Here is a 72,089-nt window from a genome sequence, read left to right on the forward strand (position 1 = left end):
AGGCCACGAGTGTAATATTGCGCTAAAAAATACAAAAAAATGTACAAAAAAATTTTTTTTGGTTTAGGGTGGTTGCTAGGGAGCTCTTAGTGGTTGCTAGGGTGCTAAAACTGGTTGCTAGGGTGTGGCTATGAAGATTTAAGGAAATTACTTATTGGCTGCTTGATAATATAAATCCTCTGAGGGAGAGAGAGAGGGAGAGACGCAGGGCTGTCAGGCCCTTTGGAGTGGTGTGTGTGTGAAAACGTCGGTTGGGATTCAAATATTTTTAGAATGCCCAATGTAAAGTCAATGGGGACTTTTTTGGCCGCTTTTTCGTCCGCTGTGCGAACATCGTACACCCGATCGCTTAGAAAAGTCATAGCACACCTCTCCTCAATGAGGCGGTCGATTTGACACTTCACTCAGGGGTCTGTGACAAACGGTGCGGGGCGAGTTTCGCGCCAAACTTTGTCCAGAATAATAATAATAAGAACTAGAATGTACATTTCCTGAAGAAAATGTGAAGTGGTGCTTGCAGTGGCAAAATTCGGCACTCGGTTGCTAGGGTGTTGTACATGATCGCATACGAGCCAACAACCATGTCTGTACGCTGTTGTGGAGCTGAAATATGGCTTCTTTATGTTGCAATATGGTTGCTAGGTGGCTGTAAACGGTTGCTAGGGTGTGAATACAAAGTTACCATGGTGAAATTTACAGACTGTTTCCCAACCAAAACTAAAGAGCCAACCCCCATCTCTATATGATGTTCTGATGCAGAGACATGGGTCTTGATAAACGGTTGCTAGGGTCCTCTGTTTGGTTGCCAGGGAGTGACTTGGCAGATACCAATGATGAAACTGCAAAGGCTTCTTGTCACTCTGAATGATATAAACCAACTCCCATGCCTCTATGACATTCAGAATGGAAGATATCCCTCCTTGGATTTTGGTTGCTAGGGTACTCTGTTTGGTTGCTAGAGAGTGGCTTGGCAGCTGCCAATGATGAAATTCCAAAGGCTTCTTGTCAGTATGAATGATATAAACCAACTCCCATGCCTGTGTGACATTCAGTAAGGAAGATATTCCTCTTTGGAATTTGGTTGCTAGGGTACTCTGTTTGGTTGATATGGAGTTGCTTGGCAGCTGCCAATCATGAAACACCAAAGGCTTCTTGTCAATATGAATGATATAAACCAACTCCCATGCCTCTGTGACAGTCAGAATGGAAGATATCCCTCTCTGGAGTTTGGTTGCTAGGGTCCTCTGTTTGGTTGCTATGGAGTGGCTTGGCAGCTGTTAATGATGAAACTGCATAAGTTTCTTGTCAGTATGAATGAAAATAAACCAACTCCCATCTCTATACGATGTTCTGATGCAGAGATATAGGTCTTGCTAAACGGTTGCTAGGGTACTCTGTTTGGTTGCTAGGGAGTGGCTTGGCAGCTGCCAATGATGAAATTAAAAAGGCTTCTTGTCACTATGAATGATAAAAAACCAACTCCCATGCATCTGTGACATACAGAATGGAAGATATCCCTCTTTGGATTTTTGTTGCTAGGGTACTCTGTTTGGTTGCTAGGGAGTAGCTTGGCAGCTGCCAACCATAAAACTCCAGAGGCTGCTTGTCAGTTTGAATGATATAAACCAACTCCCAGCTCTATACGATGTTCTGATACAGAGAAATTATTTTTGCTAAATGGTTGCTAGGGTACTCTGTTTGGTTGCTAGGGAGTGGCTTGGCAGCTGCCAGTGATGAAACTGCAAAGGCTTCTTGTCACTATGAATGATATAAACCAACTCCCATTTCTTTGTGACATTCAAAATGGAAGATAACCCTCTTTGGATTTTGGTTGCTAGGGTACTCTGTCTGGTTGCTATGGAGTGGCTTGGCAGCTGCCAATAATGAAACTCCAAAGGCTGGTTGTCAGTATGAATGAAACAAACCAACTCCCATGCCTCTGTGACATTCAGAATGGAAGATATCCCTCTTTGCATTTTGGTTGCTAGGGTACTCTGTTTGGTTGCTATGGAGTTGTTTGGCAGCTGCTAATGATGAAACTGTAAAGGCTTATTGTCAGTATGAATGATATAAACCAACTCCCATCTCTATACGATGTTCTGATGCGGAGATATAGGTCTTGCAAAACGGTTGCTAGGGTACTCAAGTTTGGTTGCTATGGAGTGGCTTGGCAGCTGCCAATGATGAAACTGAAAAGGCTTTGTGTCACTATGAATGATATAAACCAACTCCCATTTCTCTGTGACATTCAGAATGGCAGATATCCCTCTTTGCATTTTGGTTGCTAGGGTACTCTGTTTGGTTGCTATGGAGTTGTTTGGCAGCTGCTAATGATGAAACTGTAAAGGCTTATTGTCAGTATGAATGATATAAACCAACTCCCATCTCTATACGATGTTCTGATGCGGAGATATAGGTCTTGCAAAACGGTTGCTAGGGTACTCAAGTTTGGTTGCTATGGAGTGGCTTGGCAGCTGCCAATGACGAAACTGCAAAGCCTTCTTGTCACTATGAATGATATAAACCAACTCCCATGCCTCTGTGACATTCAGAATGGAAGATATCCCTCTTTGAATTTTGGTTGCTAGGGTAATCTGTTTGGTTGCTATGGAGTTGCTTGACAGCTGCCATTGATGAAACTGCAAAGGCTTTTTGTTACTATGAATGATATAAACCAACTTCCATGCCTCTGTGACATTCAGAATAGAAGATATCCATCTAGGATTTTGGTTGCTAAGGTGCTCAACAATGGTTGCTAGGGAGGGGCTAGGAAGTGTTGAGGTGATTCATGATTGGCCATTTGATGCCCTGAGTGAAACGAGACCACCTTGGTGTTTCTATGATCTACTAGAGCGTTTCTAGACGTTGCTAGGGTGTTCAGGATGGTTGCTAAGGTATTTTTGGTAGTTGCTATTTTGTTACTAGGTGGTTGGTAGTTGTCAAAGATGGTTACTATGGAGTTTTTATAGAGTTATTAAAATCTTTAATAACGAGTGCCTTCAGTACGGCACTCGGCCTGCGGCCTCGTGCCTATGGCTGAATAGGCACAAGCATGGAGCAATATCGCAAGGCCACGAGTGTAATATTGCGTTAAAAAATACAAAAAAATGTAAAAAAAAATTTTTTTTGGTTTAGGGTGGTTGCTAGGGAGCTCTTAGTGGTTGCTAGGGTGCTAAAACTGGTTGCTAGGGTGTGGCTATGAAGATTTTAGGCCATTACTTATTGGCTGCTTGATAATATAATCCTCTGAGGGAGAGAGAGAGGGAGAGACGCAGGGGTGTCAGGCCCTTTGGAGTGGTGTGTGTGTGAAAACGTCGGTTGGGATTCAAATATTTTTAGAATGCCCAATGTAAAGTCAATGGGGACTTTTTTGGCCGCTTTTTCGTCCGCTGTGCGAACATCGTACACCCGATCGCTTAGAAAAGTCATAGCACACCTCTCCTCAATGAGCCGGTTGATTTGACACTTCACTCAGGGGTCTGTGACAAACGGTGCGGGGCGAGTTTCGCGCCAAACTTTGTCCAGAATAATAATAATAAGAACTAGAATGTACATTTCCTGAAGAAAATGTGAAGTGGTGCTTGCAGTGGCAAAACTCGCCACTCGGTTGCTAGAGTGTGGTACATGATTGCATACAAGGCAACAAACATGTCTGTACGATGTTCTGGTGCTGAGATATGGCTTATTCATGTTGTTCAGGTGGTTGCTAGGGTGTTGCTAGGGTGTTTTGTGTGGTTGCTAGGGCTTTGCTAGGTGGTTGCTAGGGTGTTGCTAGGCAGTTGCTAGGGTATTCTGGGTGGTTGCTAGGCAGTTGCTAGGGTATTCTGAGTAGTTGCTATGATGTTGCTAGGGGGTTGCTAGGGTATTCTGGGTGGTTGCTAGGGCGTTGCTAGGCAGTTGCAAGGGTATTCTGGGTGATTGCTATGGTGTTGCTAGGCGGTTGCTAGGGTATTCTGGGGGGTTGCTAGGCAGTTGCTAGGGTGTTCTGGATGGTTGCTAGGGCGTTGCTAGGTAGTTGCTAGGGTATTCTGGGTGGTTTCTATGGTGTTGCTAGGTGGTTGCTAGGGTATTCTGGGTGGTTGCTATGGTGTTGCTAGGCGGTTGCTAGGGTATTCTTGGTGGTTGCTAGGGTGTTGCTAGGCAGTTGCTAGGGTATTCTGGGTGGTTGCTATGGTGTTGCTAGGCAGTTGCTAGGGTATTCTGGGTGGTTGCTATGGTGTTGCTAGGCAGTTGCTAGGGTATTCTGGGGGGTTGCTAGGCAGTTGCTAGGGTGTTCTGGGTGGTTGCTAGGGCATTGCTAGGCAGTTGCTAGGGTATTCTGGGTGGTTGCTATGGTGTTGCTAGGTGGTTGCTAGGGTATTCTTGGTGGTTGCTATGGTGTTGCTAGGTGGTTGCTAGGGTATTCTGGGGGTTGCTAGGGTGTTGCTAGGCAGTTACTAGGGTATTCTGGGTGGATGCTATGGTGTTCCTAGGCGGTTGCTAGGGTATTCTGGGTGGTTGCTAGGGCGTTGATCGGCAGTTGCTAGGGTGTTCTGGGTGGTTGCTAGGCGGTTGCTAGGGTATTCTGAGTGGTTGCTATGGTGTTGCTATTGTGTTCTAGGTGGTTGCTAGGGCGTTGCTAGGCAGTTGCTAGGGTGTTCTGGGTGGTTGCTAGGGTATTCTGGGTGGTTGCTATGGCGTTGCTAGGGTATTCTGGGTGGTTGCTAGGCGGTTGCTAGGGTATTCTTGGTGGTTGCTAGGGCGTTGCTAGGCAGTTACTAGGGTGTTCTGGGTGGTTGCTAGGGCGTTGCTAGGCGGTTGCTAGGGCGTTGCTAGGTGGTTACTAGGGTGTTCTGGGTGGTTGCTATGGTGTTGCTAGGCAGTTGCTATGGTATATTGGGTGGATGCTAGGGCGTTGCTAGGCAGTTGCTAGGGTGTTCTGGGTGGTTGCTAGGCAGTTGCTAGGTGTTCTGGGGGTTGCTAGACAGTTGCTAGGGTGTTCTGGGTGGTTGCTACGGTATTTTTGGTGGTTACTAGAGCGTTTCTAGACGTTGCTAGGGTTTTCAGGATGGTTGCTAAGGTATTTTTTTTAGTTGCTATGGTGTTACTAGGTGGTTGGTAGTTGTCAAAGATGGTTACTATGGAGTTTTTATAGAGTTATTAAAATCTTTAATAACGAGTGCCTTCAGTACGGCACTCGGCCTGCGGCCTCGTGCCTATGGCTGAATAGGCACAAGCATGGAGCAATATCGCAAGGCCACGAGTGTAATATTGCGTTAAAAAATACAAAAAAATGTAAAAAAAAATTTTTTTTGGTTTAGGGTGGTTGCTAGGGAGCTCTTAGTGGTTGCTAGGGTGCTAAAACTGGTTGCTAGGGTGTGGCTATGAAGATTTTAGGCCATTACTTATTGGCTGCTTGATAATATAAATCCTCTGAGGGAGAGAGAGAGGGAGAGACGCAGGGCTGTCAGGCCCTTTGGAGTGGTGTGTGTGTGAAAACGTCGGTTGGGATTCAAATATTTTTAGAATGCCCAATGTAAAGTCAATGGGGACTTTTTTGGCCGCTTTTTCGTCCGCTGTGCGAACATCGTACACCCGATCGCTTAGAAAAGTCATAGCACACCTCTCCTCAATGAGCCGGTCGATTTGACACTTTACTCAGGGGTCTGTGACAAACGGTGCGGGGCGCATTACGCGCCAAACTTTGTCCAGAATAATAATAATAATAATAATAATAATAATAATAATAAGAATAATAAGTATGAGCAATAACAATAGTGATGCCTTGCTTTCAGCAAGCACCACTAATAATAAGTATGAGCAATAACAATAGTGATGCTTTTAAAAAAGCACCACTAATAATAAGTATGAGCAATAACAATAGTGATGCTTTTAAAAAAGCACCACTAATAAGTATGAGCAATAACAATAGTGATGCCTTGCTTTCAGCAAGCACCACTAATAAGTATGAGCAATAACAATAGTGATGCCTTGCTTTCAGCAAGCACCACTAATAATAAGAATAATAAGTATGAGCAATAACAATAGTGATGCCTTGCTTTCAGCAAGCACCACTAATAATAATAATAAGAAGAAGAACTAGAATGTACATTTCCTGAAGAAAATGTGAAGTGGTGCTTGCAGTGGCAAAACTCGCCACTCGGTTGCTAGGGTGTTGTACATGATTGCATACGAGCCAACAACCATGTCTGTACAATATTGTGGAGCTTAAATTTGGCTTCTATATGGTTGCTAGGTGGCTCTAAATGGTTGCTAGGGTGTGAATACACAGTTACCATGGTGATATTTACAGACTGTTTCCCAACCGCAACAAAAGAGCCAACCCCCATCTCTATGCAATGTTTTGATACAGAGATATAAGTTTTGCTACACGGTTGCTAGGGTACTCTGTTTGGTTGCTATGGAGTTGCTTGGCAGCTGCCAATGATGAAACTGCAAAGGCTTCTTGTCACTATGAATGATATAAACCAACTCGCATGCCTCTGTGACATTCAGAATGGATGATATCCCTCTTTGGATTTTGGTTGCTAGGGTACTCTGTTTGGTTGCTATGGAGTGGCTTGGCAGCTGCCAATCATGAAACTGCAAAGGCTGCTTGTCAGTATGAATGATATAAACCAACTCCCATGCCTCTGTGACATTCAGAATAGAAGATATCCCTCTATGGATTTTGGTTGCTAAGGTGCTCGACAACGGTTGCTAGGGCGGGGCTTGGAAGTGTTGTGGTGTCTCATGATTGGTTGTTTGCTGGCCTGAGTCAAACTTGTGTTAACCCCATCTCTTTATGATGTTCTGATACAGAGAAGTAGGTCTTGCAAAATGGTTGCTAGGGTACTCTGTTTGGTTGCTATGGAGTGGCTTGGCAGCTGCCAATCATGAAACTCCAAAGGCTGCTTGTCAGTATGAATGATATTATCCAGCTCCCATGCCTCTGTGCCATTCAGAATGGAAGATATCCCTCTTTGGATTTTGGTTGCAAGGGGACTCTGTTTGGTTGCTATGGAGTTGCTTGGCAGCTGCCAATGATGAAACTGCAAAGGCTTCTTGTCACTATGAGTGATATAAACCAACTCCCATGCCTCTGTGACATTCAGAATGGAAGATATCCCTCTTTGGATTTTGGTTGCTAAGGTGCTCGACAATGGTTGCTAGGGAGGGGCTAGGAAGTATTGAGGTGATTCATGATTGACTGTTTGCTGCCCCGAGTCAAATGAGACCACCCCTGTGTTTCTATGACAATTCAGTCTTGAGATATCCCTTTGATCTATTTCAATGGAAGTCTATGGGACTTGTTGCTAAGGTGCTTTAAATGGTTGCTAGGGCGTGGCTTGATAGCTTCACACTGATCTTGAGGGACTGATTGGTCGTCTGAGTAAAATGAGCCTGCCCCCTTGTCTCTATGACAATGTGATCCAGAGCTACGTTCAATACAAAATCCCTATGCAATTTTTACCATAGTAGGAAAAGCATGTGTGTTTCACGGGACATTCCTTCCCCATAGTAAGTCAATGGGGCAACTTTGGGACGCACCTGCCCCCCAGGGGTGCAACTTTTACCCCATTGTGAGGTATGTTCTTACAGAGCCTGTCAGCCTCTTCAAATGTGGCAAATCACACGTTTCTGCGAAATCCTCGCTCAGAGCTACGAGTGCTCAAAGTTCGTCGCAATGTTAAGTCAATGGGACTTTTTGGGCCGCTTTTTCACCCCTGGGCCGAACACCGCACCCCCGATCACTTATAAAAGTCATAGCACACCTCTCCTCAATGAGCCGGTCGATTTGACACCTCACTCAGGGGTCTGAGACAAACGGTGCGGGGCGAGTTACGCGCCAAACTTTTGTCCGGAATAATAATAAAAAGAACTAGAATGTACATTTCCTGAAGAAAATGTGAAGTGGTGCTTGCAGTGGCAAAACTCGCCACTCGGTTGCTAGGGTGTTGTACATGATTGCATACGAGCCAACAACCATGTCTGTACAATATTGTGGAGCTTAAATTTGGCTTCTATATGGTTGCTAGGTGGCTCTAAATGGTTGCTAGGGTGTGAATACACAGTTACCATGGTGATATTTACAGACTGTTTCCCAACCGCAACAAAAGAGCCAACCCCCATCTCTATGCAATGTTTTGATGCAGAGATATAAGTTTTGCTACACGGTTGTTAGGGTACTCTGTTTGGTTGCTATGGAGTTGCTTGGCAGCTGCCAATGATGAAACTGCAAAGGCTTCTTGTCACTATGAATGATATAAACCAACTCGCATGCCTCTGTGACATTCAGAATGGAAGATATCCCTCTTTGGATTTTGGTTGCTAGGGTACTCTGTTTGGTTGCTATGGAGTGGCTTGGCAGCTGCCAATCATGAAACTGCAAAGGCTGCTTGTCAGTATGAATGATATAAACCAACTCCCATGCCTCTGTGACATTCAGAATAGAAGATATCCCTCTATGGATTTTGGTTGCTAAGGTGCTCGACAACGGTTGCTAGGGCGGGGCTTGGAAGTGTTGTGGTGTCTCATGATTGGTTGTTTGCTGGCCTGAGTCAAACTTGTGTTAACCCCATCTCTTTATGATGTTCTGATGCAGAGAAGTAGGTCTTGCAAAATGGTTGCTAGGGTACTCTGTTTGGTTGCTATGGAGTGGCTTGGCAGCTGCCAATCATGAAACTCCAAAGGCTGCTTGTCAGTATGAATGATATTATCCAGCTCCCATGCCTCTGTGCCATTCAGAATGGAAGATATCCCTCTTTGGATTTTGGTTGCAAGGGGACTCTGTTTGGTTGCTATGGAGTTGCTTGGCAGCTGCCAATGATGAAACTGCAAAGGCTTCTTGTCACTATGAGTGATATAAACCAACTCCCATGCCTCTGTGACATTCAGAATGGAAGATATCCCTCTTTGGATTTTGGTTGCTAAGGTGCTCGACAATGGTTGCTAGGGAGGGGCTAGGAAGTATTGAGGTGATTCATGATTGACTGTTTGCTGCCCCGAGTCAAATGAGACCACCCCTGTGTTTCTATGACAATTCAGTCTTGAGATATCCCTTTGATCTATTTCAATGGAAGTCTATGGGACTTGTTGCTAAGGTGCTTTAAATGGTTGCTAGGGCGTGGCTTGATAGCTTCACACTGATCTTGAGGGACTGATTGGTCGTCTGAGTAAAATGAGCCTGCCCCCTTGTCTCTATGACAATGTGATCCAGAGCTACGTTCAATACAAAATCCCTATGCAATTTTTACCATAGTAGGAAAAGCATGTGTGTTTCACGGGACATTCCTTCCCCATAGTAAGTCAATGGGGCAACTTTGGGACGCACCTGCCCCCCAGGGGTGCAACTTTTACCCCATTGTGAGGTATGTTCTTACAGAGCCTGTCAGCCTCTTCAAATGTGGCAAATCACACGTTTCTGCGAAATCCTCGCTCAGAGCTACGAGTGCTCAAAGTTCGTCGCAATGTTAAGTCAATGGGACTTTTTGGGCCGCTTTTTCACCCCTGGGCCGAACACCGCACCCCCGATCACTTATAAAAGTCATAGCACACCTCTCCTCAATGAGCCGGTCGATTTGACACCTCACTCAGGGGTCTGAGACAAACGGTGCGGGGCGAGTTACGCGCCAAACTTTTGTCCGGAATAATAATAAAAAGAATAAGAATAACTAGAATGTACATTTCCTGAAGAAAATGTGAAGTGGTGCTTGCAGTGGCAAAACTCGCCACTCGGTTGCTAGGGTGTTGTACATGATTGCATACGAGCCAACAACCATGCTTCTACGATGTTGTGGAGCTGAAATATGGCTTCTATATGTTGCAATATGGTTGCTAGGTTGCTAGGGTGTGAATACACAGTTACCATGGTGATATTTACAGACTGTTTTCCAACTGAAACTAATGAGCCAACCCCCATCTCTATACAATATTCTGATCCAGAGATGTAGGTCTTGTAAAATGGTTGCTAGGGTACTCTGTTTGGTTGCAATGGAGATGCTTGTCAGCTGCTAATGATGAAACTGCAAAGGCTTCTTGTCAGTATGAATGATATAAACCAACTCCCATCTCTATACGATGTTCTGATGCAGAGATATACATTTTGCTAAACGGTTGCTAGGGTACTCTATTTGGTTGCTAGCGAGTGGCTTGTCAGCTGCCAATCATGAAACTCCAAAGGCTTCTTGTCACTATGAATGATATAAACCAAATCCCATGCCTCTGCGACAGTCAGAATGGAAGATATGCCTCTTTGGATATTGGTTGCTAGGGTACTCTGTTTGGTTGCTAGGGAGTGGCTTGTCAGCTGTCAATGATGAAATTCCAAAGGCTTCTTGTCAGTATGAATTATATAATCCAACTCCCATGCCTCTGTGACATTCAGAATGGAAGATATGCCTCTTTGTATTTTGGTTGCTAGGGTACTCTGTTTGGTTGCTATGGAGTTACTTGGCAGCTGCCAATGATGCAATTCCAAAGGCTTCTTGTCACTATGAATGATATAAACCAACTCCCATGCCTCTGTGACATTCAGAATGGAAGATATCCCTCTTTGGATTTTGGTTGCTAGGGTACTCTGTTTGGTTGCTAGGGAGTGTCTTGGCAGCTGTCAATCATGAAACTCAAAGGCTGCTTGTCAATTTGAATGATATAAACCAACTCCCATGCCTCTGTGACATTCAGAATGGAAGATATCCCTCTTTGGAATTTGGTTGCTAAGGTGCTCGACAATTGTTGCTAGGGAGGGGCTTGGAAGTGTTGAGGTGATTCATGATTGGCTGTTTGCTGCCCTGAGTCAAATGAGACCACCCCCATGTTTCTATGACAATTCAGTCCGGAGATATCTCTTTGAACTCTTTCAATGGAAGTCTATGGAACTTGTTGCTAAGGGGCTCTAAATGGTTGCTAGGGCGTGGCTTGATAGCTTCACAATGATCCAAAGAGACTGATTGGTCATCTGAGTAAAATGAGCCCTCCCCCTTGTCTCTATGACACTGTGATCCAGAGCTACGTTCAATACAAAGTCCCTATGCAATTTACCATAGTAGGAAAAGCATGTGTGTTTCACGGGACGTTCCTTCCCCATAGTAAGTCAATGGGGCAACTTTGGGCATCTCCTGCCCCCCAGGGGTGCAACTTTTACCCCATTGTGAGGTATGTTCTTACAGAGCCTATCAGCCTCTTCAAATGTGGCAAATCACACGTTTCTGCAAAATCCTTGCTCAGAGCTACGTGTGGTCAAAGTTCGTCGCAATGTTAAGTCAATGGGACTTTTTTGGCCGCTTTTTCGCCCCTGGGGCGAACACCGTACCCCCAATCACTTATAAAAGTCATAGCACACCATTCCCGAATAATCCGCACGATTTGACGCCTCATTCGTGTGTCTGTGTCAAAAGCTGCGGGACGAGTTACGCGCCAAACTTTGTCCAGAATAATAATAATAAGAAGAATAATAAGTATGCAAGAGAACACTAATGATGCCTTGCTTTCAGCAAGCACCATTAACTAGAATGTACATTTCCTGAAGAAAATGTGAAGTGGTGCTTGCAGTGGCAAAATTCGCCACTGGGCAGATGCTACCACAATTACCATGTTGTGATACCATGATATACCACGTTTTAGCATTATTTACCATGATTTACCATGTTTCTAAGATGATTTACTATGATTTACCACATTCCAGCATGATTTACTATGATTAACATGTTGTTAGAATGATGCTAGCATGATTAGCATGTTGCTAGCATGCTTTTAGCTAGATGCTAACATGATTAGCATGTTGCTAACATTATGCTAGCTTGATTAGAATATTGCTAGCATGATGCTAGCTTGATTAGCATGTTGTTAGCATTATGTTAGCTTGATTAGCATGATGCTAGCTTGATTAACATGTTGCTAGCATGATGCTAGCATGATTAGCATGTTGCTAGCATGTTTTTAGCAAGATGCTGTTGCCAGGTGGTTGCTATGGTGTTGCTAGGCAGTTGCTAAGGTGTTCTGGGTGGTTGCTAGGCAGTTGCTAGGGTATTATTGGTGGTTGCTAGGCGCGTTGCTAGGTGGTTGCTAGGGTTTTCTGGGTGGTTGCTATGGTGTTGCTAGGCAGTTGCTATGGTATTCTGGGTGGATGCTAGGGCATTGCTAGGCAGTTGCTATGGTGTTCTGGGTGGTTGCTAGGCAGTTGCTAGGGTGTTCTGGGTGGTTGCTAGGGTATTTTTGGTGGTTACTAAAGCATTTCTAGACGTTGCTAGGGTGTTCAGAGTGGTTGCTAAGGTATTTTTGGTAGTTGCTATGGTGATACTAGGTGGTTGGTAGTTGTCAAAGATGGTTACTATGGAGTTTTTGTAGAGTTCTTAAAATCTTTAATAACGAGTGCCTTCAGTACGGCCAAATTGGCACAAGCATGGAGCGATATCGCAAGGCTACGAGTGTGATATTGCTTTAAAAATGAAAAAATATATATATATATTTATTATTGGTTTAGGGTGGTTGCTAGGGAGCTCTTAGTGGTTGCTAGGGTGCTGTAACTGGTTGCTAGGGTGTGGCTATGAAGATTTTAGGCCATTACTTATTGGTTGCTTGATAATATAAATCCTCTGAGGGAGAGAGAGAGGGAGAGACACAGGGGTGTCAGGCCCTTTGGAGTCTGTGTGTGTGAAAACGTCGGTTTGGATTTGAATTTTTTAGAATGCCCAAGGTTAAGTCAATGGGACTTTTTTGGCCGCTTTTTCGTCCGCTGTGCGAACATCGTACACCCGATCGCTTAGAAAAGTCATAGCACACCTCTCCTCAATGAGCCGGTCGATTTGACACCTCACTCAGGGGTCTGAGACAAACGGTGCGGGGCGAGTTACGCGCCAAACTTTGTGTGGAATAATAAGTATGAGCAATAACAATAGTGTTGCTTTGAAAAGCACCACTAATAAGTATGAGCAATAACAATAGTGTTGCTTTGCCTTTGGCAAGCACCACTAATAAGAATAATAAGTATGAGCAATAACAATAGTGTTGCTTTGCCTTTGGCAAGCACCACTAATAATAAGTATGCAAGAGAACACTAATGATGCCTTGCTTTCAGCAAGCACCATTAATAATAAGAAGAAGAATAATAAGTATGAGCAATAACAATAGTGATGCCTTGCTTTCAGCAAGCACCACTAATAATAAGTATGAGCAATAACAATAGTGATGCCTTGCTTTCAGCAAGCACCACTAATAATAAGTATGAGCAATAACAATAGTGATGCCTTGCTTTCAGCAAGCACCACTAATAATAAGTATGAGCAATAACAATAGTGATGCCTTGCTTTCAGCAAGCACCACTAATAATAAGAAGAAGAATAATAAGTATGAGCAATAACAATAGTGATGCCTTGCTTTCAGCAAGCACCACTAATAAGAAGAAGAATAATAAGTATGAGCAATAACAATAGTGATGCCTTGCTTTCAGCAAGCACCACTAATAATAATAATAAGAAGAATAATAAGTATGAGCAATAACAATAGTGATGCCTTGCTTTCAGCAAGCACCACTAATAAGTTTAAATAGGATTTCAGTAAGTTGGCTTTCCCAAGCCAACTTAACTAGATGCGAAAGTTTGTCGAGACAAACTTTAAGTTGGCTTGAGAAAGTTTGGACCGCAAAGGTTGCTAGGGTGTTCTGGGTGGTTCCTAAGGTATTTTGGTGGTTGCTAGGGTGTTCTGAGTGGTTGCTATGGTGTTGCTAGGGTGTTCTATGGTATTTTGGGTGGTTGCTAGGGTGTTCTGGGTGGTTGTTAGGCAGTTGCTACGGTGTTCTGAGTGGTTGCTATGGTGTTGCTAGGGTGTCCTAAGGTATTTTGGGTGGTTCCTAGGGTGTTCTGAGTGGTTGCTATGGTGTTGCTAGGGTGTCCTAAGGTATTTTGGGTGGTTGCTAGGGTGTTCTGAGTGGTTGCTATGGTGTTACTAGGGTTTTCTAAGGTATTTTGGGTGGTTGCTAGGGTGTTCTGAGTGGTTGCTATGGTGTTGCTAGGGTGTCCTAAGGTATTTTGGGTGGTTGCTAGGGTGTTCTGAGTGGTTGCTATGGTGTTCTAAGGTATTTTGGGTGGTTGCTAGGGTGTTCTGGGTGGTTGCTATGGTGTTGCTAGGGTGTTCTAAGGCATTTTGGGTGGTTGCTAGGGTGTTCTGGGTGGTTGTTAGGCAGTTGCTAGGGTGTTCTGAGTGGTTGCTATGGTGTTGCTAGGGTGTTCTAAGGTATTTTGGGTGGTTTCTAGGGTGTTCTGGGTGGTTGTTAGGCAGTTGCTAGGGTGTTCTGGGTGGTTGCTATGGTGTTGCTAGGGTGTCCTAAGGTATTTTGGATGGTTGCTAGGGTGTTCTGAGTGGTTGCTATGGTGTTACTAGGGTTTTCTAAGGTATTTTGGGTGGTTGCTAGGGTGTTCTGAGTGGTTGCTATGGTGTTCTAAGGTATTTTGGGTGGTTGCTAGGGTGTTCTGGGTGGTTGCTATGGTGTTGCTAGGGTGTTCTAAGTGGTTGCTATGGTGTTGCTAGGGTGTCCTAAGGTATTTTGGGTGGTTCCTAGGGTGTTCTGAGTGGTTGCTATGGTGTTGCTAGGGTGTTCTAAGTTATTTTGGGTGGTTGCTAGGGTGTTCTGGGTGGTTGTTAGGCAGTTGCTACGGTGTTCTGAGTGGTTGCTATGGTGTTGCTTGGGTGTTCTAAGGCATTTTGGGTGGTTGCTAGGGTGTTCTGGGTGGTTGTTAGGCAGTTGCTACGTTGTTCTGTGTGGTTGCTATGGTGTTGCTAGGGTGTTCTAAGTTATTTTGGGTGGTTGCTAGGGTGTTCTGAGTGGTTGCTATGGTGTTGCTAGGGTGTTCTAAGGTATTTTGGGTGGTTGTTAAGGTTTTCTGGGTGGTTGTTAGGCAGTTGCTAGGGTGTTTTGAGTGGTTGCTACGGTATTTTGGGTGGTTGCTAGGGTGTTCTGGGTGGTTGCTAGGCGGTTGCTAGGGTGTTCTCAGTGGTTGCTATGGTGTTGTAGGCGGTTACACACACACACACATACATTAACTCACATACACTCACACACACACACTAACTCGATAACACTTACACACAGAGTTTACATGCGTTTAGAGTTTATAAGTTAAAATGAAGTAAATTCAGTAGTTTGAAGTTTAAAGTTTATACATGTTTGACGTTTAAAAAGTTTTAATTAGTTTAAAGTTTAATTTAGTTTGAAGTTTAAAGTAGTTTGAAGTTTAAAATAGTTTGAAGTAGATAGATAGATGAGTTTAGTAGTTTAAATTAGTCTCAATGGCTTTTATATGATATAGAATGGCAGTTTGATTTAGTCTAGGGTTTCAAGGAGTTTAGATTTGAATTTTTGGCAGTTTGATTTAGTTTAGGGTTTCAAGGGATTTAAATTTGAATTTTTGGCAGTTTGGCAGTTTAAAAAACTTGAACATTCCGCAATTTTAATTCAAATGGTTTTTTCTGAGTTTTGATCGTCATTTTTAGGAAAACCGTAAGTCCGATCAGTTAGAAAAGATATAGCATACCGAGTCAGAACAGTCTGAGTGTCTGAGCCGAGTTTGGAGTATGTAGAGTTAAAGCTCTAGGCTGCATTCAAATTGTAAATTTTAAGGGTCAGAAGAAGAAGAAGCTTTCTCAAGCCAACTTAATAAGTTTAAATAGGATTTCAGTAAGTTGGCTCTCTCAAGCCAACTTAATAAGTTTAAGTACAATATCAGTAAGTTGGCTTTAATAAGTTTAAATAGGATTTCAGTAAGTTGGCTTTCCCAAGCCAACTTAATAAGCTTTCTCAAGCCAACTTAACTAGAAAAAAAAGTTTGTTGAGACAAACTTTAAGTTGGCTTGAGAAAGCCGGACCAAAGAGTTTGAAGAAGTTAAAAGTAGTTAGAAGTTTTAAGTAGTCTGAAGTTTAAAGTAGTTTAAATTTTGATTGATAAATTAGTTAGAAAGAAAAAAAAGTTAGAAAGAAAGAAAAAAGATTAGTTAGAAAGAAAAAGAAAGAAAGATTAGTTAGAAAGAAATATTAGAAAGAAAGAAAAAAGAAAGAAAGATTAGTAAGAAAGAAAAGAATGATAGATTAGTTAGAAAGATATATTAGAAAGAAAGAATGAAAGAAAGACAGATTAGTTAGAAAGAAAGAAAGAAAGAAAGAAGAAAGAAAGAAAGAAAGAAAGAAAGAAAGAAAGAAAGAAAGAAAGAAAGAAAGAAAGAAAGAAAGAAAGAAAGAAAGAAAGATTAGGTAGAAAGAAAGAATGAAAGAAAGAAAGACAGATTAGTTAGAAAGAAATAAAACAAGAAAGAAAGATTAGTTAGAAAGAAAGAAAAGTTAGAAAGAAAGAAAAGTTAGAAAGAAAGAAAAAAGAAAGAAAGATAAGTTAGAAAGAAAGAAAGAAAGAAAGAAAGGGTTGCACCAGCCGTTCGTAAGTTCTTTCTTAAATTGGAACGTAAAGTCCACACTAGAGGCTTAGTAACTACTAGCTAGTTTGTAACTAACTCTGAACTTTATTCCGTTGCACCATTTGTTCGTAAGGCAGAATGTAGCTAGTAGGTCGTAAGCTCTCCGTAAAGTAATGCGTAGTCGCATAATATGACGTTTAGCCTCGATGATCCAATAGCAGCCTTCAAATACATGAGCAGATGTTGTGTTGAAATGCTGTGAATTTCAGTTTATCCTTCATTCTTTTGCCTCACGTTACTGTTACTGTTTGATATTTTATTCCATCCGTTACTCCTGATCGAAGGCTGCCGTAAATATTTAGTTTAAACGTAGAGTTACGCTTCAACTAAGTTTAATGGTGCAACGCAAAAATATTTAGTAGTGCGTAAGTCGTAACTTAGTGTCTATTTACATCAAAACTAGGCTAAGTTATAACTTACGCACAGCTGGTGCATCCGGCCCCTGGTGTTTTGATTTGCCTTTCTAGTAATACGTCTTCCAGACTTTAACTTGACATCCACTGTTTCTGTAAGTTAATTTCTTAATTATATTATGAACAGACACTTTTCTATTTTCTTATAGCCTTCTCCTGCTTTGTGAGCATCAATTTTTGTAATTTTCAGAGAGGAGCCCATGGCTGCAGATTGTTAGGACAAGATTTGAGGAGTCAGAGTATTTATAAAGCTTTGAAATTTGCATCACTTCGCCTCTCCTAACGATGATGGTAAACAAGCTAATGAAGGTCTGAAACGTTGGTAAAAGTTTTCTGAGAGCTGAAATCTCTTGGGGTGCCTAAACTTATGCATGGTGTTCCTTTCCTTTTTTTTCACTCTAAAATCATAAAAAAATTAAAATAAAACATTAATCTCACTTTAAATGCTGAAAAGAATGTTTCATCTGTAACTTTGTCTTTTGTAATTTCAGAAATTGATCAGGGTGGCCCTCTACAAGATATCACATTTATACTGTAAGTGTCGATGACAGAACTAAAGTACTTTCTGTGGAAAACTATCTTTTGAACATTTGAGAAGATACAGTGACTCCATTGTATCAATAAATCATACATATGTTTGATATATGGCATAGGCATAGAATACAGTAAATGATTTTAAAGCAATATATTTTAAAAAATGTCACAAAATGACATTATATATACTAAAGGATTGTTTCAAACACATACAAATTATTTAAAGGGGACATATCATGCCAAATGCACTTTTTTAGCCCTTAAAATGCATTTTGTTGTATATTTGGAGTGTTTAGAAGTACAGAAAATATGAAATTATTCTCTTCAGGTGCTTCGTTGATATCTTTATATTCTGTTTTGGTCATATTTTTCAACCTGTTCCGATTTTTCTGTTATCTATGACGTTTTTTGAACTATTACGTCACAGTATTTGCAGCGGAACTGCCAAATAAGGACATTGACTTCCGGCCCAACACTTCGAGCAATCCGCCATTTTTATTTCTCGCTGCAATTTTGTAGTCCAAGATAAAGGATGCAGAAGTTACGAGAGGGTAAGTTAAAATGTTCGGTTGTTGGATATAGTAACCCACACGCTTCATTACACCGTCTAATGTAGATAAACTGCCGCGCTTGTGACAAGGGCGCATGTTTAACTGAAAGAACGAGCAGAGAGAGAGACCCGGTCACGCGCACATGTGTTTACACAGGCGAAAGTGTAAACAAGACATCACCGTCAAACTAGACGCTGTCTTGCTTTCTCTCCCTCGCACATATTAATCAAAATAAATCGACACGGTGGTAAAAGGTCGGAAGACCAAAGTTTCATGTGTAAATACAGTACACACCATTGCGATACATCCATATGAAGACGTTGTTCTACAGGTTCGTCGTCTTCATTTTCATCTCGCTCCGGCTCCGACTCTGGCTCGAACATGTAAGGCTGGCTGGACAAGTCTTCCGTTGTTGACATTTTGTTAATAACGTGTGAATAAAAAGTTTCTGTGCCGCTAGATAATCGTATCTCTGCTATCAAACTACAAAAATGGCCGAACGGGGTGGAGTTGAACCTCTGCAACCTGGAGAGGGGGCGGGGTATATAAAGTGTCTCAATTGTATTTAAAGAGACCGCACCAGAACAAGTTGCTCTCAGACGCACATCAGAAAAGGGGTAGAAAAGGGGCCTGTGGAGCTATAATAATGAAGAAGTCAGACCCAAGCATTGCAGTTCCACTTTATATAGACTACAAATGTATGATTTATATGTAAAAAGGAACAATTTAAAAGCATGATATGTCTCCTTTAAATGGTTAATTCATACAAACATTAAAGTTCTGTGATCAATCACTCACCCTCATGTCTTAAAAACCTGTTTTTACACACAAAGATATTTTGAAGAACACTGCTAACCAAACAACATTGGTGCCTATTGGCTTCCATTGTACGAACAAGAAACGTTTCTCAAAATAGCTTCCTTTTTACCAGTAGGGGGCAGTGCACCGAATCACTTCAGATAACCTCAGGGCATAATGGTGATGACACTGTGATGGGTTTTTTAATGAATAAAATAGTAAACAGTATATCAAACTAATCATAACTCTAACATCTAACCTTACTTCTCTTTTAGGCCTAACATTCTAACATTTGAACAACATGTACTGTTCGGAACCAGTCGAAAACTCATGACTTTGTCTAGTTTCATTTTACATATTTGTTATTATGTACACTCACACAACTAGAGTGTAAAATTAACAAATATGGGAAATGAAACTAGACAGATGTCTAGGTTTGAAACCTTGTGATTAACAATTAAGTAATCATTAAAACAGAGTTTGCAAGAGTTTGTAATAAATCATGTCATTTTCGTCATTGCTCCTATTCTATAAAAACTGTTGTATTCCTATTTTCGGGTGGGATTCTCTCTGAAATTTGTCCGAGAACTCTCCCGGCTGTGATTAAAGCATGTGAATGACATTGTCTGAAGTCTGTCTGGTTATTATTGCTGCGTAGCAAGTTAGTTAGTGGAACAAGTTATTTAGCGAAACACTAGAGACCTTATTCCCAAGTGATAGTGTTCGATAGGGGGCGAGACGTCGTTCGACTCTTTGTGAGACTCTTAGGCGGGGTTAGATTGCGGTCAGGTAACTCTAGTTCTTGGACATTTTATTTATGTGGTAAGAATAGCTATGCTTAGGCGTCAACCCGCGCGTTCAGAGGCAACTCAACTGAGTATAATATTTTCAGGTGTCAAGGACACTCGGTTCAACTTAAGTCAGGTGCGTAGAGGAAAAATCTACCACAAAACACACCAAGTTTCGCTTTGCTGAGATACAGCCTTAAATCTATTTTTGTGTGCTAAAATAGTTATTTCAAGAACAGTTTGACGAATCAACTTGAATTCCAGAACTTTTTGTCAGCAGGGTCTGTAGACGATCGGATTCGATTTTGGTGAAAATCGGATAAACGGCTTATATTTTGCAATCAAATCGTCTTAAGCCCAAATAATAAGAGAAAAATGTGTTTCAAATTTAGTTTCTAGGGCTCATGGTTCAAAAGTTATTAGCCAAATATTGACCTGTTGGTGGTAATAAGCGGATTGAGCAGGAGACTCCAGATTTGCTTTGTTAGGGTTAGACAGTCCTCTGTCTGTGTGCAATATTTCAAAATGTTCTCTTTTAGCACCTAACCCTTTGTTGACCAGTGTGGGACATTAATCTGAAAGTTAACCCCACTCAGGCTTTGCTCTTCATCAGCAGAATAAGTTTGATCGGTCAATGCTCAATTATTAATTGAAGAATAAAGCAAAGTGTCTTGTCATCTGTCCTCTGTCTTCCTTCTCAGGTTTCTGCTCTCTGCTCAGAGGATCAGGAGGACACAGAGGACACATCATGGCCATCGCTGACCAGCTGGTAGAGCGGATTTTCTCCTGGATCGATGAGAAGGAGCGCGTTGCAGACGAGATGGTGAAACTGGCTAAGGAGCTGGAGTCACTCAGGGAAAAATGCAATGCCAGTAAATGTGTTGGCAGCACAGTGACGGTGATAGGAGGTGCAACTATGATCGGGGCCGGTGTGGCCACTTTCTTTACGGGTGGATTAGCTGCTCCACTTATGACCGCAGCAGCTGCATATACAGGCATAGGTACCACTATTTCTCTAACGACTCAAATCACTGAGGGCTTCTTATCCAGCAACACCATGGAAAACTTGCAGAATATAGAAAAGAAGAGCAACGAAATTGCAACAGAAATATCGCAACTGTTCCAGAAACTGAAGTCCGAGAAGAAGGAGGTAAACTCCTTTGCAGAAGCAGATGAACTGGAGTATCACATCATGGCTGAGATTCTGAGAGCTATTGCGAGACGGAGTGGTCTGAGTGATGAAATCGTCAATGACATGCTCAATCTCAAGCTTCAAGAGTTTCCTCTGGAGATGATCAGTGATATGCACAGTTGCGGGGCTGGAGGGGGTTCTTCTCCATCAGCGGGGGCGGGACAACGATCAGGAGCGGGACAACGATCAGGGGCGGGACTACGACTACGATCAGGGGCGGGACTACGATCAGGGGTGGGACGGCGATCAGGGGTGGGGCGGCGATCAGGGCCGGGACACTCTGGAGATTGGATGGGCATTTTGGACTCAAAGGGCTCAAGCCCACAGAGCACCCAAAAGATGGAGTCCAGCCTTGTACATAAAATGCTTTCAATATGTGAAAGTGTGTTTGTGAGTGTGTGTGCGGTTCTAGCCGTAATCCTTCCCATTTTAAATTCGAGTTCAGTGATGAAATCTAAATCGTTTGAAACATGTTTAAGGTTAATCTCTTCATCTGGATTTAAAAAAGTCCTGCGAGGAGGTGCCAAGGTAAGATCCTGTTTACATGTACACATTAGATCACACATATAATTGCATTTTTTTGTAAATATCATTGATTATTAGTGATTATTGGGTAACACTTTATATTAAGGCAAGGCAAGGCAAGGCAAGTTTATTTATATAGCACATTTCATACACAATGGTAATTCAAAGTGCTTTACATACTATTAAAAATAAACAGAAGAAATAAGAATATACAAAACAGTTTAGAATAAAGAAACAAGAAAGAACTAAAAATAATTAAAACAGTTTAGAATAAAGAACCGTTTAAAATAAAGAAACGAGAAAGAACTAAAAATAATTAAAACAGTTTAGAATAAAGACTAAAATAAGACACAGTATAAACAGTCGGACAAACAGTGACACAGTGCTCATTCATTAAATGCAAAGTTAAACAGATGTGTTTTGAGTCTGGATTTGAATGTGACTAATGTAGGAGCACATCTGATCTCCTCTGGAAGCTGGTTCCAGCTGCGGCTGGCATAATAGCTAAAAGCAGACTCTCCATGCTTAGAGTGAACTCTTGGAACTTCTAGCTGATATGATCCTAATGATCTGAGTAATCTGTTGGGTTTGTATTCCGTGAGCATATCTGCAATGTATTGAGGTCCTAGGCCATTAAATGATTTATATACTAGTAATAATACTTTAAAATCAATCCTATAAGTAACTGGCAGCCAGTGTAATGACCTGAGTACTGGTGTGATATGTTCATATTTTCTGGTTCTGCTAAGAATCCTGGCTGCAGCGTTCTGTATGAGCTGCAAATGTCTTATGGTCTTTTTGGGAAGGCCAGTGAGGAGTCCATTACAATAATCCACCCTGCTGGTGATGAAAGCATGCACTAGTTTCTCTAAGTCTTGACTGGAAACAAAGCATCTAATTCTTGCAATATTTTTCAGATGATAGTATGCTGATTTAGTTATTGCTTTGACATGACTATTGAAACTAAGGTCTGACTCTAAAGACACACCAAGATTCCTGACTTGATTTTTAGTTGTTTGACCTTTAGAGTGAAGGTATGCGTTCACCTTGAGAACTTCATCTTTGTTTCCAAACACAATGATTTCAGTTTTGTCTTTGTTTAACTGTAGAAAGTTTTGGCACATCCAGCTGTTGACTTCGTCAATGCATTGAAGCAGAGAGTCAATGGGGCTGTAATCATTAGGCGATAGGGCTAAGTAGATCTGTGTGTCGTCTGCATAGCTGTGGTAAGCGATTTGGTTCTTTCTCATTATTTGGCTCATTGGGAGCATGTACAGGTTGAACAGGAGTGGCGCAAGAATTGAGCCTTGAGGGACTCCGCATGTCATGGGCGTCCACTCAGACTTATGATCTCCTATACTCACATAATAACCTCTCCCATCTAAGTATGACCTGAACCATTTTAGGACTATCCCAGAAATCCCCACCCAGTTTTCCAGCCTGTCAAGAAGTATGTTATGATCGACAGTGTCAAATGCAGCACTGAGGTCGAGTAGAACCAGCACTGATAATTTGCCTGAATCCGTATTTAAGCGAATATCGTTTATTATCTTAATGAGCGCCGTCTCTGTGCTGTGGTGCGGTCGGAAACCAGATTGAAAATTATCAAAGTATCCATTTGAGTTTAAGAATTTGTTCAGCTGGTTGAAGACAACTTTTTCAATGATTTTGCCTGTGAAAGGAAGATTTGAGATCGGTCTATAGTTGCTTAATATAGTCTTATCCAGATTGCTCTTTTTCAGGAGGGGTTTGACAACAGCAGTTTTAAGGGAGTTTGGAAAACTTCCATAGAAAAGTGAGGCATTTACCACTTCTAGGAGATCTGCTTCTAAACAGTCTAACACACTTTTAAAAAAAGATGTGGGAAGTGTGTCAAGGGCGCAGGTTGATGTTTTAAGGTGCTGAACGGTTTCTTTCAGAATTTTGCCATCAATTTCTTCAAAATCAGACATAGTAACTACTTTCTCAGGTTGTAGTCTGATCTGTCTGACCTCAGTGCAACTCAAGGATGTGCTGATCACCTTTCTAATATTATTGATTTTCTCAGAGAAAAAGGTAGCAAACTCACTACACTTGCTGTCGGAGAGCATTTCACTGGGAATCTGGCTTGGGGGATTTGTTAGTCTGTCGACAGTAGCGAAGAGATTTCGAGTATTATTTAGGTTTCTGTTTATGATATTGGAGAAGAAAGTCTGTCTAGCTTTGCCTAGTTCCATATTGAAAGCACGAATGGTGTCTCTATAGATGTTATAGTGGATTACAAGTTTTGTCTTTCGCCACATGCGCTCTGATTTTCTGCATTGTCTTTTCATAATTTGCACTGCTGTTGAGTTTCTCCAAGGTGCTTTTTGTTTACCATTCTTCCTGACTTTCACAGGAGCAATATCATCAATTACATTTTTAACCTTCGAGTTAAAAGAAACAAGGAGAGAATCAACCGAGTCAGCAGATATGCTCGGTCTTAGGGATATGGCCTTCATAAATAGTACACTAGTGTTCTCATTTAGGCATCTCTTCTTGACAGACACAGATCTAACTTCAATGGCAGGAGAGATCAATAAATCAAAGAAAATACAGTAATGATCAGAGAGTGCGACATCCTTAATATCATTCAATGAAATGTTTAGACCCTTACTGATAAGTAAATCTAGAGTGTGTCCACGATTGTGTGTGGGCCCATGTACATGTTGAATCAGATCAAAAGTTTTTAAAACAGTATTGATTTCTTTTGCCATATTATTTTCTGAATTATCTATGTGAATGTTAAAATCTCCAGCAATAGTGAAACTGTCAAACTCTGAGGAAATTATTGATAACAGTTCTGTAAAGTCTTCAGCAAAGGCTGAAGAGTATTTTGGAGGCCTGTAAATAGTGATAAGTAAAATCCGTGGAGCACCTTTTAACACAATACCCAGATATTCAAAAGACGGGTAATTACCAAATGATATTTGCTTACATTGATAGACATCTTTAAAAAGAGCAGCTACACCCCCACCTCTCCTTCCAGCTCTGGAGACACTCATAAAGGTAAAGTTCGGAGGAGATGTTTCATTGAGGATTGTTGCACTGCAGCTGGCTTCTAGCCAAGTTTCATTTAGAAATATAAAGTCCAGGTTGTATGTGCTTATAAAGTCATTGACTAGAAGTGATTTATTTTTAAGTGAGCGGATGTTTAAAAGTGCTAACTTAACAGTCTTGCTTTTTGTGTCCACAATCTTAGTTTGTCGTGTGATAGGCACCAGATTAGATGGGTTTGCTGTACGGCTTTTAAAGGCCTTAGACTTTCTAACATGTGAATGAACAGATGATACAGGAACACTGGGTTCCCGCTTGTTCTGTAAACATTTGAGAAAGTTACTGTTATCACAGCGGGGACCCGGCACAAATCACTTGGAGCTGGTATCAGTTGATTTTGTAACACCTCGAGCAGACGGTGGAAGTTGTGGGCCCTGGCGTTGTGGAAGGGGCCTTAATGCTCGGGGAGGAGGGGGAGGGGGGAGAGGGCGAGCTGCGCCCATAGACTTTGGTGGTAGTGATGTTTTTCTGGTTGATATCTGGGGGCTTCCAGCGAATTGGGTTCCAGCATACACTAGTTTTTCCATTTTCTCTGAGAAACACATCAATGGGGATGTAGGAGATAGTGATAGCGGTGAGAGTGGCTGTGGTGTTAATGGAGGCTGTAATATGCTGTCTTGGCTTTCCTGGTCGTGTTTGGGTGCTGAATCTGTTGTTACTGGTGGCTGTAATGTACTGTCCTGGCTTCCCTGGTCATTCTTGGGTGCTGAATCTGTTGTTATTGGAGGCTGTAATATGGTGTCCTGGCTTCCCTGGTCATTCTTGGGTGCTGAATCTGTTGTTATTGGAGGCTGTAATATGCTGTCCTGGTTTCCCTGGTCATTCTTGGGTGCTGAATCTGTTGTTATTGGAGGCTGTAATATGCTGTCCTTGGGAGCTGAATCTTGTGACATTTCTAATATGTCACAGTCTGACTCTGGTGAGCTCAGTGGGCAGGGCTCGGCTGAAGTTGTGTCCGTGAGCAGAAGTTGTTTTGGCTGCATGGTGTTATCATTGTCTTTGTGAGATGTGTCAGCCGCATGTCCATTCAAGTCCTGAAGTGAAGTCCTGTGGTCATTCAAACTGTGTCCAGGTGAGTGTGTGCCATTCTGGTTGATTGGATTGGCAGAAGGATGGTGAAGGGAGAAAAGGATATTGTCCTTTAGCACTCTTGAACCCAGTTTGTTTGGAAGATGGCCATTTTGTTGAAACAGTGGCCTCTGATTCCAGAAAAGATTAAAGTTGTCTATGAAGTTCACTCCTTTTATATTACAGGTTTTTTGCAGCCATGAATTAAGCCCAAGCAACCGTGAGAACCTGTTACTTCCTCTTGCTGGGAGTGGTCCACTGATGAATGTTTGTACTTTCAGTCTTTTGAGTGTTTCAAAAAGTTCATTGAAATCCTTCTTAAGCTGTTCTGACTGCTCTTTATGGATATCATTCTTCCCCACATGAATGATGAGTCGATTTGCAGTCTTATGTTTCATCAAAATATTTTGAATTTCTCTGTTTACGTCAGAGGTTGTTGCTTGTGGAAGGCAGCATGTAGTTGTATCTTTCGAGCTGATATCTCTGATCGTAGAGTCCCCAACTATCAATGTTTTGACCTCGGCTGCGCTCTGAGCTGAGTGCCGCTGTCTGCTTGACCTTGAGCGCCTGTTAGTATCAGAGTGAGCTCCTGGCTGTCTGTGTTCATCCACATTTAACAAATTTGAGCATTCCTCATTCAATAATACTTCAAATCTGTTCTTAAGATGAATAGGTTGTGGAAGACGACCAGTGTTTGTAATCCTTGTAGCTGTGTATGGTGTAGATGAAACTATTTTTGCCTGAGAGAGTCTAATGCCTCTATTTTTGGGTTTTGCCCCCTCTTTGTACCAACGGTTTGTAGGTCGATCGGCTTGTTTCTCTGCACTAGGTCTGTTCTGTTGAGGAGCATTAAATTCATGACACTCACCGGCTGTGCGCTGTATTTGTCCTTGATGAAACTCTGTTGTGGGTTCCGTCTGGTTTGATCCTACCATTAGCTTTGTTTCAAGAACTGTAATCCTTTGTAAAAGTTTTTGGCAGTTAGTACAGCAAGTAGAATCAAAAGGACGCATTTTCTCTTATCCTTGTGAATGTTTTCTCTTCCGCCAGAATGTAAGCAGTTCAGTTTTCTCTTCCTCGGAATGTAAGCTTCAGTAAATTCTGAAGGAATGAAACTAATTCTGCTTTTTTATAGTAATCCAAGCGTCCTGAGCACTGTGCTGATTCACTGAAGTTAAAATTAGGAGATAAAATGTAATAATAACGAAAGCGATAGAGCAAAGTGCGGAGCAGTAGGCAAAAGCGTCCGAACAGTAGCAAAGCAGGAAGTGGAGGAAGTTAAGGTCCTTCTAATAAGCATAAGTTAATAGGTAATAAGGCCCTTATAGGATGTTTAATAACAGATTTGAAAACACATGTATTGTTGATAATAAGACGTCCATAAGCACTTTTAAGAAACTTGTTAACAGTTTAAACTTTTTAAGAATGTTAAAAAAAGCCTTATGAGTTTCTGTTGTGAAACAGCGACGGATACAATTGCAAGTAAAAGGTTTCTTTATTGAAGATGGTCAGAGAAACACAGGTCAGGAAGACAAACACTCAGATGGCGAGATGACGCAGGGACTTCAATGGGCAACCCGGTGATGGTGTGCGGTGATCGGCGTGCTCAGGAACCAGGAACAATAAACAATCCAGACAGCGTGAAACACAGTGAAGCGGGTCCACGAAGACAGTAATCCACACGAGGAGACGAGAGCAATACACGGGAACAGGACACGACACCGGGGAAGCCACAACGATCTGACAACATGAGATAGGAATTACTGCACATATAAAGGGAACGGGGATTGAACACAGCTGGCGACAATAATCAACACAATGAGTAACCACAGACACACACAGACACACACACACATCAGAAATGAGACAGCCGATTCATGAACCGTGACAGTTTCATATAAATGTTTATATTACTATTAGAAACACATTTATTAAGGTTAACTTAGGCTTTCTTTGTTATTAAGAGTGATGTATTAGGTACTACATGTGGTCAAGTTTGATAAAATGTCATTTTGTGGTGGAGCACAAAAACACTTTAAGAAAGCTCTTAAAAAGTCTTTTTTACTTTCCATTATTTTGACGTAAATCAATTTTCTATGAAGCGGCCTCAAACATTTATTAATTTATTAGACAATTATTGGTACAATAATTATTCTGAAGTTTAACATCATTGGTTACCCGTAAGCCAATCACATAACGTTTGGTTATGGCGTGTGTTATGCGCATGCTCAGCGCATCTAACTTCCACTGTAAACACATGTATGATGCAAAAACAAAACCATTGAGCGAAATACCGGAGTGAACATGGCTGTGAACGACTTTCGCAGATTATGTGAAGTAAATCTACGCATCCACTGTACAATCAGCGTCTACGTCACGGCTCTCAGCCCGCCCTCTGTTCGCTGATTGGCCCGGCTGTTTCCAGACCGGTGTAAAACAGAAAGCTCTGACGCTGCATAAGACTGAGTACAGAAGTGAAATTAAATTGAGCGGAAGTACGAAGTCTGACGTAGTCAGGCTAGCAACATATGGCAGACGTATACTGAATTTAATTACAGTTAAATTTGCCATAACTTTTAATTTGTTGTTGCCAATATCATTCGGTATTACTACTCTTACCGATACTCCTTAACAATCCGGTATTCTTATCGGTTCTTTTTGTTATATTAAAAAAGGGGGGAATAATTTAGAACACAATTAATATTGCTTTATATTTTGAAATGTAAAATAAATATCTATAGCAAAAGAAAAAGCAATGCTTTAACAAAAAAAATAAAACATACGTTATGCAGAAGGGTGCAGGCTTTTGTGTTTTATATTCAGAAGACAAAACAAAGTACAAACACATGGTCAAACAAAAAATAGTATACAATTAAACAAATATACAAATTATATACCCAATGCTTTAATTTCAGTAATGTCTACTGACATACTGACATTACTGTTCACTGGAGTAATATGTGCTAAAAAGACATCTAATAAAGTCCGATTTAAAATAACACTGCATAGTTTATCATAGATAGATATAGAAGCTTATATCATTCAAGGGCTGCGACTGATTTTCTCTTTGCCTTTTGTTATTTGATTCACATTAATGGAGCAATCGTTAGCAGGTTTATTAGTGTTACGATGCAGAGCAGGACGTAAGAAGCAGGATCCAAGTACAACGGTGTTTTTATTAAATTAACTAGAACTTTGACATAAACTCAGACTTCAGAACAGGACAAAGACATCACAACATCAATAACTCACAATGACTGAACTAAAACACAGGGCTTAAATACACAGACAACCAAGCTTAACAAGATAACAAGGGGGTGTGGTAAATAAGAAACACCTGGGAAGACTAATCAACATAACAGGAGACAGCTAAACATGAACAGATAGGGGAACACATGACAGACAAGAACAAGACACAAAACCCACATCGTGACAATTAGACTGCTGCCTCTTTAAGACCAAATGCAGATCTAATCATTATTACGTATCATATGTTCTCCCAACTATTAACGCCCATACTTAAATTCTATTGTATTTGTTATTTCCCCAGTTGTAACCTAGGCCTAGTCCACACAGACACGGGTATTTTTATAACCAGAGTTCTCTTACGAGAGATACTCTCGTACTGCGTAGAATACGCTAGGGGAAAATCCTTTTCCACGAGAATACTGAAGCCAAAAAATTATCCTTTAATTTTGTATTAATGTAAAACGCGTTGCGGCAGCATACAGACATAGGCGAGGCAGCTCGCGCGCCTATTGGCTGGTCTGCTGGCAACTGCTTAAGCCTATCGAGCGAGACCTAGAGTGACGTCAGACCCAATGAGGGCGCTTCGCGCCCTCTGCGTCACGTCCCGCCGAGACGGGCGTGGCTTAGGTCTATAAATACCGCTCGCAGGCATTATTTCTCTGGTTTTTCATCCTTCAGCGAAGCAACTCACATCGCTGGATCCGAGAAGAAGCCGCGCTGTTGAAGAAGCACCTCAGCGGGACGAGTCGACGAAGCTGCTGGCCGCGCCGCCTTCATCGCCTTCCTGCTGCGCTATCCAGCGCCCATATCCTTTATTGCACTGTGTGTGTGTGTTCGCCGGCGTGACTCACACTATCTAAAAGAGCTGTGTCTTTTTCAAGATGCCTGCTTGTGGCTCGTGCAAAGCCACACTCAGCGACGGGGACCGCCATGTCATCTGCGCTTCCTGCCTGGGTCAAGAACATGCAGCTCTCGCGCTCGCTGATGGCGGCTGCCATCACTGCGAGCTGTTGCCATTAGCGACTCTGAGGACTCGCTTGGCACTGTTCAACGAGACTGCGGCCACACCTGCTGTTGTGCCGCGCCGTAAAAAGCGCCGCGCTCAGCGAATCCCGGAGCCCTCTCTCAGCCGTCAAAGCTCGCCGGTGCGCCCGCCTGCTTCTCCGGTTTCATCAGCTTCACTTCCGGACGGACAGCGGCCGCGGTCTGCCGCCGCTTCTGTCGATGACGCTGATGAGATCGACGCGCTGCTGCGAGAGGGGGATTCTTGCTCTCTCATAGCATCAGGCAGTGAGGATTGGGCGAGCTCTGAGGATCCCGCCCCCCCTGCCCGTGCTTCTACGGGAAAGAGAGCGAGCATTGAGGTGGAGCTCATGCGCATACTCACTCAGGCCACGGCGAGCCTCGGCCTCGAGTGGATTACGCCTGAGCAGCCTGCTCACAACCGGCTGGACGGCTACTTCCTGCCTGGGGAACGCGTTTCACCTGCATCCAAGCCAGCGCCCTTTCTTCCTGAGCTTCATGAAGAAGTCGCTAAGTCTTGGGGCTCCCCTTTTTCGGCCAGGACACGATCCTCTGTCTCTTTGGCGTTCTCCGCTGTCGACGACGCAAAGAACAGAGGCTACCACTCCCTACCGCCGGTCGAAGAGGCTATTGCAGCGCACTTATGCCCGCCCTCTGCTGGACGGCGTGCTAAGATGGCGCTGCCCTCAAAAGCCTGCCGCACGACGTCAGCCCTGCTCCGCCGCGCTTTCTCCGCCGCCGGGCAGGCCGCGTCAGCGTTGCACACTATGGCCACGCTCCAGATATACCAGGCCGATCTCCTCCGCCAGCTGGACGAGAGAGGACCTGACGCAATCTGCGTGCCGGACTTGAGGAGCGCTACAGACTTCGCTCTTCGCGCCACCAAGTCAGCAGCACAGGCCATTGGACGGAGCATGGCCTCGCTCACCGTGTCTGAGAGACATCTGTGGCTTACGCTCTCTGACATGACTGAGTCAGAACGCACCGCGTTCCTCGACGCGCCGCTTTCCCCTGCCGGCCTCTTCGGAACCTCGGTCAAAGATTTCGCCGATAGGTTCGCTGAGGTGCAGAAAGCGACCCAGGCCATGAAGCACTTCCTCCCGAAGCGCTCCGGTTCTGCAGCAGGCCGTGCGAAACCGTCTGCTCAGAGCTCACAGCCTAAGCCTCCGCCCACCGCCTCCTCTTCTCAACGCCGCCAAACCCAGAGCTCGAGACCGCGCTCTCGCTCATCCGGCCGCCGCCCCGCCCCACGTGGCCCGCGGCAGAAGATTGCGTTGAAGCCAGAGGCCCCGAAATCGTTCTAGCACGCCTAGGAAAGCGACGGTGTACAAGTCCCGCTGCGGCCGGACTTCCACCAAAGCTTGCCGCTCGTCCAGTTCCAGGAAATGTGACTGGTCCAGCGTATTTAGCAGCCAACAAGCCGGTTCCATTACCCGCTTGCCTGCACACAAAAGCCGTTTTTACGGCTACCCAGATAAATCCCTTAAAGAGTGTATTTTCTGGTGTCCCGGCCACGGCCGACGGTGTTTCATGTGTAGAAAAAATGCCCACTACTCAGTGCCCATTCATATACACAAGCACAGCCCTTCACACAGGGCCCGCGCACATAAAATCGACTCAGATCGATTGCGCTTCAAATGTAGCAAAAGTGCCCACTACCCAGTGCCCACAAACGCTACTTCCCACATGTCTCACGGTCCCTGTAAACACAGGACCAGTATGCATATGCTCTGCTCACGCGAGCAATGCTGTAAAGGTGGTGTATGTGCCCGCTGCTCTGCGCCCACGCCCACACACAGACATGAAACTAGCCCAGCCCTCCTCCTCTCAGCTAGACACTGCAGAGGAGTCGAGCGCTGTTATCAGCGCGCCCCCTGCCTCAGATGTCATGAGCGCGACGCTTATGTCTCAGCACACAAAAGCCGCTGTATCGCGAGCTGATCAGAGCGTGCTTCGCATCCAGCCCCTAGCTACTCGCGCACCTGCGTGGGAAAAGCTTCCCGGGGTTTCGAGATGGGTGCTGAACATCATAAAAGAAGGCTATTCGCTGCAGTTTCGCCGGCGCCCTCGCCGCTTCATGGCGCGCGTCGAGACCACGGTAGAATCGAAAGTAGCTCATCTACTTCGAGCCGAGATTTTGAAACTGTTGAGCAAAGGGGCTATAGAACCCCTATCTCAAGCTCAAAGCGAAGGGGGGCTTTACAGCAGATACTTCCTGGTGCCCAAGAAAGACGGGGGTCTCAGACCCATACTAGATCTGCGGCAGCTGAACAGAGCGCTTATGAAGCAGTTCAGGATGCTCACGACCAGAAAAATCCTCGCACATGTCCGCCAGGGGGACTGGTTTGTGTCAATAGATCTAAAGGACGCGTATTTTCAAATACAGATAGCGTCACGTCACAGGCGATTTTTGAGATTCGCCTTCGAGGGCCAGGCATATCAGTACACAGTCCTGCCTTTCGGCTTGTCCCTGGCACCCCGTACATTTACGAAGTGCATGGACGCAGCGCTCGCACCCCTCAGATTACGGGGCATACGAGTGCTGAACTATCTGGACGACTGGCTGATTCTAGCCCAATCTCACTCAGAGCTCGTAGAGCACAGGACCATTTTACTCGATCACCTCGAGAATCTCGGTCTCGCAGTGAACTGGGAAAAGAGCTCGCTTTTCCCCAGACAGATTATATCTTTTCTGGGAATAGAGCTGAACTCGCTGCTAATGACAGCACGCCTGTCATCTCAGCGCACACTGGACATTCGGCGCGCAGCCGGCTCGTTCCGCTGCGGCGCGATAGTCCCTCTCAAAGCCTTTCAAAGGATGCTCGGTCTGATGGCCTCAGCATCTTCAGTTCTCCAGTTGGGCCTTCTGCGCATGCGCCCACTGCAGTTCTGGCTCAGAAAGAGAGTACCACGCACAGCGTGGGCCTCCGGTCGGCTTCGCGTCAAGGTCAATCAAGCATGCATTGCAACTTTGAAACCTTGGGAGGCAAAAGACTGGTACCAATCAGGTGTAAGCCTGGGGACTTCCTCGAGAGTGATGGTGGTGTCCACGGACGCATCCACCTCGGGATGGGGAGCGCTGCTCGAGGGCAGACCGCTTTTTGGCCAATGGTCAAAGCAGGAGAAGCTCTTACATATCAACTGCCTCGAAATGTTGGCAGTGAGCAAAGCGCTCACGCGCTTTTGTCCCCTCATAAAGGGACACCACGTGCTAACACGTTCAGACAACGTCTCAGTGGTGTCCTACATAAATCGCCAGGGCGGCCTCAGGTCCCTGACTCTGTACAGGCTAACCAGGCGCCTCCTGATATGGGCCCGCAGCAATCTGCTCTCGCTGAGAGCAGCGCACGTGCCAGGGCTCCTAAATATAGGACCAGACAGACTGTCCAGGAACCAGGTTCCGACAGGAGAATGGTCTTTGCACCCACAGACAGTCCAGCTGCTGTGGAAGAAATTCGGCAGAGCGGAAGTAGACCTGTTCGCGTCTCAAGAAAACGCTCACTGTCCAGAATTTTTCTCGAAGAGCAAGGACGCGCTGACCCACGAGTGGCCTCGCCGTCCTCTCTACGCTTTTCCCCCCGTCTCCCTCCTGACTCAGGTGGTAGAACGGGTCAGGGAAGAAGGATGCTCACTGCTGCTTGTAGCCCCACTTTGGATGAGCCAACCTTGGTTCCCAATTGTGATGCAGTTAGCGAGCACCGCCCCGTGGCCAGTGCCTCTGAGGAGGGATCTCCTCTCTCAAGCCAACGGCTCGATTTGGCATCCTCACCCAGAGCTGTGGTCCCTCCATGTGTGGGCCATCAACGGGTACCCGCTGACCTCCCACAGGGAGTGTTAAACACTATCACACAGGCCAGAGCTCCGTCTACGCGACGTCTCTATGCCTCAAAATGGTCAGTGTTCTCTAGCTGGTGCACAGCTCGTGGTGTGTCACCCCTGCATTGCGGTGTGACGGAGGTTCTCTCCTTCCTACAGGAGCTGTTGGATAAGGGCAGGTCCCCTTCCACGCTCAAAGTCTATGTAGCGGCCATAGCAGTGTTCTCTTCGACCACGCTCGGCCAGTCTATTGGAAGGAACGATTTAGTCATTCGCTTCCTTCGAGGAGCTAAGAGACTGAATCCTCCCAGACCTCCCACAGTCCCTATATGGGACCTTTCTACGGTACTGGAAGCCATGAAAGGTCATCCATTTGAGCCCTTGCAGAAGATTGATCTTAAACACCTGTCTTTCAAGACGGCGTTTCTTCTGGCTCTCGCTTCAGTGAAGCGCATAGGGGACTTACACGCGCTCTCAGTAAGCGCGACGTGCATGGAATTTGGGCCGAATGACTCTAGAGTTATACTCAAACCTAAGCACGGTTATGTTCCTAAATCCCTCAATACACCGTTCAGAGCACAGGTCATTTCCCTGTCTGCCCTGCCGGTCACTGAAGGAAATATGGACGAAAGCTCCCTTTGCCCAGTCAGGGCATTAAGAGCTTATGTGTCTCGCTCGTCTGTTTTCAGACAGACGGAGCAGCTCTTTGTTTCGTTCAGCGGGCGTTCTAAGGGACTAGCCGCTTCGAAACAGACCCTATCCAGATGGGTAGTGGACGCAATAGCGCTAGCTTACACAACCAAGGGCATGCAGTGCCCGCTGGGTGTCAAAGCGCACTCCACGAGAAGCATGGCTTCATCGTGGGCATGGTCAAGTGGGATTGCCTTGCAAGATATTTGTATGGCGGCAGGCTGGGCCTCTCCGTCTACATTTATAAGGTTTTACAACCTAGAGGTTCCCGCACTACAGGCCAGACTACTGTCGGTCTAGTATGGCCAAAATCTCATAACTGGCGCTGTCAGTTATGCAGCTATTGAGTATTGCAATCCTTGCTCTATGCTGCTATAAGGAAGATAGTGGCTAACCCCCCTCTCTTCCAGGATTCCCTGTGAGTCCCCTGGGTGATTATGTACTGTATGAACTCCGGGCTGTCGCCCTTGAGTCTATGGTATCAGATCCCAGCACGCACGGCGTTTTACAGTAGGTTCCCCTAGCGTATTCTACGCAGTACGAGAGTATCTCTCGTAAGAGAACGTACTCGGTTACTAACGTAACCTCGGTTCTCTCTAGAGAGAGGAACGAGTACTGCGTATCCTGCCGTGCCTGCACGCGCTCTGGTTGCTTCGACTATGAAAAACCAGAGAAATAATGCCTGCGAGCGGTATTTATAGACCTAAGCCACGCCCGTCTCGGCGGGACGTGACGCAGTAAATAATAAGTAAGTAATCAGACTAAAATATTACATCAATAAAATAATGATTAAATATGTAAATACGTGGCGTCATAACCAAGTCCTTAAGATCCTTGCAGCCACCCTGGAAAACAAACGGACTGCCTCCAACTGTTTACCACCACCATCAGCACCCAATCCACTGCAGATCAACTTTGTCCGCATGGGGGCAAAGGCAGCCAGGTGCAGGCCCACTTCTCTGGAGCATGGTCAACTTCGAGGGGCCTGTGATTGGAAGATGTTAGTGGATGTTGGACGGCGGCTAGTTTTTCCTTCAGAGATTGCAATCACCACACTTAGGCCTGACATAGTTCTCTGGTCCCCCTCTCTGAAGAAGGTCTTCATCATCGAACTCACTGTACCCTGGGAAGACTCAGTGGACGAGGCATACGAGCGAAAAAAACTACGCTATGCTGAGCTAGCTGCTGAAGCACAAGATCGTGGATGGAAAACTGAAGTCCGTCCAGTGGAGGTGGGGTGCAGGGGTTTTGTGGCAGTGTCTACCACCAGACTGCTTGGAGACCTGGGAATCAGAGGCCAGAGCCTGCGCCAGGCCATCAAAGCAATGTCGGAGGCAGCTGAGAGAAGCAGCCAGTGGCTGTGGATAAAGAGACAAGACTCTTGTTGGGCTCCAGCTTGATTGGGTGATTAGGGGGATACACTGCGGGGATTGATCACCCCCGTAGGGCCTTCCTCAACCGAGGATGTCTAGTTATAATGGCCGAAACATCCTATGAAGTTTGAGGTGTACTACTGACGATGTGTCCCTCGGACCACCCATCAAGGAAGGATGCCCACCTGAAAACTTCACTGTGACAACTACACTGCCAAGGTCAAGCATATTCTCCTGGTACGCGCTTGCACTTAAAAGGATGCATTACATCTCGTCCTGTGTTTCCTGAAATCTAACATATTGATTAACATTGATAATGCAGTTTATCATAATATGCTGAAACAACAACAGAAAATGTATTAAAGATAAATAAAAAAAATACATAAAAACTCAAGGGAAAACCAGGAGGGCTATCCAGCACAGTCGGGGAATCATTGGAAGAAAGCCGAGCGGGTCCACAGCCGCTGGAGAAAACTAGAAGAAGGGCACAGCTAACTAACTCAGGCAATATGGCTATGGTGGAAACAGACAATACACAACAACAGACGCTAGAGGTTTCCCATCATGAAACGAGTCGGGGGAGAGCAACTTGACACCTAAACACACTCAGAAACAGTGATTAGAAAAACATTACATTTTTAGGATGTCTTCTTCACAATTCAATTTACCTCAATGTTAAAAGATACTGTATTTGTCCTAATAATTGTCATTTTATTTTCAAAGGGCTGTCTTGAGGCTGTGTTTTACAGAACGTTCGGTTTGTGGTCGTATTTAGTGAAAATGATACAAGCTTCCATTGCTCACATGTCTCACAGCGGGTGTCTAATGTCCTAGTTCAAAATAAAGAGGAACGATGCTTTTATGAAATGTAGTGGAGTTAAAGTACAATATTATGCTTTGAGATGGAGTGAAGTAAAGTTTCTCGAGATAAACATATTTTGTACAGATATAGAAACATTTACATTTGTCACAGTAACAAAGTAAAAATACTCTGTTCACCAGAAACAAAATATCAAAAGACTTAATGTGTGCTAGTCATAATGAAAATAAATGTGTTTATAAACAACTATTAGAAACTCATAAGGCTTTTTAACTTTCTCCAGCAATCCATAAGCTGTTAAGTTTCTTATAAGTGCTTATGACTGTCTGACAGTCTAATAATAATGAAAATGAATCCTGTAATGATTGGTTCTTATTGAACATCAGGTTGTTGGAGGAGTTGGTGTAATAGCATTGGAACTTCCTGAAATGATTGACAACTGGACCACAATGATCAAGGGGAACCATGTGACTGAAGCCAGCCAATCACTGAGAGACACAGCCAAACAAATCCAGAAGACCACTCAGAATATGAAGGAACAGTTCAAGTCCATCGAGTATGTTTTCAATTTAATATATATATGTATAAATTGAGATTCTACCTCCTGTAGGTGTGTAAAGAGTTTACATTTCTTCTCTGAGACAGCAGCAGTTTGATTCATGTCAGATAACATTTAACACCAGCATGTTTTTTGCATTGGCTTGTCCAAACCCCTTTAGGTGTACAGCCAACTTTACTGTGCATCTGTATAATCAGTTCATTTCTTACAGTCTGCAATACAGTTGGTTCATTGCATCTCATTGGCAAGAAACTTCCTTGCATCAAAGTGAGATGGATAACAAGAAAGTTGCATCTTCACAATTCCACTTCTAACAGAGCTTTGTAGTGTGGACCCTTGCAACTTAATTAGTCGTCAGTTCTCAGATGTTTTGTCAATTTGAGGCCACAGCATCTCCAGGGCAAACCCCAGAATCCTCCGTATTTACCCCTCATGATCATTTTGCAGCCCATTTGGAATCCTTCCTTCTTAGCCACAGCCAGCCTGTCTGTCGGCCTGGCCTCCATCTCCTAACCCTATTCAGCAGTGGCTATAAATCCTCTACAACCAGCCTCTACTGGGAGCATCTGGGTTCGCCAGCCCCGTTGTACTGCTTCGGCTGCTAGTTCTTAGTACTTCCGCTTTTTACCCTCATTCGCTTCACCCATTGTATCCCCATTCAATGGCACAGTTAATTTCATGATGAACAGGGACTTTTGCAGGGTTGACCACAAGATCAGGTCAGGCCTGAGGTTAGCTGTAATTATCTCAGGTGGAAAGCTGAGCTTCTTGTCTAGATCAACCTGCACTTTCCAGTCTCGGGCAGCACCCAATAGGGATGATCCCATGTTTGGCTTCACTGGAAGCTGTCCTGCTCTTATGAAGACGGGTTTATGAAAATCCAGGCTGTGGAGATAGAGGACATTGGTGGTGATTATAGGGATGGGTACTGATGCTTCTGTTCTGCTTTTGGTACCAGAGAAAATAAGAAAATACACTTCATATTTATTATTGCTAAATAAACATTATCTTGCACCTTTTATCTCACCAACCATTTCTAATTTGTGATAATATTAAGACATTCGTCAATTTCGTCTGTTTTTGTGTTATACACAAGAAGTGCGATCTCTTGTGCAGAGTCTGTCTGTCTCGCGCTACAGCATGAAAGGTCCCGCTTAATCATAGAGCGATGATGGCGGAGGGAACCAAACGCTCATGAGTGTGGTCACACTTCTAAAACTCTACACTGGTTTACACTGGCAGAGTCTCAATCTGCGAGTCCTGGTCAGACTCACCCTAAATAAGGCTTGATCTCGAGTTCATTCAGATGAAAGTAGTGATGGGTCCTTCATGAACGATCCGTTCAGTGCGTCTGTCACGGGACAAACTAGAAACTACAGACTCAGACTCTTCCCATCACTGGATGAATGATCAAGTTTACTCCCTTTAACTTAATGCTGTTTAACTGAATTTATGAACTGTTTGCTGAAATAACCAGAAAATGAACAACAATACTGAAGTAAGAGAATGAGTTATATCTGTCAATCTAATGTGTGCAGGAAAGATTTGTTCATTAGAATAGCAACAGCAGCTCCTGTGAGTTTGGCAGCAGAAGGGGGACCAACACATAGACGTTGGAACAGGGGGGGCGGAGGGGGCAGCCGCCCCCCCCTTCCACCACCACTTTTCCCCACCCATCTATATATATATATATAGAGAGAGAGATATAGATATAAAAATACGGAATCTGAATTAAAATTTGTTTGATTTAAGCCTACATTTCAAAATGTTGTGTCATAAAATGTCTTGTTTTTAAGCCTTTCGCACGTACGATCACACCGGTGTAATCAGTCTAGGCTGGTCCCTGGAGCGTATGATTAACTGCTAAATTCAAATGTTGAATTTAGCAGAGACAGGCGCGCTCAGAGCTGTCATATATCACAACTTTTCAGTGTTCATACTGTTTATTTTAGGTTTCAGACATAAATCCACATAAGTACTAAAAAAAAGGAGCCTACAGCTCAATAACGCGATCGTTATAAAGGTGTTCAAAAAACAAAACACTTCCAGTTGCATGTATTTGACAATCGGAATATCAGAAATTTCATGCCATATCTAACACATTTGTGAATATTCTGAATAAAAAAGGAAAAATTACATAAAAGCAGATCATCATTTATTCAGCGCTGTTGACTTAAAGGTCCCATGACATGAAATTTTCACTTTCTGAGGTTTTTTAACATTAATATGAGTTCCCCTAGCCTGTATATGGTCCCCAAGTTTCTAGAAATTTGAATCGGTGTAAATCGAGCTTTTGCTATCTTTCTCTGCCTTTGAGAAAATGGAGGCTCAATCAGGCTGATCTTGAATCTCCTCCTTATGACGTCATAAGGAGAAATGTTACCTCCCCTTTCTCTGCTTTGCCCGCCCAGAGAATATTTCCCGACCATGAGAAAATGAGCTAGGAAGTAGGAACGCACGCGCGCGATTTTAGTTTGTCCAGGAGAGATATCATGGCTTTTGAGCGAGCGAATAATTGCTCAATAACTGGATGTACAAATGAACACCGAAGCCTTCATCCAAGCCCCAGAAGAACCAGTGGATTAATTTCATTTTCTCTGGAAATGCGCCGACACAACTTCCCAAAGTTTTGCATGTCTGCGGCAAACATTTCACCGACGACTGTTCCCTCAACTTGGGTCAATACAGAGCTGGGCTTGCTGAACATCTGAAACTAAAGTCTGGATCAGTACCAACTCTCTTTGGCTCAGCTACACACCTCGGACAAGCAAGTCAACTAATGATATATAAGTGTGTTGCTTGTTTACTGTTTATGGTTACCTAGCTTGTTACACGTAGAATGTGGACACACACACTGTAAAGCGAGTGTTGTACACTTCTTTGTTATTTGGATAACCGTTTTCCTGTTGGTTATATGGTGCGCGCGATATCCGCATTTCAAGATCGCAGAGCTTGATGTAATTGTAATAAGATAAATTACAGACGTTACAGATCTCTGTACTAGAACATCTAGGCACAATAAACAGTTTTCCCCCCATGCTATATATATATATTCTTTTATATATATTACTTTTAATATATATGAAATATAAATTATGTAAACAAATAAATTATGTAATATCATTTTGTCGTTTCATAGATCTAATTTTAAGTATTATTGTTATTCACTAAAGTACCGTATCCAGACATAATATATTAAACTAACCATTCGGAAACGTCCTGCTGGTGCCGCTGAGTTGCAACTTCTTCATCCGTTGCTTCTCCATCTGGATCCGATTCTGGGTCGAACTGAAATGCTTGAACGACTGCGTGTCTTCGTGCCATTGCAATACATCCAACGTAAACATGCATGGTACCGTTGCTCAATAGTATGTTCCTGCAAGACGGTCAAGGCCACACCCAGCCTCCATCTTGCGCCGCCTTTCTACTCCTCATTAACATTTAAAGCTACAGACACCGAAACGGCCCGTCTAAAGGAAGCTCATTCTGGGACTGGCTTGTAGTGGCTATAATTCTGCACCGAGGCTGAATTTTTGGAAAAAGATTTCAGATACAGTACTAGGGACCACTAATGCCTATATTAAAGCCTACAAAAAGTAGCATGTCATGGGACCTTTAAGCGCTCCGTGGATAGACTGAAGGAGTGCTCCGTGGAGCTCGCTGAACTCCAGACACACACGCGTTTATGACCCTGCTCTGTGTCGCATTGCCTCTTTTGACGCGTTTTGACATAGATTTCATTGAAGGTAAATTGGAGCGGCCACGCTGAGCTGTGCGTAACGCCCACACACGTGATGTGAACGAGACAGAGACTGTCCGGTACTGTCTGAAATGGTTAAATGGTTAACTCTGTGGCGATCGCTGCATATGTGCAAACAGATTTAACTAATTATAAAGTCAATAAGTACTATTGACTATACATAATAGTCTATACATAACACAGCCTACTATAGCCTAGGCCTACACTAGCCCCCCCCCCCGAATCCCGCCCCCCCTCTCACAATATAGTTCCCACGTCCCTGGACCAACACGATATTAGGAAGGTCATAATGGTATGCCTGATCGGTGTGTGTAGCACATTATATACTTGTGTACTTATAGACTTGACTATTGTGTGATAGTCCATTTTATTGCCTTTATGTCAGTACTTTTTCCACACTGAAAGCTCCTCTCACCAACACACATTCCTTGTGTGTCTGTAATCATACTTGGCAATAAAGCTTATTCTGATTCTGAATACAGGGGGAAACATTTTTCATTTTTAAAATCTTGTAAAAATGATTAATCAAACAAATAATCTCCCTTTTTTTTAATGAATTAATTCAAATCAGACAATATTTAATTTAATATTTTAATATTTTTTTGACATCTGGATACCACTGGTAGACTAAATCATCCTAATGGTACATTTACTTGTTTTATTCACAGGAAAATGTTACAAGAGATTGAACAGCAAGAGATTGAACAGATGTTAAAAGAGACTGAACAGAAGCCAAAAAAGACTGAACAGAAGTCAAAAGAGCTTGAGAAGAAGTCAAAAAAGACTAAGCAGAAGTCAGAAGAGACTGAACAGGAGGAAGACAGTGAGGAAGAGACAGAGGATCCTCCTGCAGTGAAGGTGGGGTTGCTCAATATTCGTTCAATCAAAAGTGACAAGGCACAAAAGGAAAAAAGACTCAGGATAAAAGATATCATAACAGGTAATAACCTGGACGTCTTTCTCACAACAGAGACATGGTTAGTAAATAACACTGCAGATGAAGCCCTTAGGAAATCTTCACCGCTAAACTTCAAGTTCTATCATAAGTGCAGGAAGGGTCAAAGAGGGGGAGGTGTTGCCATTCAGTTTTCACCGGTGTTGCGAGGTGAAAGAATTCCTTTAGGCTCTAGAACAACCTTTGAATATGTAGCCGCAACTCTGAAACATGACGACTGGGACGAACGTGTTCTGTTCATAAGTGTGTATCGCCCACCGGAAAAAAAAACGGAAAATCAAAGTCCGAAAAAAGAAAGTCTAAAGAAGTTCGACGTTTTCCTTGATGAGTTTCACCAGTTCTTGGATGTGGCTTCCAGACGCTGCAAAAGTGTCATTGTGGCTGGTGATTTTAATGTCCATGTAGAGGAACCCAATGAGCTGAAACCATTTAGCTTTGAAACGATCTGTATGATCGCTGGCTTTACACAGCATGTACCTGTAAATGAGCCAACACAGATATCAGGTGGCACCCTGGATCTGGTTCTCAGCAGAAATGTTGAAGTCTCTCATGTCTTCAGCCGTTATGATAAGATTTCGGATGATAAAACCATTTCGGATCATAAAACCATATATTTTAGCGTTAGGCCAACTTTGCCAAAGTGAAAAGATACAAAAACTCAAGCAAATCAAATAAAAAGGTAAGAATAATGATTTGTAAATATGTGCAGTCACGTTGAGTCATATTTAATTATATAGCGCTTTTCAAAATGCACATTGTTTAAAAGCAGTTTTAAACAAAATAATAATAAATAACAATTAAATAATAAATAATGTTTTAATGCTCTACATTGGGAGATTACATCTCATACAGTGATCATATTTATTAATAAGAAATAATTATGTGGCTATGTTGAGCAATATAAAAACGCAATATAATTATAATATAATTTAAAAGCAATATAATTTAATTTTGACTAACCCTAACATATTTAACATCATTTAATTAACCCTAACCCTAACTTCTAGTTATAGAGACAAATCTTATTTCACACAACATTAATATGTCACGGTATGTGTATCATAACTGTGATTGGAAATGACTCTTATTGCAGTTTAAGATTATACTTTATATCGCCCCTCATATTCACTCAATCAGAAGGCTACTAAACATAATTACTTATAGAAATATTTACTCAAAGTAAAAGTCATAATCTAATAGTTACTCGAGTAAGAGTAAAAAAGTATCCAATAAAAAAACTACAAGTAGCTATAGTCACTATTTACTACGGATCAAATATATATATAAATATATATACAGGCTACAATAACAAGTTATAATTTAGATATATTTTTTGCTTTGGATGATTATTATTATTATCACAATTAGATATCTTTGCAACAACAAAACCAGAAGAGACCAGCATTATTTCTGCCATCTGTAGCCAGAATATCATTGCATGTCCTTTGCTTTGTATAATAATAAAGTATACAGCTACATTTGATTATGAGGCGAGTCTAAATGAAGTGAATCTGCAGAGTTTTGCATTCAAAGGCATGTAAAGGGAGCCGCTGACAGACACGGAGAGAGTAGGGTGACCGTAGGGTGACCACCCGTCCTACTGACAGACACGGAGAGAGTAGGGTGACCGTAGGGTGACACCCGTCCTACTGACAGACACGGAGAGAGTAGGGTGACCGTAGGGTGACACCCGTCCTGCTGACAGACACGGAGAGAGTAGGGTGACCGTAGGGTGACACCCGTCCTGCTGACAGACACGGAGAGAGCAGGGTGACCGTAGGGTGACACCCGTCCTACTGACCGACACGGAGAGAGTAGGGTGACCGTAGGGTGACACCCGTCCTACTGACAGACACGGAGAGAGTAGGGTGACCGTAGGGTGACACCCGTCCTGCTGACAGACACGGAGAGAGCAGGGTGACCGTAGGGTGACACCCGTCCTACTGACAGACACGGAGAGAGTAGGGTGACCGTAGGGTGACACCCGTCCTACTGACAGACACGGAGAGAGTAGGGTGACCGTAGGGTGACACCTCTCCTACTGACAGACACGGAGAGAGTAGGGTGACCGTAGGGTGACACCCGTCCTACTGACAGACACGGAGAGAGCAGGGTGACCGTAGGGTGACACCCGTCCTACTGACAGACACGGAGAGAGCAGGGTGACCGTAGGGTGACACTCGTCCTGCTGACAGACACGGAGAGAGCAGGGTGACCGTAGGGTGACACCCGTCCTACTGACAGACACGGAGAGAGTAGGGTGACCGTAGGGTGACACCCGTCCTACTGACAGACACGGAGAGAGTAGGGTGACCGTAGGGTGACCACCCGTCCTACTGACAGACACGGAGAGAGTAGGGTGACCGTAGGGTGACACCCGTCCTACTGACAGACACGGAGAGAGTAGGGTGACCGTAGGGTGACCACCCGTTCTACTGACAGACACGGAGAGAGTAGGGTGACCGTAGGGTGACACCCGTCCTACTGACAGACACGGAGAGAGTAGGGTGACCGTAGGGTGACACCCGTCCTACTGACAGACACGGAGAGAGTAGGGTGACCGTAGGGTGACACCCGTCCTACTGACAGACACGGAGAGTAGGGTGACCGTAGGGTGACACTCGTCCTACTGACAGACACGGAGAGAGTAGGGTGACCGTAGGGTGACACCCGTCCTACTGACAGACACGGAGAGAGCAGGGTGACCGTAGGGTGACACCCGTCCTACTGACAGACACGGAGAGAGTAGGGTGACCGTAGGGTGACACCCGTTCTACTGACAGACACGGAGAGAGTAGGGTGACCGTAGGGTGACACCCGTCCTACTGACAGACACGGAGAGTAGGGTGACCGTAGGGTGACACCAGTCCTACTGACAGACACGGAGAGAGCAGGGTGACCGTAGGGTGACACCCGTCCTACTGACAGACACGGAGAGAGTAGGGTGACCGTAGGGTGACACCCGTCCTACTGACAGACACGGAGAGAGTAGGGTGACCGTAGGGTGACACCCGTCCTACTGACAGACACGGAGAGAGTAGGGTGACCGTAGGGTGACACCCGTCCTACTGACAGACACGGAGAGTAGGGTGACCGTAGGGTGACACTCGTCCTACTGACAGACACGGAGAGAGTAGGGTGACCGTAGGGTGACACCCGTCCTACTGACAGACACGGAGAGAGCAGGGTGACCGTAGGGTGACACCCGTCCTACTGACAGACACGGAGAGAGTAGGGTGACCGTAGGGTGACACCCGTCCTACTGACAGACACGGAGAGAGCAGGGTGACCGTAGGGTGACACCCGTCCTACTGACAGACACGGAGAGTAGGGTGACCGTAGGGTGACACCAGTCCTACTGACAGACACGGAGAGAGTAGGGTGACCGTAGGGTGACACCAGTCCTACTGACAGACACGGAGAGAGCAGGGTGACCGTAGGGTGACACTCGTCCTACTGACAGACACGGAGAGAGCAGGGTGACCGTAGGGTGACACCCGTCCTACTGACAGACACGGAGAGAGTAGGGTGACCGTAGGGTGACACCCGTCCTACTGACAGACACGGAGAGAGTAGGGTGACCGTAGGGTGACACCCGTCCTACTGACAGACACGGAGAGAGTAGGGTGACCGTAGGGTGACACTCGTCCTACTGACAGACACGGAGAGAGTAGGGTGACCGTAGGGTGACACTCGTCCTACTGACAGACACGGAGAGAGTAGGGTGACCGTAGGGTGACACCCGTCCTACTGACAGACACGGAGAGAGTAGGGTGACCGTAGGGTGACACCCGTCCTACTGACAGACACGGAGAGAGTACGGTGACCGTAGGGTGACACCCGTCCTACTGACAGACACGGAGAGAGTAGGGTGACCGTAGGGTGACACCCGTCCTACTGACAGACACGGAGAAAGCAGGGTGACCGTAGGGTGACACCCGTCCTACTGACAGACACGGAGAGAGCAGGGTGACCGTAGGGTGACACCCGTCCTTCTGACAGACACGGAGAGAGTAGGGTGACCGTAGGGTGACACCTCTCCTACTGACAGACACGGAGAGAGTAGGGTGACCGTAGGGTGACACCCGTCCTACTGACAGACACGGAGAGAGCAGGGTGACCGTAGGGTGACACCCGTCCTACTGACAGACACGGAGAGAGTAGGGTGACCGTAGGGTGACACCCGTCCTACTGACAGACACGGAGAGAGTAGGGTGACACCCGTCCTGCTGACAGACACGGAGAGAGTAGGGTGACCGTAGGGTGACACCCGTCCTGCTGACAGACACGGAGAGAGCAGGGTGACCGTAGGGTGACACCCGTCCTACTGACAGACACGGAGAGAGTAGGGTGACCGTAGGGTGACACCCGTCCTACTGACAGACACGGAGAGAGTAGGGTGACCGTAGGGTGACACCCGTCCTACTGACAGACACGGAGAGAGTAGGGTGACCGTAGGGTGACACCCGTCCTGCTGACAGACACGGAGAGAGTAGGGTGACCGTAGGGTGACACCCGTCCTGCTGACAGACACGGAGAGAGCAGGGTGACCGTAGGGTGACACCCGTCCTACTGACCGACACGGAGAGAGTAGGGTGACCGTAGGGTGACACCCGTCCTACTGACAGACACGGAGAGAGTAGGGTGACCGTAGGGTGACACCCGTCCTGCTGACAGACACGGAGAGAGCAGGGTGACCGTAGGGTGACACCCGTCCTACTGACAGACACGGAGAGAGTAGGGTGACCGTAGGGTGACACCCGTCCTACTGACAGACACGGAGAGAGTAGGGTGACCGTAGGGTGACACCTCTCCTACTGACAGACACGGAGAGAGTAGGGTGACCGTAGGGTGACACCCGTCCTACTGACAGACACGGAGAGAGCAGGGTGACCGTAGGGTGACACTCGTCCTGCTGACAGACACGGAGAGAGCAGGGTGACCGTAGGGTGACACCCGTCCTACTGACAGACACGGAGAGAGTAGGGTGACCGTAGGGTGACACCCGTCCTACTGACAGACACGGAGAGAGCAGGGTGACCGTAGGGTGACACCCGTCCTACTGACAGACACGGAGAGAGTAGGGTGACCGTAGGGTGACACCCGTCCTACTGACAGACACGGAGAGAGTAGGGTGACCGTAGGGTGACACCTCTCCTACTGACAGACACGGAGAGAGTAGGGTGACCGTAGGGTGACACCCGTCCTACTGACAGACACGGAGAGAGCAGGGTGACCGTAGGGTGACACCCGTCCTACTGACAGACACGGAGAGAGTAGGGTGACACCCGTCCTGCTGACAGACACGGAGAGAGTAGGGTGACCGTAGGGTGACACCCGTCCTGCTGACAGACACGGAGAGAGCAGGGTGACCGTAGGGTGACACCCGTCCTACTGACAGACACGGAGAGAGTAGGGTGACCGTAGGGTGACACCCGTCCTACTGACAGACACGGAGAGAGCAGGGTGACCGTAGGGTGACACCCGTTCTACTGACAGACACGGAGAGAGTAGGGTGACCGTAGGGTGACACCCGTCCTGCTGACAGACACGGAGAGAGCAGGGTGACCGTAGGGTGACACCCGTCCTGCTGACAGACACGGAGAGAGCAGGGTGACCGTAGGGTGACACCCGTCCTACTGACAGACACGGAGAGAGTAGGGTGACCGTAGGGTGACACTCGTCCTGCTGACAGACACGGAGAGAGCAGGGTGACCGTAGGGTGACACCCGTCCCGCTTTCGTTGCACAGCACAGCATTCTTACCCCTTGTCCCGCACGTCACATATTCTCCCACATTTTCATCAGTCTGTTGGTTTTTAATTATCATATTAAGAAAACGTGCATGCGTTCTTTTGCCTTTTTGAGAAAGCATTTTATTTATTCTTTTTGCGGTGCAGTTTTTCACCTATATTTACCAGCGCTTCGTCAGAAGTACAAACACAACAGCCGTTTTTAAATCCTATCCAATGGTTGAAAGGAAAGGAGTAAACACGGTCACTAGAAGGCTGTGACGGCTGTCAATCAAAATGTGGACTGCTGATTCGTTCCAGGCGTTCCCTGTCAGAAAACACATGGGTAATTTGGTAGAGTTAAATTTTCATTCAACAGAATTGATCAAATTGTTGCCCTGCTGTGGTTGTTAATTCACATCTTTATGTACGCACATTTAATATATTCTTAATATATAAGACTGCCAATGATCTAATTTCATGTTGTTTTATATTTTATTTGTTCACTGTCAGAACTGTTTCAGTAATAGTGATCTGCATGATGTCTTTGGGCTCAGTGATGTTGAATTTAAATGACATGTAAAATAAAGACGTGTTGTGTTACACTGTGATGTGATGGTGTTTTCTGGAAGGGACTGAAGAACAAAGTATTTTTATCAGCTGAAAGGCAGAAAACAAATGTTTTTATTAAGTTTGATAGACATTATATAACTGTTTCAGGTTATGTTTAGTGTTGGTAACATTGGTTTGTTTGATGGTCACCCTAGAGAAGAGTGAAATCTCTTCACATGTGCTTGCGCTCATAACCACTACTGAATTATGGATCTTCTTCCGTCTGTTCTTTAAAACGTAATCAGATGTAGCCTATGGGTGTTCCTCTAACGGAGGGCTGCATCCTACTGAGGGTGTGCCCTTCTTACTCCAGACCTTCAGAGGCTTCTAGACTACTGTCCTCCTCAGCATGACCAAGTGTGCATGGCTACGTCATAAATGTTTCTTAATTTTGGAAAAATACTTTGTATCACAAATCTTGAAACTATCTAGCTTTCTATTAACGCAATACAGTGAATGACAGCTGTCTGAGGTCTTCCAATGGCTTACGTTATTATACAGTTCAAGTGAATAATATACAGCAAAACAAAACATCTATACTTTCATGTCCGCATTATTTTTGTCTTGCATTTCATAATAAACTCTTTCTGTCAGTTTATTTTCTTGAATTTAAATGTGTGCAGAGGATTGTGGTCATTTAAGACGGCCAAGGATACATCCAATGCATCCTTCAACACAGGCTTAAAGAAGGACACAAAACGAAGGGTGCCTTCCCAGGATCCTTCCAATTGAGAATCATTCCCAGACGGCATACACAGGTGAGATGGCCTTCAGCGACGGTTGATGACGTGACAGCCGAGATTTGCAGCCTTCCATGAGCAACACCCTATATTACAGCAGGCGCATGTAAACTGGTTAACTGTCTCGAAGAAAAAGGCATTCTTTAAGAAGTTCAGGTCGCCAGCGCCGCCAGTGCGCAATAACCACAAATAACCGTGGGTGTTCATTTCATACTCTGTGAACAATGCTAGCTTATTTAATGGATAAATTAAGGTAGGCTTATATGTCCACAAAAATTAATTGAAATGGAATGTACCTGTGGATAAAGATACACAGATGAAGGTCTGATTCAGCTAATAAAGATCTTCATGACTGGCAAACAATAGGATGCATTTGCAGGTTTGCTTTTAATTGACTGCAGGTCCACGACCACTTCATCCAGCGCTCTCGATGTTCTTACATTTCCTGTTACGACTGAGAAACCGCTTCCGATGATTCAGGAAACTGAACAGATCATTCTGATTCACAAACCAATTTACTCAAAAGAGTGGTTCATTTGTGAATGAGGGTTCGCTCTCGCCTCAGAAGAAAGAGACAGTACGTTTGGAATAAACTATGAATTCGTAACATGTATTTGCATTAAAATAAAGTAACGAGAGGAACGTCACCCAGCATAACGAAGTATAAGTACAGTTTTTTCATTAGAAATGTACTCGAGTTAAAGTACCCACCTTTAAACCTACTCTGAAAAGTACAAATTTTCCAAAAATCTACTCAAGTAAATGTAAAAAATCTAAATTACGCCATATGCTCTCATTGACAAATGCGGAAAAATTAGATCATGCGTTCATGACATATTCTGTTTTTTTGCTTTATCAATTAATGCGTGCACACACTGCATCAATTAATGCAGGGACACACACACCACCACACAGGCATCTTTCAGTGTAATCAGCAAACCTCAGCAATGCTGCCATCAAACTCACGTATGCAATGAAGGTTCCAAGTAAGTATGCCTTGTGTATTTTACTCCACTTCTTATTTGTAATCATTGTTAATTGTGCTACCATAAGTTACTTTTCTCTTTTTTTTCTTTGGTTGCCCTAGATTTTTCTAGTCATCTAGCAATCGTTAACTTAAGCAATTAGTCAACGGTTAGCACATTAAAGATGTATGTGCAGTAACGTTAGGCCAAGTGATGTTGTTATTACTGACAGTGACACATTACAATGACGTTCGAGAGAAAATGACATCGTCTAATGCGAATTAGCTTATGTTGAAGTTAGCTAACCATTTAGCAAGCCTAATTTCACAAGAGTTTTATTTATGTGTTGCTGATAACGAGGAAACCATTGGTCGGGCTTTAATTCGTTGCCCTAACATGTAAACCATATGAGTCTAATGGACACAGAAAGGCATGAATTATGACATTTAAGTAAAACGTGTTCATTAAGCCAGCTTACCTGGGCGGTGGTTTGAGACGCAATGAGAAATCACTGAAGAAATCACCCAATCGCAAAGCGGACTGGCTCCGTCTCCACAGCAACAGATGCTGAGGTTCATGGGTAATGCTGCCGTCAACTGATTAATTAAATTAGTTTTTACTTTAATTAATATCCAAAACATATCCCTGTTCTCACAGTCGAAGGAGGAACAATGTAAACTAATGGTCATCTCAGTCGATAAGGCTCAGTAGATTACCGTTAGATGACACACCACACCACTGGAAAAACTGTGTTTCTCAGTAAATAAACAGCAACGTTTAGAAGCGATAGCAGAACTCTGCAGTCTCCTTAATTAAATATATATTTACTATATTTTGACTGACAGGAAGGGACCACGGATGATGGTTTACTATGGCGAGAAGCCTACAGAATATAAAGCAATAAAAACAAGGACACAAAAAAAATGTCTGATTAAATGTTGAGTAATGTAGTGCTTAAAGTTTACAAAGTTTGTTATTAACTAATACCTTTTTTAACTAACACTTCAACATCCTGCTCAAATTAAAGAGACGACTGAGCTAATGAAGTTCTCTGACCCCACATAAACAGAGTGTTCACAACCTACAATATACAGTTAGATATTCTCCTGCTTTGTGTGTGTGTGTGTGTGTGTGTGTGTGTGTGTGTGTGTGTGTGTGTGTGTGAATAGTTGTGCTTAAATCTGTGGGTGTATTTCTACACGACAGCATGTTTTGTCACACCGTAGCGATGCACAGCTCCACACTCTTGTAAAGCCTATGGACTAACTTTAAACATCATCTTTATACGGGAATCACACGTGTCCAAAACATCCGTGTAAGATTCAAAAGACCACATCACTAAGAAAAGAGGGTTGAAAAGCACTAAAAACTGGTTAAAAAGTAATTACAACATGAGCTAATACAGAAAGCCACTTGTGAGCAGTTTTGAATGTTTGTAATTGACATTTTACTCACTAGTCGATTACGCCATTTACATCTTGTTTTGTTTTTTGTTTTTGTACAGTTTGCAATAACGATATAGTCTCCGAGCGTGGTCAAACATGCTCTTATGGGAATTTATGAAAAACACTAACAAATATTGCATAAAGATAATTAAATGACAGTCCTTCTACATGAGAGTGTTTAAGACTAAACTAATCATCTTTCTGCTATGTCTATGAAACATCGACGTGAAAGATGAGTATTGCTGTTTTTCTGTTAACTATTAAACTATTACACTTCAGACTCGTCTATCACACTTAAAGATGTGCATTTCACAGCAGTCACAGATACACAGTTACTGTGTGTGTCATTTACACTGTTTAGGACGTCATGACGGTTACACCCCTACACACCCCCTCCAGCGGGCTGTGCATCCAGCCTGATCATCTCACAGAGATACACAGCTGACCTCTGACCTCTGACCTCAGCGGCCGGCGTGGACACCTGTGCTACTGCAACATCTCCTCCATCACAGGCTGAAGGATCATGGTCTGGTTGACATGGATCACCTTCAGCAGTCCTGTGTGCCTGAGCATGACTTTTTACAATACCCAGTTCTGATGCTCTGACCACCACATTTGTTTAAACCCAATCTTTGATTGAACACCTAAATTAAAAAGGGGAAAAACATATGCATGTGTGAATTGTTCACAATAGATCCATAACACTCATTTAGAAAGTAGATAGGAAGGAATTTCTTGTTGCGCAGACTTTAACCCTCTGAGGTCTGAGCTGTTTTCTGGGGCCTGGAGGTGTTCTGACATGCTCTGACATTTCTGGTTATTTCTGTTACTTGTGACATTTTCATGGCTAAAGTCTAATTACACTGTATTCAGCACAAACTCTGCTATAATAATATATCAACAGCATGTATGTAAAAGTTTGTAGTTTTGAGATAATGACATTTATGCGTGGTTTGTGAAAATACAAAAAAAAATTCTCACTGAAATAAGGCCATGAAACCCCTACTGATTATTTCTTCACAAGACTTTTGAAAATTGTATGACGTAGCCTAGATTATTTGCTGCAAAACTATGTGAAAATCACCCTGACTGCTCATTCAGAGAAGACAATATATTGATTTAAAATTTTTACGACGTGTTTTGTGTGAATAAGCCTTATGCGAAGGGGCGGATCACCTCATTAATATGTAAGGCTTTTCTCACCTGAGAAAGACAAAGAACCTCCCTAATGGCCCTATTAGGAGCTTATCAGGGCCCATCATTCTGAGCAACCTTGCACAATACTGTAAATGAGGAGATTTAAAAAAGAATGGCTTTTAAATTGTTTGGATTTATTTACACAACATAATCCAAATAGACACAACAAATGGCAAAAAAACACTTATTGAAAGACAGAGACCTTTGTGCCATTCCTAAAAACATTGTACATACCTTCAATTTCCAAGGTGTTTGATTTTCACTTTACCATGTTCATGTTCCAGAGACTCATGTGAATGTTGAAGTCGGCAGGACTCAGTGGCATCTGGGCCCTGAAAAAAAAGTGAACATACTGATATCAAGAGAAAGGTCTGCACGATTTTGGAAATAAATATTAGATTTTTCTGGTTAAAATTGCTTTTTAAAGTTCACAAAATACACACACACACACACACACACACACACACACACACACACACACACACACACACACACACACACAAATGTTTCCAACAATATATAGTAAATGAACACCAGGTTTGTTGTGCCTTGTAGGCATAGGCTATGCGCAGTGCTGGGTAAAATAATAATACAAATATTTCAGTAACAACCAAGCTAGAGAAAAATATATTGATTATCATGTTACTTCAAATGTTTCCATTCGTTATGATGATATGAAATGAGATAATAGTAAAAACATGAAGCCGTTTGGTGTGTTTTGCTTTTCAAATTTTCAAATGATACATTCAAACGCGATCGCGCTGCAAAATCTGATACATTCAAACGCGATCGCGCCCAAATATAAAACATTATGGTTACCATATACATATCTACGTTTGACCAGATAGCCACAAACACAGTAGGCCTAACAGTAAACACGGGTCTAAATATTATAATATTCCCCATATATCTAGCAACAGTTCAACTGCAACGTGACATTTATGCAACAATAACAAACATGTAAGAATTTCTTACCTTAAATCTTTCTTGTCTTCAAATTGCGTTCTTCTTCTTCTGAGGTAGCCTAAATCCAATGTAAGCTCGGGCGCGTCTTTCAAACTCGACGAAAAGTGAAGTGAAGTGTTTTGGTGTTTTGTTGTTGAGGTAACGAGCGCGTTCGCGTTCCATGTGGAGATTTGCATGTGAATATCTTTTGCGCGAGTGGGCGTGGCCAAATTAACTGTAATGAGCAAGCGTTTGAGAAGCTGGACATCTTGTTGGTTTTATACAAATTACTTAAACAGAAAATATTTGTTTTCGTTTTGAACCCGATCATTTAAAAGTACACACTTAAATGTTTATAAAGGTGTATGGCTCATAAATGTGTGACAAGTATTCGCTGAGTTTTGTTTCAGTTTATAGACGTGCTCAAGAAAAAAAAGTTCACCGCGACGGAGAGGCAGAACGCACACCCTGTTTATATTCTTTATTTTACAAAAGCACAATGTTTTGATTTGATTGTAAGTGGACACATACAAAAGTAGAAATATCACAGATTCTTTTTTTATATTTCTTTTTTCTGTATGACCATAAATGACGGAGTCATTTAAGTTTATAGTGCTACAATGTGGAGAAAATCCAGCAAAACGCGCCGGCGCGTTTGCCGACCTCAGAGGGTTAAGTTAACTTTTACCAAAGATTAAAATGCTGAAGTTCAGTCCCTGAAGCGTTTATTAAATTGTCTTGAGTAAAATTGAAACGCAATGTACCTATTGTATATAGGCTTAACCCTAAACATCCACTTTTAAACAGTAATCTACATTATGAATTACCATAACGCCCAGTTTCATGAGGTCGTGTGCAAATCCGGCAGGAAGAGGGATCCGCCATTTCATGGGATTTGCCATAGGAATTCAACAGTTATAGCGCCACCAAGTGGCCAGTCGCCGCATCATTTTTCACGTGCATCATGGGGAAATGAGCAATAACACTAGTTTCAGCACTGAGTGCTTGAACCCCTAAATATCAGAACGTGTGCAGAATCAGAGCCTGTTAAAGCTCGCGCAGGAGGACTCAGAGACAGCTCCACACGACTGCAGATTCAGGAGGTCAGATGGACAGATGTAGAGCGTGTAACTGTTGACTTTAACAATAAATTATTTCAACAATTAATTATATCAAATAGATTTTAAATATTAAGACAATAATGTAAGGTGTACCTGATAGGACAGTCTCTGACAGGGGAATCTGTTTTCTGAGGAACGTTTTACTTCAATAATGTATTAACATTTCAAAAAGAAAACAATAACAAAACAACAACAAAAAAACTAAAACAAAAACATTTCCAAGTAAAAAATAAAATAAGCACCTGGACTGTTAGAGGCCTTTTCTCCACTGCTTGACAGGATAGTTCTCTCTCTTTATAGGTAAATATTAATGTCACAAGAAATGTTATCAATGAATATTAATTAATTTTATTAATCTAATGTATCTATTTATTTAAAGTCAGTGATAACATTTATTGTGAAGTAAAGATTTACCTAAAAAATGAACTGTCCTGTCAGGCACTGAGAACAAGTCCTCTTTTTTACTTCAAAAAGAGAATTACACATTTGTTTTTGTTTTTTTACTTCATACTTCACAATAATTTATTTCTTTATTTATTAATGTAATGACTGAAGTATGAAATACTTTTGTGAGGTAAATATTTACTTCACAAGAAATTTTATCAATTACTTTTTTTAAATTAAATTAAGAAATAAATAAATTGTGAAGTATGAAAATGAATAAAAAAATATAATAATTCTCTCAGTTTGAAGTAAAGCCAGAGAGAGAGAGAGAGAGAGAGAGAGACAGAGGGAGAGAGGGAGAGAGAGAGAGAGAGAGAGGGGGGGGGGTCCTGTCAGATGACTTTTTCTCAGTGGCTGGCACAACAGTTCTCTTTACGAGAGATTCTCTCGTATTGCACAAGTAAGCTTACGCTACGGGTAAAGTCATCTTTTCTCGAGATATGAAGCCAAAAAATTTTCCTTAATTTTGTATTTATTGTCAATGCAGTGCAGCAGCTAGCAGAGCTAGAGCGGGCTATCTTGCGCGCTCATTGGTTGCTGCACGGCAACTGCTTTAGCCTACCAGTGAGCCAGGCGTGATGTCACGCCCAATGAGCGACTAACCCTCACGCGTCACACAACCCAATGGGAGGTGTCAGAGCGTATATAAGGAGGGCTCGGAGGCTAAATCTCTGATTTCCGTCTCTTCAGAGAAGCTCTTCGCATCGCTGCACTCTGAGAGAAGCTACCGCCGTTGAATCCAGCGCCAGCAAGCTTAGGACAGCCTGAGGAAGCCGGACGTCAGCCTGCCATGCCTGCTTCGCTATCCGGCGACCATATCCTTTCATTGCTTCTTTGTGTGTGTTTGTGTGTGTTCGCTTCACGACACTTACTAAAAGAGCAGAGGCGTTTCCTGCGGCTCGTGCCACTCTCATCTCAGCGACAGGGACCGCCACGTGATCTGCGCTCTCTGCCTGGGACGTGACCATGCAGCCACTGCCTTGTCTTCGGGCGGCTGCGAATTCTGCGAGGAACTGCCGATGTCAACCCTGCGGGCTCGACTCGCCTTGTTCAACGTAGACACCACTCCTTCTGTCTCTGGGAAGAAACGCCGCTCGCAGAAACCACCGGAGCCCGAGACACAAGCCAGGTTTTCGCCGGAGCCTCTCCCACGAACCTCGCTCTCTCCCTCTCCGTCACCGCTTCCCGACGCGATGCTGTCGCCTCAGGGGATGAAGCAGATGAGGACGCCATCCTCATGGGCAGGACCCACGCCAGTGTGGACGGCGAGCTTCTCCGCCTCCTCACCATGGCTGTCGAACACCTGGGCCTCGAATGATGCCCGCACCGAATAGGCTCGACAGGTTTTTTCTGCCCAGCCGCCGTCTAACGCCAGCCTCCAGGTTCGTTTTTTTTGTGAACATGAACCGACCCAATTGCAGAAAACAGCACCTTTTTATTTGACTGCTCTTATGAGGATACTGAACAAAACGGACATTTTGGCATAATGGTGTCTAAAGCGAGCGAGCGAGAGCGGGAGCGAGAGACCTTGCGTGTGTGTGTGCCAGCTAGTGTGCCTCACGAAGCGCATGTAAGGACCCAAGCAATCAATTGTCAGTGCGGGCGGGTTTTTTTCTATACCATAGTTTCTTCATATTGCGTTTGTAGAGAATAACACCAAATCAGTAAAATAACAAATATTACATTGCGAAATATCTCCATATACTGAGCCTGTTTGTGCTCTTCCTGCTTGAGAATTCCTGTCCAATGAATGGACGACCTTAGCACACGCGTGTGAAAGCGAACCGGACCAAACAAAAAAAATCAACATTCTATTTGGTCCGGACCAAAGCAAGTGAACTATCGGACTTTCCTGGTGTGAATGGCATTACGAAGCTCAAATGGGGCCAGAGTAGTTGGAAATGTTGCAGAATATACTGACTTCATTCTCAGATTCAGAAGTCAGGTCTTTGTTGTATTTTCTGATCAGTCTTTGACTTGCTTCAGTTATCTGAGCTTCACTCATACTGTCAGCTTCAGAATGGGAGCAAACGCTTCACATATTTCTGCTGTGATCTGAAACCTTGTGCTCAGTTCACTAATGATGTGGTCAAGTGCAACGAAGAAAACTGTACTCTGTACTCTGAAAACGTCTCAGGTTACGACTGTAACCTATGTTCCCTGAGAACAGGGAACGAGACACTACGTCAGAATGACGCTATGGGGAACGCCTCAGGCGTGACAGGTGTCTGAAATCAATATCAAATCACGGCAATCACATTGACCGGCGACAGCCCGTGAATCATTAACGTGAATGATTAACATGCGACCTGCAAGTATAAAAGGGCGCCTTGCAAACATGACAACATCCTATCGTCTGAAGGGACTGTTGCAGGCAGGCCCCGAGGCATGGCAGGAAGACGTAGTGTCTCGTTCCCTGTTCTCAGGGAACATAGGTTACAGTCGTAACCTGAGACGTTCCCTTTCGAAAGGGAACTCTACACTACGTCAGAATGACGCTATGGGGAACGATATACCAACGCCACCATGCTAAGGGGAGTGCATGCCAAAGGCAGTGACAACTGTCAGAACCGGCAATTCAAATGAACGCTAGTACCACTCACCCCCAGGTCACACTGAGCTGTCAGTGACAGCACTCCCTACGGTCATAGCCCAAGCTAAATGACACCACAGAAAACCTCCATAAACATAGTTTAGTGAAAGGTCTACCTGGGCCTGCTCAAGGGCCTAGGACCACAACTTCAACTTCTTAGAAGGGGTCCCTTCTAGGGAATGTGGCTAGGGAACCTGAGGGAACCCCAGCCAGTCACTATTCAGGGGAACGTGCCACCTGAAATGCCACCAGGCAGGCCTGACCTGGTGTCACCATATAAGACACTACAGTCTGGCCACTTCCTGTCTGTCCGAAGACAGAGCCTCTGGACACTTGCCTTTAGGAAGGCATCCAACCCGAGGGACTGCGAAGCAGGCAGTAAACCACTCGGACCGGATCTCAGAGACGGGATATCCTGGAGAGTATGACTCAGCATAGTGCTTTACAACCCTTGCCAGCGAGGGGAGTTTCTCTACTCGATCCACGGATCAACCCAGTGTTTGTGTTTCAAAACACTAAGGAGGCCTGTGAGGGCCTAAGGACTGATCTAACTGGGAGGCCTCATGAGAGGCCTACGACCGACTGATCAGACTCAGGAGACCACATACTCATACTGACCCTCAGTGAGGGGAGCATTAGATCTACCTGGTAGGCAACCAGGCTGTAGCAGGATAAAGAGGTTCCAGGAGGGAACCCGTAGCAGAGAATACAAACTTGAGTCGAGCCAGTGCGCAAGCTCACCTTCGGTAGCTGCCTGATAAGGTCTGCTAAACTGAAAGTAAGCGGCCACTAGCTTACAAAACCCAGCACCACAGTGAAACTACTCAGGGAGACCTGGAGAGGCCTACTACCTGACAACCACAGTATGTGGGAGCTCACCTTCAGAGAGGCCTGGTGAAGCCTACTATCTGATAACCACAAAACGTGGGAGCTCACTTTCAGAGAGGCCTGGAGAGGCCTACTACCTGACAACCACAGTATGTGGGAGCTCACCTTCAGAGAGGCCTGGTGAAGCCTACTATCTGATAACCACAAAACGTGGGAGCTCACTTTCAGAGAGGCCTGGAGAGGCCTACTACCTGAAAAACCATGCTCAGTGGAACACACAGTAAGTGGGAGCTAACCCTTCAAGGAGGCCTGGAGAGGCCTACTACATGACAACCACAGTATGTGGGAGCTCAACTTCAGGGAGGCCTAGTGAGGCCTACTACCTGATAACCACAGCGCATGGGAGTTCACTTACAGAGAGGCCTGGAGAGGCCTACTACATGACAACCACAGTATGCGGGGGCTCAACTTCAGGGAGGCCTAGTGAGGCCTACTACCTGATAACCACAGTGCATGGGAGTTCACTTACAGAGAGGCCTGGAGAGGCCTGCTACATGACAACCACAAAACGTGGGAGCTCAACTTAAGGGAGGCCTACTGAAGCCTACCACAGTACATGGGAGTTCGCTTACAGAGAGGCCTAGAGAGGCCTACTACCCATTACCAGAAAAACCACATTAAGTGGAAACTCAAAGTATGTTGGAACTCAACTCCAGGGAGGCCTGGTGAGGCCTACTACCAGAGAACCATGACATGAAGGAGCTTACTTTCAGGGAGGCCTGGAGAGGCCTACTACCTGAAAACCACAGCTGACATTGGGCCAGACTGGCATTCCAGTTGACTGTCTATGGGGCTTTGCCTTCAGGGAGGCCTTATGAGGCCTACTAACTGATAGTTCAACCTCAGGGCCACTTAGTACCACAGTATGAGGGATTTAGCCCTCAGGGAGGCCTAGTAAAGCCTACTACCTGACCCCCACAAAAAATGTGGGAGCCCATCTCCAGGGAGGCCTGAAGAGGCCTACTTCCTGAAACAGTCTAATCAGCTGGATGTGACTGCTGCTGGGGACTCGCCTAACAGGGAGGCCCGGTCGAGCCTACTAGCTGATAGCGAGTCTTTCTGCTACTTTAATGAACACTGCTGGAACCATACTAATAAAAAACTTTCCTAAAGTTTTGACCTAGTGTATGCTCCACAATGTTGTGACCCACCTCCGAGGAGGCCTGTTAAGACCTACTACTCGGTAGTGAGTCTTCTGCCCGAACTACCAGGGCCAACCAACGAAGGTGAGCTGGCCTAGGAGCCCTATCTTAGGGGCTACCCGGTCAAGGAGGCCTGCTGGGGCCTACTACCTAACTGTGCAGCCTTCAAGGCAGAAAAACTGTTACTACAGCACTTACAGCATCCTGGCACCTAATCACATTGCCAAAGGCAGTGTACTCAGCAAAAAGCAATACCCTCATAGCAGGGGAGTACAACATACGCCACTCTGCCTAGTGGAGGCCCCATTTTAAGGGCCTACCTACTAAATGCATGGGCATCAGCTCATGGCAATGCTCTGGCTTCAAGGGAGCGGAGTTCAAATACCGGAATGAAATGTAGTTAGAACTCCCTGCTCACCCGGAGCCATCGTGGTGTGAGGTAGATAATACAGAGCTGAGAATGGATTACTCAAAACTACCCCGCGTTTAGTGGGGGAGAAACACCATATGCCCCTGAAATGTTAGACAGGGAGCGGGCCTGCAAGTGGCTCCAAAGGGTGACAGGGATTTGTCCTGTGCCCAGCCTGGGGAAGCGGAGCTTGCTTGCAAGCCAACCAACCTTCACCCATCGTTCGAGTGGTTCAGCTCAACGGGCTGAGTGGAGCCAGCTCTAGAGGCCTAAAAACAAGTAGCTCTGTTCGACAGGGTCTGGCAAACTATCACATCGCAGAGCGAAAGACAGCCTGACCCGCCTGAAGGATCATACCTCAACTACCACCCTGCATTACTCTATCACCCCTGAATGCAGTGAAAGGGGCGGGCCTTGGCCAACAACTCCCATTTAAGGGAGGAGGCTGAAATCTAGGGGAGGAAGCCTAACACATAATGAATGCGGCAGCTATACTTAGCAGAACGCCTCCAACATCCCAAACATAGCCTAGGCCAGCTACAGAGGCGGCCCGGGTTAGGGCCGACCCATAAGCATAGATCTACCTGAGGGCTCAGAGGAGCCAAAGCCAACTTGATTGAGAGGCTGTGAAACACTCAACCTACTGACACCTTACAGAGCTCAGGGGAGCGAAGTACTCAGGATACAAATGTCACAAACTGATAGGTAAGACATAAGATCTATCTGAAGCGCCAGCGTCAGTCTAAACCTAAACAAAAAAGCTTTTTTTTTTTTTTTTAGGAAGACCAACTACTCTACCCCTGGGTGGCTAATAGCCCTGAGGCTAAACAGAAATGAGCGGCGGCCCACCACGCATAAAAAATGTTATGACCGGAAGGCCATCACACACTCAGCACGGAAGCCAAATCTTCTTTGAGCTTCTCCCTAATTCGTTCCAGCCACCAACTGAGGGGAGGCTTCAGGGCCCTGAAGTCCAAAACTTACTTTACCTTATTCCTCCTTGCCAGTACGACTCCCTAGGTCTATACAGGGAACGAGGTCTGTAGAGAAATAAATGTCAGTGTTATTTGTACACACAGATATTCTTAAAAGACCAATCAGCTCACCTGCGGCATGCGGAGTGAAGACTCCACCAGAGATTCACAAAAACCTGGGGTCCACCACTTTTACATGCCTAAAAGAGGCGCTCACACTAATCAAGCCAAGGCGGGCCAACAGAACATAGTTCTATCATGGGCCCAGCCCCAGGCCTGATGTAGCAAGAACGCCTGGGGAGTCCGGAAGAGAGAGAGGGCTGGTAGAAAAAGGCCCTCCAGGGAGATCAACCCTTACTCACGCTGTGTGCGCTTGCGCTGGATGACCTCCCTTAGATCCCTCTTCTTGCGGGAGGCTCGCCTTCTCTGTGTCCTACTCCTCCATGGAGGGGGCGCACGAGAGGCGACACTGGACCTCTGGTCCTGTCTACGGTCCTCGGACCGAGAGGGACCAGGGCCTCCCGTCTGCCTGGGCTTGGACCCGGATCTCAGCGGTATACATGTTTCAAAAGCAGCTGAGCGTGCCTTCGCCTCTCTAAACTTCCCAACCACCGTCATCCACGGAGGTGCCAAAAAGCTTAGAAGGCGAAACTGGTGAATTGAGGAGAAAAGGATTTCTCTTTCTCCCCGATATCAGCCATGTTAAGTCACAGATGCCTCTCCGTGGCCACCATCGCTGCCATCGATCAGCCGATCGCGGCAGCAGGCCCGGAGAGACAAAACTGTGGTTCGACGCAGCTCAGCAACCGCCTCAGGGGACAGCCCCGCCCCCTGGTCGAGATCCCACAGCAGGTCAGCCTGGTAAGCTTGCAGCACCGCCATGGTATGGGGAGCAGCGCCGGCCTGACCTGCTGCCGTGTATGCTCTGCCATTCAAACGAGCTGATACTTTAAGCGGTTTGGATGGCAGGGTTGGAGCTTTAAGTGTCGACACCCGCCCAGACACGAGATATTTTGTGAACGTCTCGTCAATCGGCGGTATCGACACATACCCATGCTTCCCGATCCACTCAACATCAGCGAAATCACCCCGCTGATGTCAGTGAATATGAGCAGAGCATGGGTTCTTCCAAGCCCTCTCGATCTCAGTATGGAGATCAGGAAGGAAAGGAAGGCTCACCTGAGCTGGTGCCATATGTTCAGGGAGAAATCGATCGTCAAGCCTGCCGCGAGCGATCTCTCCCTGAGCGCGCCGCCATGGCAACTGAAGTTTGTCGGCGGCGCGCCCCATATCAACCACCAGCTCAGCATACACGGGGCAGGATGGCTGACGAGGCTCTGGATCTAATGCATCCTCATCAGCCATTTCTTGCCCGTCCTGAAGAGCACTCTCTGCAGTACCAGTAGGAGAAACGTCTCCGTCATCTACCTGCAACACGCTCTCGTCAGTCGATGACGCATCTGAGAGGGTTTTTTTTTTTTTTTTTTTTTATTTGCACAGGACGCTCCCTCGAGAGCGTCCCGTGCGTGCTCTTCACTCAGACAGAAAATGCACATTTCATGTGTGTCACCCGGCAACAAAAACCTTGGGCACGGGTCAACACATATAATGAAATTCTTACCTTAGGACTTGCCTTAAGTGTGCGCTTCATTTTCTAATTGCCGTTAATGCTTGACATTAAGACCAGACAAAACAGTCCCTGAAGACGAAAAGATGTTGTCATGTTTGCAAGGCGCCCTTTTATACTTGCAGGTCGCATGTTAATCATTCACGTTAATGATTCACGGGCTGTCGCCGGTCAATGTGATTGCCGTGATTTGATATTGATTTCAGACACCTGTCACGCCTGAGGCGTTCCCCATAGCGTCATTCTGACGTAGTGTAGAGTTCCCTTTCGAAAGGGAACTGTAGTCTCTGCACTGTCTTCGCTTGCATCATCTGCCATGTGTTTTCTTCTTCTTTCACGTCTGTCTGCCTTGTGGAACTGAACGGGAATCTCCAATGCTTGTGCAACCAGGGAGGCTTCAGCCAGCAAGCAGTGCTTTGACATTCGCTGCCTCGATATCGAGAGTAATATCTCCTGCTTGAAGGATGATGTTTCTTTGCTCAGTGCACTGTAGTATCTTCACCCACACACTGAGAAGGACAACAGAATCAAACGTTTTGAAGTACTTCTTGAGCCCATTTGCTTCAGACCTGGCTTCACTGGTTAAATTACATGTGGTCAAGGCAGACGTTACTGCCTCAATGACAGAGGGCAAGTGGGATGCCACCACACGAACTCCATCGAGTGTCATGGTGCGTTCAAGTCATCTCGTATAGATCGTATTTACGAGTTGAACACACTTGAACGCACCACAATGTCGTAAATACCAGTGGGGAGCTCGGGATTTTCTCTAAGCTCCGATCTTTACGAGTTGGGGGCGTGTCAGTGATTAACATGGCGGAATCAAGCGGCAACATTCTGATCTGAAAAATGAAGCCTACCCGGAAGTGCGAAAAAACTGCAATACATCGATAATCCGCTAGGGGAAGGTCCCAAAAGGGAGCAAATGTCCATAGACCATCATGTTAAAATGTCCGTTTTCACAGCATAAATTCATGCTTTTACAGGTTGGTCCCATGGACTTTTATTGTATTTTTCGATAGGTTCCGAGTGCCTGACAACGGTGAGGGGGGTGAATTTTTTTCTGACTCGTTAGTTTAGATCATATTTAGATATAAAATGTATGACAATAAGGGCGTGGTTAACTTTGATTGACAGCTTGATTGACAGCTGACAAGGCAGCGCCACGGAGAATGACAACATAAGAAGCGCCATTTTTAATATACAGTTGAAATATAATACTACTGTTTCTGTATCATGAAATGTAGTTTTAAGAGTTTTTCAGGCGAGAATGTAGTTGTTTAAAGCTCAAATCTGTGGTTTATTTATAAAGATTTATGAAAACTGTATCCAGTTGTGAGATCCAGCGATGACCGGGCGCTCGGCGCTCATGTACCCCGCCTGGAGCAACCTTTCCTCGGCTAGTCGTTCTGACGTTTGCCGCTGACTCTGGCGTCTCTGTAGTGGTTAAACATGAGATATAATTCGTCTTGTGTAGATCTAACGGGTGATTTTTGGTCTCGTGAATCTATAATTTGTTCCCTGGCCAATCGTTTTGGCTGAGGGGAAGTTTCATAACTTTATAAGCTATTTAACTTTACCGTTGTATGGTTAGACTAGAGCGCTGATGTTTGACTGAATTGTTTGCTTTATTTGTATAGCTTCTTGTAACTTTACCTTTTACTTATACTTTTATAATGGCTAATATTGATAAAAGTGAAATTTAACAAAAAGAGACTGGGTTGAGTTTTGTCATTTTAAACTTTAATACAACGAATATGATCTTGATGTAATGTTGTTTACTGCAACATCTGTTGTTTAGTACAAATGCACATATTGCCTGGACCATATTAAAATGTTTAATATTTTTATATTATATTTAAAACGAAAAGAGGCAGGTTTGTGTTTTATATATATATATATATATATATATATATATATTTTTATATAAATAGGCAAACATTATATGCAGTGAATATAATCAATACGCGTTGCCTGAACCACATTTGTGTGGCTATAATGTTTAAGATTTCTTTAAATGAAAACGAAAAGAGTTAGTATGGTGTTTTATCACATATTTCGTTGCCTAAAATATACATACAGAGATAACCGGAGTAGCAGAGCCAAACCCGTTCTTCAGAAAGTCTATGGGTGACGTCACAGACGCTTTGTCCATATTTTATGAGCGGAATACACAATACGTAAAGGTATTTAGCTGTGATATTGTCAGGCTTTTCTATTAACAGCTCAGTTAGCAAATCGCCAACACAGAATATGATAGTATTATAATATAACAATGCAACACGTAACGATGTGTTGGCAGTGGCTTCATAAATTAATTAAAAACATAAAAATAAAAAGTACAGAGCTAATCTCATCTACGGTTGCCCAGTGCTTTTATGCAGTTATATACAGTATGTATAAAATGAGTATGTCATTGCTGAACAGTATATTAAGCTCTTTTGCTTTCCCTTATAAAAGCTGATGCTAGGATGGACAGTCCTGGATTCTGTGTACAGTATTGCACATATTCAACAATGGAAAATGAAACTAAACATATAATCAGTATGGTCAACATCGACAAGAGGGAGACACCGAGTCCTATTGTAATGGAGAAAGAGGGCTTTCAACAGACCTCCGAGGCACTCCGTCAAGAAATAAACTTGACTGAAATTTGTACCGATGCTCATTCCCAAATATCAGCTCTCTTCAGTAATTATCTTTACTATAGTCTTTATGGTTTTTGTAAAGCACTCAACATTTCTGCACTCATTACAGACAAAATCATTCACAGTTCCATGCTGGTGGAACGCACTCCCCTCCCTCATCCGGAAAGCAGAATCCCTGACAACATTCAAAAGACAGCTGAAAACCCATCTCTTCCGTGAGCACTTAACCTCATAAAAAAAAAAAAAAATAAAAAAAAAAAAAAAAAAAAAATTCCTTTCCCTTTGAAACATCACTTATCAGGCTTATGCTACTCTGAATAATGTCTGAACTTCGTATTTTGAGCACTCCTTGCGTTGTTGTTGTTGTTTTTGCCTCTTTTAGATGACTCGCTTATTTAGTCCTAATTTGTAAGTCGCTTTGGATAAAAGCGTCTGCTAAATGACTAAATGTAAATGTAAATGTAAAATACATCACTCTGATTATGACATGATATTGTTTTGGGTTATTTTGGGTAAGTATGCATTAAATTCCTAGCTTTTGTCCTCCAGACAAAGGGAAATACAGAGACAGCGGAGTCCATCACACTCTGGACGTCTGGCACGGGTCCATAAACTTGAGCAAAAAAAAATGCATGCAGTAAGTATAATAAATCCCCATCAGTAATCACATTTCATCTGATCACAATAAAAACTTACATAACAGCACTCTTCCATACCTTTTTATTTCTTCTTTAAATATATAATTGTATTTTTAATCCTGTTGACATAATCATAGTTTACCTAACACAAAAGAATAATTGTTTATACACCCAGGCAGGGCTGTGCCATTCTCCAGATGTGGAATAAAGACATCTGCAACCACTTCTGCTACTGCTGTAAGACGGCAGATACCTATGAAGAGCTTATTGTGAGTATTTTCTTTTTTGATATATTTTTTTCAGTATCAATATTTAGAAACAGAAGAAATTGAAGCATCTCTTTACATAAACTAAACTAACTTATGTAATCACCCGTTTTGGTTTATAGGTTTAAAAATGAAATAACTGATATACTGGGTATTTATTGTACAAATGCTGTGACATATTATGTGTATTTGTTATAACTTTTGGCATTCAATTACATATATAATGCTTTAGTCCATCACTTTTTAAATCTAAAAATAAAAAAATGTTTTATGTTGTTTGTGTAAAATCGTGTTGTGACTTGTTTATGCAATTAGAATTTGAAATCAGTTTGTAAATGTTTTACCACAGGACATGTGGAATCCTGCACCGTCACAGGAGAACACACGTGGGCTCTTGGTGAGTGTAGACATGGCCCCTTGCTGGACAACAGAGATAAAGAATTGATTGAGAGTGGTTCAGTAGCACATGAGTGTCACAGTGTCTGGTTTGTGTTTCCCCGGGTGTTCTCCTGTGAATTGTGAATTTAAATTTCAACAATACATATAACACAATTTTAACTGTAACATATCAAACTCAGAAACCGTTATTAGAATCTAAAGTGGTTATATAAAAGTCATAATACAATCCAAATATCCCGTGGGTGACTTTTTCATCCAAGACAAATGTAGTAGTAAATATGATTTCGGCAAACTAAGTAAAAAAAAAAAAAAAGTATAATAACAATTTCTGGCCAAGATAAACACACAATCAAATAAAACTCTTCTCCCATAATAGATTAGATATATAACATTATAATATTTACCAGTAATGTGTTTGTTTTTGAAATGTGATAATCATGTCAGAGAGATAATTATTATATTCTTTGTATAGGTCGATCGCTGCCGAAACCATGAATAATCTCCACAGGACCATAGCTGATGTCATGCTACGTCCCAAGTCTGACCAGTCTACCAGTCAAGATACCTCTGGAAACACAATGTCTTTATTCATTTATATTGTTGTTTTTGATTGTGCTAGTGTTTTTTATATTTGTGATATAGTTTCTAGGTTTAGTAATACAGAAATGGAAAAAGTGACATTCTACATTTGGTTGTCGTTATTGCAGAAATAATACGTAAATTTAGTTTTGTAATCAAATGTGGTTTCTATTGCAAGTGTAAAGAATTCATTTATCATTTTCAGTAAAAAGAATTATTTAAAAATAAAGGAAAATAGTGTACCAAACAAAAATTTTTTTTTTTTTTATATTGTAGAATGTAAAACACACAAACTATGTACATGTATTAATCCACACAATAGATGGACACTCTAGACTCTTAGACTCTACTAGGGATTAAACCTCTGTACTGTTGCAGTGGATCAGGATCTTCCAGACACAGCAGCTCGGTATCACGACTCTGTGACCCTGTCCCAATGCTCCATACTGCCACACTACAAATTGCCTGTATGCTGCATGACGAAACTGTCTATTACTCTGTCCTGGTTCTGGATTATCAGTCAATGCACGAATGTCATTCCAGATGCGTCTGGCAAGGCGCAGAACACCCTCCTCCAAAATGTAGGCTTCCATGTGTGGCAGTATGGAAATACAATAATCTGAATGTTGTCCACAGCACTTTTGTTCTACAAATGTGGCTATTCCTCTGCACCGCTGGCAGACACACCAAGGGGGTTGCCCTGACACAAGAGGGCCTGGTGGAGGACATCCTTTCCAGAACATCAAACATCAGACTTGGGTCACACGTCAGGCAGAGCTCCAGGGCTTGATGTGCTTGTTCCAGGCTCAGTCCTCGAATTCTGGCCTGCAATGGAATATATAATCACAAAATATATCAAAAAATGTAAATATTGGTGTAATTACACAGAACATTTGTCAACATGATTAATTTTTTTTAATTTTTTTATATAGCTTTATTGTTCTCTGAGATGACTTGTGTGCACATTACACTCCAGATCATATATACCTGTTCACATGCCCTTGTTTGAGCTTGAAGATGCAAAACTCGACGCAGGTCATCTTGTCCAAGAAGTGCTCCTTGCCCTGCACTTCGACCACCCCGTCCTCGGCCTCTACTTCCTCGGACCCTAGTTACACGACCTCCTCTGCTTCGCCCTCGACCCCGGACCTGTCCTCGAGCTGACGATGCGGAGTGTAGTCCTCATCAGAGTCAACAATGCTTTCATCATGGAAACTCTTACATGCAGAACACCATATGTGTTATGAATCTTACACGAAATTCATGCGTGAAATCCTAACTACCTACTGTAGTTTATTCTTTCATTTGATTAAATGCTTAAACACTGAATATAGTAATTTCTTTCATGCATTATCATAATAAAAAACTTTTACAATACAAGTTGCAGTGTTTTTCTTATACAACACTCTCTCTTACAAGGTTAAAATTGTGGTTAATATCATATTAGCTTATATATATATGAGGCATTATAAGAGAATAAATGGCATGTTTATGTCACAGGTCGGGATGGGCCGAACCAGACTACACCCACCCCTAGACCAAGAACACTTTGAGGAGCGTGCCAGAGACGAGACCAGAGACAGAGGATAAAAGTAACAATTTTATTGAGAGTAAAATAATTTATAATCCTAATCTAAAAGTCTTCTCTCCCTCGTCCAGGGAGGATCCCAGGCGGGGCAAGCAGACACACCCTTCCCCACGGGCGGCGATTCCCAGTGAGGAGTACTGGACAGGTAAGTATTGGACAGGTGAGTTCCTCACAGGTGGGTAGATGATCCAAGTTTCCTTTCCTCTTGCCCGTGAGGGGAACAGTTCCCAGCAGTCGATAATGGACAGGTAAGTATCTTACGGTAAGTAGGTTGTCGACGTTCCTTCTCCCAGGCTGGTATCAGGTGCACGGTGGGGGGTAATGGACAGGTGAGTTCTCCGATGAGCGGATGGTCAAAGCTTCCTCTCCTCTTTCACGTAGGGGACAGTTCACAGCAGTCGATGATGGGCAGGTAAGTATCTTACGGTAGATAGATTGACTGAGCTCCTTCTTCCACGCTGGTATCAGGTTCACAATGGGAGGAGGTGAAACGGTGAGTTTTCCAATGAGCAGATGGTCAAAGCTTCCTCTCCTCTTCCACGTGGGGAACAGTTCACAGCAGTCAATAATGTGTAGGTAAGTATCTTACGGTAAGTAGGTCGACCGAGCTCCTTCTTCCACGCTGGTATCAGGTTCACAATAGGAGGAGGTGAAACAGGTGAGTTCTCCGATGAACGGATGGTCAAAGCTTCCTCTCCTCTTTCACGTAGGGGACAGTTCACAGCAGTCGATGGTGGACAGATAAGTATCTCACGGTAAGTAGGTTGACCGAGCTCCTTCTTCCAAGCCGGTATCAGGTTCACAATGGGAGGAGGTGGAACAGGTGAGTTCTCCGCTGAGTGGATGGTCACAGCTTCCTCTCCTCTTTCACGTGGGGAACAGTCCACAGCAATCAATAATGTGCAGGTAGGTATCTTACGGTAAGTAGGTCGACCAGGCTCCTTCTACACCAAGGGCAATTACAACGGCAAGAAGTAGACAGGTAGACTGCAGCAGGTCCTCCGTAAACACCATACGAGACTTCCCCTAGGGCAGGAGGGGGCAAGCTCAGGAGCGGTACGCAACTCTCACGGGTGTCTTGGACGGGTGAGTACTTCGCACCCTACAGATGAACTTCAGGGCTGTAGCGGACTCACGGTCACAGGTAGAATGGCTCACGTGTGTCGCAAGAAAGACAGGGACTTCACACCGTACCGATGGCTTCAGGGCTGTAGCGAACTCACGGTCACAGACCAAGCTGGGCTTTAGTCACAGACTGAACTGGGCTTTCTCTAGGACGGACAGAATCATAACTTCACACAGCAATATAATGTTCTCACAGGTGTCGTGGGGAAGACAGGAACTTCACACCGTACAGGTGGGCTTCAAAGCTGTAGTGAACTCACAGTCACAGACTGAACTGGGCTTTCTCTAGGACGGACAGAGTCATAACTTCACGCAGCAGTATAGTGTTCTCACGGGTGTCGTGGGGAAGACAGGAACTTCACACCGTACAGGTGGGCTTCAAAGCTGTAGTGAACTCACAGTCACAGACTGAACTGGGCTTTCTCTAGGACGGACAGAATCATAACTTCACACAGCAATATAATGTTCTCACAGGTGTCGTGGGGAAGACAGGAACTCCACACCGTACAGGTGGGCTTCAAAGCTGTAGTGAACTCACAGTCACAGACTGAACTGGGCTTTCTCTGGAACAGACAGAATCATAACTTCACGCAGCAATATAATGTTCTCACAGGTGTCGTGGGGAAGACAGGAACTTCACACCGTACCGGTGGGCTTCAAGCTGTAGTGAACTCAGTCACAGACTGAACTGGGCTTTCTCTGGAACAGACAGAATCATAACTTCACACAGCAATATAATGTTCTCACAGGTGTCGCGGAGAAACCAGGAACTTCACTCCATACAGGTGGGCTTCGGGGCTGCAGCACACTCACAGTCACAGACTGGGCTGGGCTTTCTCTAGGGCAGACAGAGTCAATACTTCACACAGCAGTATAATGTTCTCACAGGTGTCGTGGGGAAGACAGGAACTTCATACCATACAGGTGGGCTTCAAAGCTGTAGCGAACTCACAGTCACAGACTGAGCTGGGCTTTCTCTAGGGCAGACAGAGTCAATACTTCACACAGCAATATAATGTTCTCACATGTGTCGCGGAGAAGACAGAAACGTCACTCCAGCTGTCCTTCCCAAGCCTTTCCGCAATTGGACGTACTCGATCTCTCCAAGCTCTGAAGATGTACAATATACCAGCCTGCCTCTTGGGCGAGCACACGGCAGTTAAAACAGACCTTCACACACTCACAGGAATTTCCACTCCAATATACCACACGGGGGAAGAGACGGAACGTCAATTCAAACACTGCAAATCCACTCATCAAGTATACTTAAGGCCAGCACTCACCCTGGGTCTCGGTTCAAAACGCAAAGGATCGGCAGTGAGAGGAAGGAGAATTTAAACACTTCATAGGCATAAACTGGATTCGTTTCACCATCCGAACGGGAAGAGGAGATAAGAATGGCAGAGAATCAGTTTAATTCACTCAGTGATATCCATACAGTACACTCCAAGCACTTCAACCCACATCTATCTCAGTATCAAACGTGTGGTAGGAGATTCAATAATCAGTTACTTATCTTCACTCTTTCATCCCGACGATGCACTTCCCTCTTTAAATCCTCTCTCCCTCCGTCTTCAATTCCTCATACACACGACGTTCCTTTTTCCTCACAACGAGCCCTCAACGACACACTTCAGAGAACACTTCCCAACAGGAGCCAGCCACATCCAAACGAGAACAAAAGCACCACAAGCAGGAGAGGAACAACAACACATGCTTTCTCTTCTTCTGACTTTTTATACTCTCATGAGCTAGCGTGGCCCCATTCAAACGCTCAGCGCAAATTACCCACACCTGCTATCAATCCGCCACTCGGTTACCATAGCGACAGGCACTCACCCTGGCTTTGGAATGGTGTTTCACTTCCCGGATCTCAACAAGGGCATTTCTCTGGCGGGGATAGTCCCGGGCTTATTTGTCACCCCGTGACATTTACTTAACAATATATATATATATATTTTTTTTTTATAATAATAAATATTGACAGAACAAAACATGCAACAGTATACTGAGAAGTACAGAAAGAAGACATACAGAACATCCAAAAAGTGTATGGGTGATTCTTAGACTATGGGCACTTTTATGTACTTTGGTCATATTTTTTAAAATACATATAATTTTGGACAAATTCCTCTTTCTTTTTCAAACTAACAATAAAACCTCCTTAAAACCTTTATATTACCTTTCTATTATGATTTTTCCATACTTTTCAACCTCCTAATAGGTGTCAAAATCACTGTTTTCTCCTTGTCGCACACCCAGACTTTCTAACTTCAACAATGAAAATACAGTTTAAAAGTATGACTTATCTGGTAACTATTAATATACTTAAATTAAGCACTAGTAAAATAATTAAAATACATTATAGTATTTAATGTGAGACC

Source organism: Scardinius erythrophthalmus, assembly GCF_964197995.2.
Source record: "Scardinius erythrophthalmus genome assembly, chromosome: 17".
Classification (NCBI taxonomy): domain Eukaryota; kingdom Metazoa; phylum Chordata; class Actinopteri; order Cypriniformes; family Leuciscidae; genus Scardinius; species Scardinius erythrophthalmus.